Here is a 72,089-nt window from a genome sequence, read left to right as displayed (position 1 = left end):
TTTGGAAATTAAGAACCAGACATAAATAGAATCATAAACAAAAGAATATAATAAATAAATTCTTCATATGCATATACCTTTTTTGCTGGATTAGCACAATCGCTTATTTTTCAAACAAAAATGTATCTTGTTATTTAATTTCAAAGTGCAATTGCCAATTTTGAAAACATTTCAAAAAAATTTTGATTCAAAAAACGTGTACAACTTATCTAAATCCGAATTTATATATGAATATATTTATATATATGTTTACGATTATAACCTTAATTTAACGTAAATTATTTTATTCCCTTTGTTCGTTCTCTAAACAAAAATAAATTTAATTAAAATTTAATAATCTTATTTGTGTAAAATTTGTGTTTTATTTGGCAGTATTTGGCGACATCAGAAAGAAGCAGTGACATAATGTCGCAATCGCACTTAAATGCTTTGGCATACAAATGACTTTTTGTGAAAATTTGGCAGGGATCAAAATTGCATCATTACCTAGCGCCTGTGAATAACAATAAGTTCGCCAACAAGCACTAGCATTTATACATACTTATGTACATATAACGACTCGTAAGTACTTCCTAGGCATTAAGTATTGGTGGAAGCGTATTTACACGGGTATTATCTATTCGTCAGCAATTTTAATGGGCAAAAGCCAACTGAATGTCAGCGCTGAATGCAAATCACCAATGACGATAAAACAATATGTTTAAATAACGCTTAGAAATACACATACACATTGGTGGCACACAGCTACAAATTACTGTTATCGCATTAAAAATCTTTATTTACTCTGTGGCAACTATAAATTTCGCTCACACCCACCGCTGGGATACCGAGCGTCCGAAATTCATTGAAAGCGAAATTACTGTGCGCAATTATACATAGTTTAATTTAAAAATAGTTGAATTTATGTGAAGAGTGAGTAGGAGAAATGGCAAAAAGCAACAATTGACAGTGCATAAATAGTACGCAAACAATTGCAACTTTTCACCGTGTTCAGTGCAAAAGGCTTCTTCCCCTTTGACAGTTAATTGACGGCACATGCTCAACGCATATTGTTCGATTGATTTCTGGTCAACAATGGATAAGCATTGAGTTCACCTAAAGGCATACACACCATTATACATACAAACATACATATGTATGCGTGCGTTACAATTTGCTTTTTCGCAAAATCATTTTGTTTTTCTGCAGCGATGATCGCATTTGTCTATGAATGGCGAGGATATTGGCGGTTGGTGGCAGCGGGGAGGAGCGCCTGGGCAGGATAGACGTGGCGTGTGTTCATGGCCGATGATTAACAAACGGAATGAGATCATTATTTTGAAATTAAAAATTTTCAATTTCGCAAATGTTAAAAAAATTCTGTTTATTCAAAGTTATGTGCTGGTCAGCATACCAACAAATCGCTACATATGTAGTAAGTATGTATTTTTTGAGCCATTTATTTTTGCAAATAAAGTGATTTTCGGAATTTTAAGTGCGCGGATGACTTAATATCTGCTGACATAAGTCATTAAAAATATTTGCTTATAGCCAGCCGTGTAAGATTGATTTCAAAAATAGCAGCAAATATATCTAAATATATCGAAAATAAATATTTTGAATAATTTGCAGTCTGCACATTAGTGGGTTTATTAGAAACAAGTTTGCGTATTTATTGAATAAAAAATTTTTGTATTCAAATCAAAGATTAAATATTTGAAAGGTTTTCAAATTTTTTTTTTTTTAATGATAAAATTTTTTTTTTAAATTTTTTTTAATTGAAAATTACTTTTTTTAATCAAAAAATCGGATTAATTTGCAGCTTAAACTCTAGTGGGATTACTAGAAACAAGTTTTTATTGAAAAAAAAATCAATTCAAATCAAAGATTAAATATTTGAAAGGTTTAAAATTTTTATTTTGAATGATTAAAATTTTTTTTTTTACTTTTTTTTAAATTGAAAATAAATTAAAAAAAACGGCATAATTTGCAGCCTAAACTTTAGTGGGATTACTAGAAACAGGTTTGTGTATTTATTGAATAAATTTTTTTTTTTTAAATCAAATTTTATTAGAAACAGATTTAAAAATTTTTTTATTAAAAATTTGCTTCAAAAATGTATTTTTAAATTTTCCCAGAATCGGAAATAAAAATTTGTAAATCAATTATTTTAATATAATATTAAAAATTTTCAAAAAAAATTTTTTTTTAGTTTTTTTTTAAACGGAAATGAAAAGTTTAAATTAATTTTTTTTATACAAAAATCAGCATAATTTGCAGCCTATACATTAGTGGGCTTATTAGAAACATGTTTTGATTTTTTTTTGAGTAAAAAATGTTGTATTGAGAATCAAATTTTATTTGGAACACCTTTTCAATTTTTTTATTAAAAATTTTAATTAAAAATTTAGTTTTCAGTTTTCCCAGAATCGGTATTAAAAATTGTAAATAAATTATTTTAATACGTAATTCGTAAATTAAAGTTGGAATTTCCTTTTTTTATCCAATTTAAATAAAAATTTTTAAATGTCAAATTAAAAATAAAAAAATACTTGATTTAAAAATTTTAATAACAAATAATATTATATATTGAACGAAAAAGTAGGCCATGTGTCCTCATCTTGGCTTCATAAAAAATCGAACAAAAAAATGTTAAAATAGTTTTCCAAAATTAAACATTATTTAATATGAAATTAGAAATTATATATATTTATATATTATTAAGTATAATTTTTAATCCCAAAATCAGAATTAAAAATTTTAAAAATATATTTTATTTAAAAATTGGTGTAAGAAATAAAAAAAATGTTTTTCACATCAAAGGGTTGAATGATAAGGATAAAAAAATTATTATCATATGTAAATATATCCAACGAAAACTAAACCGACTTTTGTTATAAGAAATCTCATCTAATCTAATTAAAGAAAAGCTAAGCCGTAGATTTTGAAATATAACAATTGTTTGCTTCATAAAAGAACAAAAAAAAAATGTCCCAAAATTGAAACTCAAAATTGGAAATTTTTTAGTCCCAAGATTAGATCTGAAAATTGACAAAATATATTTTTTAATTTAAAAGTTGGAGAAAATTTTTTTTTAATTTTTTTCAAAAATCGGAAGTAAAAGTTGGAAATTTTATATTAAATTCCAAAATTAAAAAAAAAAATAAATATATATTTTTGTAAATTTTTCAATTTTTCATTTCATACCAACCGAAACTAGAGATTTCAGCAAATATAAAGCTTACTGACTTAAAAAAAATAATTTTTCAAAATTTTCAATTGAAGATCATAGTTTTTTCTATTTTAAGTCGAAATAAAATATACTAATATAACTATTAATATTTTAAATTAAATCGAAACAGTGTAGTTTGGACATAAGAAGAAAAGTTTACTTCAAATTTCGTCAAGGAAAATTTTTTGTGTGAGATAAAAATAAAAAAACCCAAAAACTTCAATATTTAAGTTATTCACATAAATTTTGAGGTTATGTCCAAAAGTCATTGATATAAATGTTGTAGATATTTGTATTTCCTATAACTTTTCCATACAACTTTTTTCTATCGGAGTCATAATTCAAGCAGACCGCTCTCGTTCGTTTTCCCGACCACATATGCCTGTAAAATATTTTCCCTTCCATTTTTGTAATTTTATCTCTCGTTTGCTTTAAGGATTTCAACCTACTATGATAATATTTTTTTGTTTCAAAAATAGTCTTCACTGGTCTAATAAGGAAAAGAAATCTCTAAAAGTCTCTAAAAAAATATTCAAAATCAACTGCACATTTTGGGCACTAGAAAAACATTTAATTTTAATTTTTATGTTCAAAAATTCTTTTTCCTATTTTTTGATAAATATTAATTGCTTTTAACATTATTTTGTGCTTGTAAAAATACAATTTTTTATGAACTGCAATGAAAAAATAATTTAAAAACAATTAATATATATTAAAAAAAATCTCTATATTCTAAGCTAATTAAGTTTAGAAAATTATTTAATTTACAATGATTTCAGATTTTTTTTTGCATAGTTAATTAATTTTTTAATCTGGCATATGCAAGAAATTTTCAAAATTAATAATTTAAATTGGAGTAGAAATTGCAATGAATTATTTTACGAAAGAATTGTGGCATACAACTAAGTAATTCTTATAATTCTTAATTTTTTTTTCATATTTTCACATGTAGTTGTTAAGTGCCTAAAACATAATCGTAATGACTTACGAATGCCACCGCCAAATGGCGCTTTTTAACAATTTTGGCAGCGAGCCGAAAACTTTCGATACATTCTTACAGAATCACACCGATGCATACATATATACATGTATGTGTATATATTTACAATATTAAAATGTGCGCGTGTGTGTGCATTCATTCAGACGACAAATACAACCGACAAATTGGTGAATGGTTGATGTGTGGTCGGCGAGCGGGTGTGTTTCGTTCGTCTGGGTCAAGTGCGAACACTTCACTGTAATGCGGCGTTTTTCGAATTGGCTAAATTCTCAGCTAAGTGAAATTAGTCGAAAGTAAAAGATATAAATGTACGCGCTTTTATTTACTTTTCCGTCGACTCTTCTCCTATATTCGCTTAAAATGTGCAATGTAACGCATTAATTGTGCACGAAAAATGGCGTCGTTTAATTTTAAATAGCACTAATTTTAACTAAGTAAATAAGTGAATAATTGCTAATGAATCATTTGAACTGAATCGATTGTAAGAACTCGCAATCAGCCATGAAATGTTTAGAAAATTTGCCAAAATTGTTCTAAATTGAGCAATGTGCGCGAATATTAGACAATATGCTATGGTTTTGAAAAACATTTTTGAAATGCTATGAGGCATGAAGAACACAGAGTTTAGCTTATGAAATATTTAAAATAAAATAAAAAACTTTGGAAAAATTTGTTTTTCAATTCAACATTATTATTATTTAAAATAAAATAAAAAACTTTGGAAAAATTTGTTTTTCAATTCAATGCAATAACCAGAACACTACCCACATAACGGCTCTTTTAAAAACTACTAAAAGCACAATAAATCAATAACTAAATACACCAAGGACATTAAATTTTACAATGGAATTAGTACGAGAGGGTTTAAAGGAGCCGGATTCAAAATAAGAAAATGGACTTGGCATCACATTGAGGTGAAAACCCATTCCTCAAAATATACTCGACCGATTGAACTAAATTTGGTAGGAGATATTATTCAGATAATCCTACATTACAGTGTGAAAATTAGCGAAATCCGACTGCAGCCACACCTAATTCCCAAGCGACACAATTTTTGATTCCATCTGATTCTTTCATCATTCATTTTCAAGAATACAAATCCAGAGCCAAAAAATAGAAAACTTTGCGCAAATAGTGCCTTTGAGGTTTGCCGCCTTATGACTAAAAATTGTTCTAGTCGGATCAAAACTATTCCACCTCCCAGATACCGAATATGTATGCAGTTCATATTGGGAGCTTCTTACCAAAAATATCGGTCAATCTGTCAGATATACTATTGAAATGTTTAGAAAGAAGTTCTCGGTGTTGATCCTTGAAAGTTCGGTAAGTATAAAATGTTCGGTTTCACACTAACAAAGATCTTCTTTACTTGTTTCATTTCTATTTCATACGATCCTTAAGACACCTTTTTGCCGAGGGCATGCCGGGAAGGACATCACAGTGGCCCTGTTTTGAATATGTTTCCTTAGAATAGAGTATAATTTGAAGTTTGCAACGCGACCTAAGATCTATTGTGCTCTGTTTCCTGTGACATATATTCACAAAAGCCCAGCACACTGATAAATTCCAATATACGGATCTAAAACCGTTGAGCCTGTGCGATAGATTGCTATGCAATCTAGAATCAGGTAATAGGAGTGTCCGGTTCTATGTCGCAAAACCGGATGTTTGCACATGAAACCATGCCCATGTTGTTGGTTCTTGAGCTTGCAGTACCGAGTAAAGAGAGCGAATAGTTGACCATTTGCTTGCTGCCAGTAGCTTTATCTGCCCACTCTCTCCTCCGTGCGGAGGAGCTTCTTTAGGGTGTGGAACCCAACCGCAATACAATGTTAAGGTCTTATCATAATAGAAGACGCAGCAGAGCGGGCAAATTCGTCGACCAACCCGTTTCCGGGTACCTCTTGATGTTCCAGTGCGCATATCAGGCTTAAAAAATTCACAAAATCTTTGCAAAATATGTGTTTTTGAAATAATAAAAAGTTTGAATAAAATATTTAATTTGTTAAATGAAAAAAAAAATATTTTTGAAAAGAGACCGTTTTATGCTTGAGGAAATCCATGTATCCTCTTTAAAAAGGCAACGCCACAATCTCCGATCACTATAGATCGATTAAAATCAAGTTAAAGATCTTTTTGTACCTTTTCGTGCTGTAAAAAGCAACTGTGAATGGAATTATAGCTTAGGTGCAGCCGAATTTAACATTTTTCTACTTTAATATAATACTAAACAGTTAACAAAAATGTACTTGGAATAAAATATGTATCATCAATGAAAACTTATGAAACACTCGTTTAAATTTTTCTTTTAATTAACAGACTCTGTACAAAACACTTACCTTGCAACTGCAGAATAGTCAGCTGATATTCGGCCAACTTCTCATCGACGTAATCTTGAGATTGATTCGCTATGATTTCCGCTGTCGACGGGCCGAACTCCTCTTCATCATCATAAACTACATACGATTTAGGATGCGGAGGCTCCAGTGGCACACCGACATAGTCGTATTGATTCGGTGTTGGCTGTTGTCGCGGATATTGCTGCTGCTGTTGTTGATAGTGATGTTGCTGCTGTTGCTGTAGATGTTGTTGTGGTGTTTCGTACGTTTGCGATAACGGTGTTTGACGATTACTATACATAAATTCCGAATTCGGTGTTTGGCAAACAATCGGCGATGGTGTCGGTGACAATTGGAAGGAACTGGTCGGCCCAACGCCATACGAATTCTGATGCTGTAATGGCACATGCGCCATGGGACGGAACGGTTTGGGGCCGGTTGGCGATTGCGCTACTTTAGGCGGCAGTTGTGGCGATTGTACAGCCGATTGTTGATTGGGATAGAAAGTCGGCTGGAAAGTGGGTGGCTGGTATGGCGCCGGCGAATGATTGCCCGCTACATGTTGCGGCCATTGCGGACGCGGATGCGGTATGCTATTCGTGCCGCGTGTACCACGGCCCGGTGCCGGCGACATGGCGTGCGCAAACGGCGTGGGACTCATCGGTGCCGGCGATTGCATGGAAGGATAACGCGGACCCGAAATGATTGGTGGCGGGCTGGGCGCAACCGGTGTCCATGGCGACGGCGGACGGTACATGAACGACGATGGCGACGGTGAGGCGGGATTATGCGCACGTGGATTCCAACCACGCGGCCCACCAAAGGGCGGTGGCGGTTGACCAGACATATTACCGCGCGAGCACGACTAAATTGAGTTTATTTGCACTTAAGGTCCGTATGATATACTTTTATATTATTTTTTTTTGGCAGCTTAATTAGTTCCTTTGGTGGCGAATTTTTATAGATTTTTTTACTTTACTTTTTCTCAGTTAATTTATTGCGTTTTCAGTTAGTTAAATGTTTAATTGTGTGGTTCAATTGTTAAAAACTATTTAAGGAACACTTGACGGTATCATAATACACTAAAGAAAATGAAAGTCAAAAATTATCAAAAAATGTGCTGTGACAAAATTTCTCACTTAATTGACATGTTTACCTTCAAAAAGTGCGCGAAATTCGTAACACATTATTGAGAGTGCCAAAAAAAGAAAAATCTTGAAATGACAGCAGCTGCTAGCTGCAAAAAATACATAATTTTCTAAGAACTACACTACCAATGTCTATAAAGTCAACTCATTGCCCTAGAAAGTGGTAAAAACTTGTCACATTTTCGCAAAAAACAAAAACAATTCGCTAACCCACTAGCCTAATGGTGTCTAATGGAGCCCACAGTAAGTGCCGCACAACAACAATACAGCACAATCTTCCTGGCGATCGCACTATTTTTCACTCAAACCACGTATGTATGTATATAGTTTGTGCCCACCGCTGCTTAAAAATGGCGCTGACGACATTCTGAAAGCGAAAGCATTTACTCTGTGTGAAAACACATTTATCAGCGCTTTATGAGTGGTGGCTGGCATGAGGTGATCGACGCACATATTGGCGCATGTTTTCGTGGTCCAAATACACGGAAACATCATGATATACAAGCAAAATTACTTTTGTTTGCTGGCAGCATTGACAGTTTTTCGACATTTTCCGGGTTAATTTATTATATAGCAACGCTTAAGCACATCATTATTCATAAAAGAAAACTTTAGTTTATTGTCAGGGATTAAGTAGTCGCGTTTAGCACAAACAAAAGTATTACTGTTGTTGTCTTGTTTACAGACCTTGGCAAATGGCGTGCGTAATCTTAGAATATATGCGGTGTTACATTCTGACTGGATTTCAACTAAATGATCTTGAAACGGATACGGAGGTTGTAATTTTAAAATGGCTTATGTACATGATAATGTATGATATACGAAGTATGTTGGTTGAAATATACATATATATTTTTTTCAAATATATACATATTATACCATAAATATTAAATTTTTCATTGACATTATACAAGCAGTTTCACATACTTGTATTTAACGTGGGTTAATGCTTTCTGCTCAAACAAACGTCCTTGCAAATTACCGAGCCCCTGAGACTATTTAATGGCGTAGGAGAATCGTAATCTCCAATTGCTTATAAGAAGGATATTGTAAAATTTGTAAAATTATAGAAAGTCTAACATGAAACCAATAGCTTTCTAAATACATAGGTAGGCATCCTCTTGATTATTGTAGCCAGAACAGGGCGAAGAGCTGAGTCGATTTAGCTAAGTCGTCTGTCCCTCATTTTTCAAGATATCGTTCAGAAATTTTGCACACTTCCTTTTTTCACCAAGAAGCTGCTTATTTGTCGGAACCACCGATATCGGACCACTATAGCATATAGTTGCCATACGAACTGAACGATCGAAATCCGGTCCTTGTATGGGAAACTTTTTTATTTGACGAAATATCTTCACAAAATTTGGCATGCGTTATAGACCAAAGCAATGGTATAATCTCCGAAAAAATTGGTCAGAACGGACCTTTGCATCATATAGCTGCCATACAAACTGAACGATCAGCGTCAAGTTCTTGTAAGGAAAACCTTTTTATTTGACAAGATATCTCCACGGAATTTCGTATGGTGGACTATACAAAGCAACGGTATAACCTCCGAAGAAATTATTTAGATCGAACCACTATAGCATATAGTTGCCATACGAACTGAACGATCAAAATCCGTTTCTTGTATGGGAAACTTTTTTATTTGACCAAATATCTTCACAAAATTTGGCATGCGTTATTAACCAAAGCAATGGTATAATCTCCAAAGAAATTGTTCAGAACGGACCTTTGTATCATATAGCTGTCATACAAACTGAACGATCAGCGTCAAGTTCTTGTATGGAAAACCTTTTTATTTGACGAGATATCTCCACCAAATTTCGTATATGAGGCTATCCAAGACAACGGTACAATCTCCGTAGAAATTATACAAATCAGAGCACAGCATATAACTGCTTTACAAACTGACTGATCAGAATTAAGTTCTGAAATGGAATCTCCCATTTCTCTATATAAAAATCGTTACTTAATTTAGTGAATATGTGTTAATATACATTTGTCCGACTATATATACCCACAATTCTTATGAGGAACATATGTTGCGTGCTACAACTCATATTAAAATCAAATTTCTGGACTATGATCTAATTAAAGCATCGAGCAGACGCATGTTTCCTGTGGAGAAATATTTTATTTTTGTTTATACGCGCATTTATACACTATAAAGTGATATAAAGTGTAGTGAATTTATGCAAAAAGCCAATATTTGAGGAGCTGTTTAAAAAACAGCAAAGAGTTGATTATCAAAAGGCCAAAAACAAATTTGAATACACTGCGAAAAAAATGTGTATACTTAGCTACTCAGACTACAGAACATTGTGTACTAATTTAAGGCTGAATAAAATAGAAAATTCAATAGTGTACTCCATACTGTCCTTTAGTGTCATTTAGAACTGATTTAGAGATTTACTTTGAAACGGTTATGAAGCAGAAGTAATGCTTTAAAATTCATTGTCTAAAAGTGTCACAATTTGGAGATAAAAATCGGCAATTTTTGAAATTATATAAATATTTCCTTATAATAACAAAAAACAGTGTTCCGTTATCTAATAAGTCTAGGATAACTAGTAAAAATATTAGACATTTTACCAACCAAACCTTCTGCAGATTTTATAGGTTATCTTCCTACTTCTGTTTATCACCGAAGGTATATTTTGACAAAATCCAAACTTTTAGGGTTTTGTTTATGATATTTGAAATGATCTGTTCTATGGACTACACTGTGTTAATTTGCAATCAAAATTATATAATTGTGTAAGTAATATTTTTTATTCTAACAATGGCTGCCACCTAAATAATCCACCGCTTCTTAACGATGGCCAAAAACTGCTAATAAAATGAAATAGCAACCGGTGTAAAACCACGAACTCTACTAACGTCTAGACAACATATTTTTATTATTATTATAAAATTTGTAATTTAAAAGTTCAAGCGAAATTTTCACTATTAAATATTTTTTCTCAAAACTTTTGAAATTAATATATTACTGACAGTTACAGCACTTTCTTCCTGAACGACAAAAATTATTTACAGTGTAGTCACTTATACTTGCGCCATGGCAAGGTTGTGCGGCGCTATGGGCTAGCCAACCGCATGCAGCCACACACACAAACGCATACATACACAGCTGCAGCGATGGCCATAATCACACACATAGTCGGCCATCACCAACAGTAGCATCCAAATCATCAGCAAAATCAACAGCAACAACAATAGCTAGAAGAGTTCCCATTCTCACTGGCACAGCACACTTTGTGGCCAATTCGTTAAATGAAATGAAGTAAAAGAAAAATTAGGAAAATTATTTCGTATTTCAAAAATAGAAATGAACTCAGTTCGTTAAACTTGTTCAACCGAATTTCTGCTGCGTGTTCTACTGTCGCTGCTAGCTAGTGCTGGCGCTGGCATTCGCATTGTTGCTGTTGCTGTTGCTATTGCTGTAGGCGATATTACTGCAACTGATGGAACACTTTTACTGACAGTGACCACACTCAACTACACATTTCCACCGACCGATTTTTGATTTTCACTTAGGTTTCGAATAGTTTTACCACTACACATGCACACATATACTTGCGTACGTGTGTATGTGTTTTATAATTTTTATGTACTCAAATGTAATAATTACAAATACTGCCACTGAATTTGGTCTTTCGGTTTTTTAACACATTTTTACACTGTTCGATAAATATGTGTGAGCTTAATTTTAATAAAAAAATATGCGTTTAACGTTAAGCAAAAAATACGATTGTGTGTATTTTTGCTTGTTATGTAACTTTGCTGAATATTTCCGGTAAGCGGAGAGGCGAAGGATTTCGCGATTTTCCGATTGATTGTGAAATGTGACTAGTTTAGCGCGTTACTAACCATAAACTCTGGACACGTTAGGATCCAAAAAACACAAATTAGTCGTACACTTAACGGTACACAAATGTAAAACGTTGCGGTTTTCCCCCGATCGAATTGTCAAACAGTAAAACTATTTAATTCAAAGTGCCGCGACACATATACTATATATGTATATGTATGTATAAATTAAATAAATAAAACTTATTTTAGATGAGAAACGGAAAATCTTCTGAGGAAGAAACCGAGAACAACACTCGACGAGTACGAAACACCAACTGAAAGAATTTTCCACTTGCAATAACGATGGCTGCCAAGAGTTCCCGCTGCGGATGATATATGTATACCGTTAATACTCGTAGAGTTGTAAGTATATGAATGTTAATGATGCTGATGCTGATTCGAAGGCGATATGTGTTCTTGCTCTGGTTTCTAACGTTGTGTTGGTGAATCGCGCATACCTATTTACCTAGGATATGCTCACCGAAATACGCGCGTGTAGATATTATGAAGACGACGAGACGACAACTAGTGCCGCGTGCGATCGTGTCATAGACCAATAGTCAGGAAAATGTACATATGCGTTTGCCGGCAAAGAGAGGAGCGCAATAAATTCATTCAGTTTGAAAGCTGTGCGCCCCATGGAAAAGCATCACCCCATTATTGTATGTATGTAAGTTTGGATGTTTGGACCAAGCGTCCGACGGGCATAGCATTATCTGACCGGCTGATTCTTTGCATCACTTCGCTGAAGTGATACGATCATTCCTAATGGCAATATTTATAGCGATTTTTTCGTTATGTATTTTAATTATTCATTTTCTTCTATAACAACAGATGTGATCGCCATAGTATTTACACTTCCAACCTTTCAATGTATGTGTATAATAATATTCTGCTGTTTACGCAAAGGTTATTATTATTATTTTTTTTTTGTTTTTAAGTTTACTTGCCACAAAGGTGATGATTAAAATGCATAAATAAATGAAAGATTCATTGACTTTTCCCTTAAATGCTGATGTATGCAAAATGAAAAGTGAACGCGCATTAGCCATTATTTATTTTTTAAAGATATTTACTATTAAAAAAAATCTAAAACCAAGCAAATGTACATTTTTTAGAGCAAACTAACCGAAGAAAATCAAGATAAACATCTTTTTATATATTTTATAATATATAAAAGTAACTCAATTTTGACTTGGTATTGCTTGGGACAGGCCTGCTTGATTTACTGCGCTATAATGCCTAGGTTACTAAAAAGTAGCTATTAGTAATACCTACATATATCGTACCTTCTCTAGACCAATTTTTTCTTCTGTAACAAAAACAAGATAAATCGAGATTTGTAATATTATATAATGTAAATGTTACAATAATAGTCACTTGCCTTCAATACATTGTAAACATTTGCATCCGGTCGTCTGAAAAGCAGGTTATATTCGTGGTCATCAGTTCCACTCCATAATTTGCATGCAGTCAAAGACGCCACTCACCGGAAACACGAAATCACAAATAAAGCTTTCATAGAATTTACTGCATTTACCATTTATGCGTTTGTATTATGCAACAACACTGGTAACATTATGATTAACTTAAATTGTGATTCACTAAACAATTACTTATTTGCAAAAAGATTTTATATTTTCGAATAAAAATACCACTTTTCCGCTTTTCTAGTTCCTTCGAGGCGGCAAATTAAACGATTAAAGTTGGTTGCCATTATTCTTCCTCTTCAATTAGCTAAATCATTTTCGAGTTTTACTACGTACTGTACTGATTGGGAAGAATAGTGAAAAGAAAAATGTAAAGAATGTCAACAAAGTGAATGTCAAACGTAAAATGAAATGCCAAAAAACAATCGGCGAGTTTTGCTAGTGCTTTATCAGAATTTTCAGCATTTTTCAGCGCAATTTTTATTTTGCATTACAATTTTCTAAATCAAATTGGAACATAAACAAACTTTTTCTAGCAGTGCGGGTGTGAAGTGCAGAGCTATATATAATTTTCAAATATTGTCTGCAGAATATTTTTTGTGTTGAATTATTGAGCGCGTGTCAAATAAAAGCAATTAACAGCCGCAAGCAATCGACGTTCTTTTGGTGACATTATTTTCAGTGAATAAAGTTTTTGTAGTTAATTATATGGCTGCTGTAGAAATCTATGCCATCGTTACCTTTTATAAATAATTACTTATAAAACAAGTTCGAAGTGTTACAAACAGTTTATAAACGCTTTTCGACCATTGATCGCCGGTTGTTAGCGCCATCGATTTTGCAACAGTCTCTCTAAGCCAATAACAACAAAACATATGAAGAAAACAATAAATATATACATATAAATAGTTTGTAGCGAATATGGGACATTAAATTGCTGAGTGTCATTATCACTTTATTTGCATCTGCTTAGTGTTTTACCAAATCATTCTATCAATTGTGTTTATTGATGTTTTCTGTAGTCAGCGGCAGCTTAAGTGGCGGTAGCGGTGTTGGTGAAGAGAAGCGTCTTGACGCAATGAACGCTGTTTGTGTTTATGTTTCTACAGCGCAACTAGTGTTGCAATTTGATACCACTGATAGTAACGGTCTTGGTGAGCAACGCATGCTTGACCTTAGCCGCCTGTTTGGGCAACTAAGACAACTGCTTTCTTGTGCTGTTTGTGCCCGCCTTCTAAATGATCCGTACGAGCCTTTGAATAATGCACGTTGCCAACACAATGTGTGTCGATTATGTGTTCGTGGACGAAAAGCACTGCGCCCCTTATGCATCAATTGCAAAGATCTGCAGGATTTTAAAACATATACTGAAAATAAAACTATGCGTTGCCTTCTGCTTTGTTATAAAAGCCTGTGTGAGCATTTATTGTCTTCGAATTTTTACACGCATCTGAGCCGTCAAAAGGCTCACCAAGCGCTGACTTGTAGTGGAGAGAATGTTTTCGGTGTTGCGCCAATGCCACACATGACTACTTGTGGGGATATTATTCAGGAAGGTGCACGATATGATGATATATTAAACGCTTTTAATGCTGATTTACCACAAATTGGGCCTACAATTAAGTTACAAAATACGCTTCTAACAATACCAGCGGCAGTTACAAGTTTACCGAATCAGTCAACACCAAGTGTTAGTGCTGTAACGCCGTTGGCACCTTTATTAGTGCCTCAGAAAAGGGTTCAAACTCATACCGCTCCCCGGCTATCAACTTCTCCAATAACACCCGCGGCGACAACGAGCAACTCCATAACCTTGTTACCTACACACACTGCTATCATCAAACGGGAACAAACAAACAACCAAGGAAACTCTTCTACACCAAGCAATGCCCACATTCTAATGACATCGAAAGTTAATGTGACAAACCAACAACAGCAGCAGCAACAGGCACACGGTCAATCACATATGTTGTATGTTCGGAATATAAAAACAAGCGCCAGTGAATCTAATAATATACAAACACCACATTTATGCGCTACCCAATCAATTGTGGGAACCAGCCATAGTAGTATTGCTTCACTGTCGGCGCCTCCCACGATTACATACGTTGGTCCAAACACACCCGGTATTGTTGTGCCGATTGTATCTTCATCCGCCACCACCACTGCACCTTTGACGATAGCGTCAGCTAAGCTACAATCGCTTAAACGTCAACTTGCCCAAGCGCAAGCACGCGGCGGTGCACCAATCAGCATAGCTTCAGCGGTAAAAGCAGCCGGCATTACAAACTCGGATACGAACGCGTCTGTTACTTTTAAAGTATCTGCGGCAGGTATAACCACGACCTCTTCTCTAATCTCTTCGGCAAGCACAGGTGCAGTAGCGTCTCCCACATCGGTTACCAGCGCAACTGCAACTACAACCACTGCCACTATTACATCACAACAAATACGTAATCCACCTTCCATAAAAACGGTTTCCAATGGTTCAGCCATGTACTCTGTTTTATACACCGGCGTCGGGAATAAGATTACTATTAAAAGAAAAACAGACGGTGATGAAGAAAATGGGCAGAGGGTAAGTTTTAAGTTTAAATTGTACGTAAAACACGGTTTTATCAAACAAAATTCGTTTGTTTACAGAAGACTGTTGCAACAGCAAACTCGCCTGTATCAACAAGTACATCAACACCACCGGCAATTAGCAATTCAGTAATTACAACACAGCAACAATCTCAGGCGAACAAATTGAACGCGAAGCGAAGAGGTTGCAGATGTGGCAATGCTACCCCAACGCCTGGTAAACTGACTTGTTGCGGTCAACGTTGTCCCTGCTATGTGGATTCCAAGTCGTGCATTGGTTGCAAATGTCGTGGCTGCCGAAATCCTCATCGACCGGATGGTGGTAAAGTGCGTCCTGTAATACCAGAACTAGCATGCTATGAAATTCAAGTGGCAGATGAAACGCCAAGGTTGAGTCCAAGTGAGTTGCAAGTAGGCACGACATTGTCCACACGTCCGCGCAACACTTCTACGGCAACAACAACATCACCGCAACAACACCCAACGCATCAACAGGCCATAACAATTGTTTCTGAGCAGCAAAGCACTTCATCAACCGCATTATCGTCACCATCACCATCAATAGCAACGGTAACCTCACAACTGCATTTGACGCCGAACTCCTCATCACCGTCTTCCAAAGGAGCAACGCTAATACCATTCATTAGTTTGCATCCCATTTCATCGCAGCAGCAGCAGCAACAACAACAAACGCAAACGGTCACCACCATCAGTAGTAACCAACACCAAACCAATATGTTGCCTATGGAATCTGTTCTCATACAAAATGCTGAGGGTAAATACCAAGGTGAGCCTAGCCCAGCAGCTTGGACAATTCAATTTATAATTTAAAGAAATTTATAATGTTGGGTAATTTTTATGCCGTTTCTTCTTTTTCCTCTTTTCTTCAATTATTAGTTGTAAATGTCGTAACTACGGGACAAGCACACCACCAACACAGCAATTCTAACATCCAGCGCATACATAGTATACCCCAACTGCAGGTAACTTCATCCGCCAACGGCAGTAGTAACCATAGTAACACTTTATTGAGCAACTTGACAACAGTAAATATTCTAACCAACACAAGTACCAGCAACACAACAACATCGCCGTCTACGGCAACTACTAAAAGCTCACACCAAAGTGTGCTGCTGCAACAACAGCCACACTTACAGCAGCACCGCGTACAACAACAGCAACAACAGAAGCATCATCAGCAACAAATACACGGGCAACGGCTTGTTTCGTCGCATTTAATCACCACATCCGCTAATAATATGCCAACATCTGTGACAAGTGGCAAATGTGTAGCAGCCAATTCGTTGCCGCTGCAACTACAACATCATCATCATCAACAACAGCAACAGCAGCAGTCACAAATGCATAATAACACACATACACAAAATCAACAAGTAAAACAAAATATTGTAACAATGCGCCCAGCAACGATCAGCAACAACAATATGCACCATACACAAACACTAACCCCAATACTATCCTCCTCTGCTACAACAATAACGCTGTCACCAATTATTGTCTCCTCTTCACCTAACACCTTCAAAGCGGAAATGTTTTCCGATTCCATGGAATCAGAATATTTGAACTTCACCACAGGCGCTGTCACGTCAACGACCATGGTGAATAGTGGTAGTAATAACACAAATATGTTATCCACAATTTATAGCCACAGTGGTCTGTCGAATGCGTCAACAAGCACCCGCATAACGTCTGTGCCGTCACTGAGTAGCGGCAGTACGGGTAGTGGCAGTGGCAGCGCTAGTCGCATGAGTCTGGGCATGAATATGAATATCACCGGTGCGGGATCACACATAACACCCGCTTTAGTAGAAGTAATTGAAGCAAGTGATATGTAGTTTGACAATAATAGGAAAGTGTAGGCAACTAACTCGGTGAGCGCCCTGATTATAGCATAAAGAGTTATGATCTAAAGCAAGCTAAGTATTAATGAGTAAAACAGGTAACTTCAAGTGTATCTTGTATAAACTGACCAAAAAGTAGAAAAATACTGGAAACTTTCTTATATACTTGAAAATATTAAAAGCTCAGGCAAATCAAAAACTGGAAGCTACTAAATTTTCATAAAATGTTTTTTTCTTTTTTGAAATGATGAATGAATGAAATTTATTTTTGCCAGCGTATTTCGAAATATTTTTATACGAATTTCATGCGCCGTTTTGCCTTAAAAACGGTTTCTTTAGTGCAATTATTTATTATGCGTAAATAAATCAAAATTAACTCTTTAGTTAGATTGTTGAAGGCTACTTTATCAATACGGCTAAAATGTATATTTAGTACAAAACATATTTTTCATTAGCTTCCCCATTTCCAGTGAAATGCAAAAGTGTCTTTTTCAACTCGCATGAGTATAAAAAAGAATTATTAAAAAAAAATATATATTAGAACATTTAGTGCGCAGAGATTTGGTTTGGTGGAACTTGGTCAAGACGCACACCACAAATACTTTTAGTATGCGCAACTAGGCCAAAGCTGTAAGCGAAAAACTATAATTATAACATGCAGTTGTTGTTGTTGTATATATTTATTTATTATTCTTATTTTAATCTTACACTAATATTTCATATTTGAAGTCTGAATCTAGGCAAATTTTTTAATTTGTACTGTATTGTTAGTAATAGTTCAGCAAAAGTTGGGAATTGGGTCAACAAATAGCTTAATATTTTTGCCAAAAAAAATACTCTTTAATAATTTATTCACTTTAGGTTTCACACATGCAAAATTAGTTTAAAAACTTATACAGAAATTGCCAAATCTCAGTTTAAAGCACTGCTAGAATTAGTTTTTCATTTTTATTATGTGTGTACATATATATTTTTACTTTTCAAAAGCATTATACTTGTTATAATGTGAGCTCCTAAATCGTTTTGGGCTGCTTCCAACACCAGCTACGTGTCTGTATTTTTGCCTAATTTTAGGCATTGCTTTATGCTTGCAAACAAAACATAAGCAAATAGGCTAGTTGCAATATATTTTATATAAAATGATGATGATAATGTTGTTGTATTATATACATATTTCTATATATATGTATACATATATATAGGTATGTATAGTTTTCTATTGAATTAGTTCTAAATGGTTTCGAACAAATTGTAAATTAATTTGAATTTTTTGATTATAAATTAGCATAGTTGTAAGTGTAGCGGTAAAAAAAATTATAGCAAGCATAATTAATGTTAAAATAATTTGAAACTGTTTTAAGAAAACTTCATTGTTTTAATTGTGGAGTATTTTTAATACATTTGTAGTAGGCAGCGGTAATTTTAAATTTGAAAGAAACTCGAAGCATTTTTGAAATGTTAAAATTAAGTTAAAGGTGTATTTAACTAAATCTATCACAGCATTAAACACAAAGCACATCCATACACACACACATGTATACACATTAAAAAAAAGATATTTATATATGTAGGAATAAATGCATACAATATACATATTAATTAGTATGTAATAGTATGTTTGTATGTTAAAATTGATTGTATACTTTTAAATTGGAGTAATTAAGTTTTAAAATGAATCTAAATCGAATTGGGTAATAAATGTAATAAATTATTAAACAAAAACGAATTTATATTAGTCAAACGTTGTAAAGGGGTCAGGTGTAATCATAGACATAAAAATATTGCAATAAAAAAACTAATAATTTTGTCAGTTGTTGTTGTTGTAGCGACAGAATTCTGCCGAATGGACAATCTTCGGTTCCGTTCCGGTTACGTATACCCGACTGTCGTGGAGACGGAATTTTTTGCCAGTAAATTACACCGGTCAACAAAAAAAAATTGATTTTTACTCTCATGTTCAAATTCTGATTTTATACATCGAAAAATACTGGAAATTTTATATTTAGTTATTAAAGTTTACTTTTAACTGACACGAATGGCCCATTTGAACATAAAAGGAATACGAAATAAGTTTCTACGAAAGCAAATTTTAACAAAAAAGATTGTTAGGAGAAACTAAATTTATCATAGGACAGAGGAATCAAAAGTCGTGTCGACCGTTGTTATTGTATTTTATGAAAGTGAAAACATAGCATCATTAATAAGGTTTCGACTTGAAGAAATTTGAATAAAATAAATTTAAAAGTAAAGGCTCTTGATCCTGCCGCAGCTACTTGTACGTTTCAAAGCCTCCGACAACAATTAATTGACGGATTTACTTCAATATTTCAATAACATTTTTAAGAAAATTCAAAAATAACGATTTTTTGAAAATACTAACTACCCCTAACTTCTTAAGTTTTGTCCAACGGTAACGTAATTTTGCTACTTAAAGGCAGAGCAGCTCGAATTATGAATTTATTTATAATATGTAAACACATTTTGCACGCTGCTAACTTAAACGGAAGCATCTCTTGTTGTTAATCAAAGTTCTTAATCTTAATCTCAGAGCTGAGCACAAAGCCGCTTCGGTGTCGCTCACTTTTTACGCTACCACGTAAGTGGATCTCAAAACGATTCCTCCCTCAGGCTACTATTGAGTCATGACGCCATTTGTGTACGGAACGTCGTGGCGCGAACAACTCGGCACCTAAACGCCGTTGCTGTTAGAGTGTGATCCATATTATCAGTATTCAAAGACTTGTGTGAATAAGTGAATATTCTTATTTTTGTGGATGCTGTTAAATTTTACTGATAACTTGTTGTTGTATTCAATTCATAACAAAAATGCTTATGAGGCACGCATGGCTCGCGTTATCTTTAGCCTTACTATTTTGCTTGGATGTCAGTGAGGGGCTTATAAGCGATGAGGATGTTGGTAAATAAGCAATACACAAACATACATATAATATATAGTAGATGTGATTAAAAACGCTATTGTATAGTTCCACAAGGCACAGAAGAGGAGTCGTCCAACACAGATATTGACTTGTCCGGGGACGCAAAGGATGACCATAATGTACGCGTGACAGAGAATCGTTTGGCAGCGCAGCTTTTCGCTGTCATAGAGCATTTCAAGCAAGAAGATCCCCTTGGATTTCCAGGAGCGCCAATACCAGATCCCATGGATGTGCCGGACATGCGCAAAAGTCTCGGTATGGGCACGTTGAGTATGATGCAGGTGAAAGCGTATGGTTTGTCAAAATTTCGTATTGACACGGTGCAAGCGGATCTGAAAGCGATGCAGGTAAGAACATATTGTAATTTAGAAATGAAATACATGTATTCATGAATTATACTAATTTCAAAATTCAAAACAAAATCGAATTTAATTTAGCTCCGAAACATTCGCCGCCATTGATAAGATCGAAACGCATTTGAAAATCGCTGATTAGTAGGAAGGGAGATAGTATGTAGACTTAAGTGTGTTTGTTGTTGATAACAGCAGTTTCAAATATGAATAGCAAGAGCAATGATTCAGCGCTCAGAGCTAAGTTCATAATATGACGCGTTCAAACAACAATTTGATAAAAAAAAATTTAACTTCAGTTGCACTGGAGCTGGAACCATTCACTAATAAAAAATAACCTTGATTTTGATCGGTCAGTCTATATAACCGCTTCATATGTACATATATGTTTTAATGGTCCAATCTGAACAATTTGTTCAAAGATCCCTCAACTTGAGCAATAATCCATGTCACATTTCCTGAAGATATGATATAGAGGTCCGATCTAAATAATTGCTTCGGAGATTGTACCGCTACCTTAAAAAATAATCCATATATCAAATTTCATGAAGATATCTCGTCAAATAAAAAGTTTTCCATACAAGGACTTGATTTCTATCGATCAGCTTGTATGGCAGCAATACGCTATAGTTATCTGATGTAAATAATTTCCTCGGATATTATATAGTTAACTTGGAAAATAGTCCGTGCCAACTTTCACGCAGATATCTCGTCAAATAAAAAAGTTTTCCATATAAAGACTGGATGTTCGGTCAGTTTGTATGATAGCTCTATGTTATAGTGGTCCGATCTAAGTAATTTCTTAGGAGATTTTACCGTTGTCTTGGGCAATAATCTATGCCAAATCTCATGATTATATCTCGTCAAATAAAAAAGATTTCTATACGAGGACTGGATTTTGAACAGTCAGTTTATATGACAGCCATATGCTATAGTGGTCCGATCTAAATGATTTCTACCTATATTGTACCGTATTTAAAAATAAATAATTAAAGATGAAAATATCCCGTTAAATTTCCGCTTTAATATTGGCATCTGCAAATTTTCTTTAATTTCAGGTCGAAGCTGGTATACAATTGGACAAGATGGACGTTCGTGGCAAGTACACGCTGAGCTCACTGTTTACCCGAGCTAATGGCCCGTTCACAGTTGTGCTTAAAAATGTCTACGTGAAAGCGAATGCAGCTCTAGCTGTCCAAAGGGATGGGCATTTAACTACGGAACGCATAAAAATGGATATTACTTTCGGTGATATGTCTATGGATTTCCAGAATTTAGGTTTAGTTGGCAATTTATTTCAAAGCGTTGTCAACTCTGCGCCCACACTCGTCTTCGATGCCATGAAACCGTTTATGCTAGCGGAAGCGGATAAGAAATTACGCGAAGAGATAAATGGAAATCTGGAAAAATTCTTAGGTGATCGACTTTTACCCAATTCGATATCACCACTAGATATGGCCATAGCCGAGGGTAGAAAGAAGGTGCGCGATATGGGTTATGATCCATATCATTTGCCCGACTATAATCGTACGGCTGGTATATTCACCTTTCAGCTGGTGAACTCTTGGATTTGGGGTGTGTCGAGTTTCTATCGCGTGGGCGACATGTCAGTAGCCATGCAGAATAATACAATCAAATTACATTTCCATGTGGGCACACAGGAGATTGCCGGCGAAAGTCATTGGGAAATCGATTTTACTCTCGGATCTCGTACAGGCGTATTCAAATTTTCCGTTCAATATATTCGCGTTACAGTCGAGTTGAGTCAATCGCTAGATACGCGTAAGCGACCACAAATCAATGATCTACAAATCGATTTGGGTAATATACAAATACGAAGTGATGGTGCTGGTACTTTGGATTATATCGCGGAGGCTGCCGTCAATATTTTACCCAACTTATTACGCTACCAAATTATGGATATTCTAGAGAACCCCGTGAAGATGCGTATACAGGAGAAATTCGATTCGATTGATGTAGAGAAGGCGATTAAGGAAAACTTTGAAAAATTCCAAACTATGGGTGATGACTTCTCATTTGATTTTAAGCTGTAAAAGTTAGAATTCTGTCAACCCAGAATGTTCGAATTGTTTAATAAATTTATATGTAAATATGTAACAATCTATTTGAAAAATAAATCTTGCTTAAGTGTAACCATATATTTTATGGTAATGAAATGTTGAATACAAAAACAATATTGACTGATTTTGATCGGTCAGTTTGTATGGTTGCTACACGTATGTACATATGCCAATGAAGTCCAAACTCAACAATTTCTTAGGAGATCAAAGCCGATACCTTGCATAATAATATATCTTAAATTTCGTTAAAATACCTTGTCAGATAAAAAAGTTTTCCATACTAGAACTGAATTTTTATCGATCAGTTTGTATGGCAGATATATGCTATAGTGGTCCGATCTGAACTATTTCTTTGGAAACTGCACCGTTACTTTGGAAAATAATCCATGCTAAATTTCTTGAAAATATCGCGTCAAATAAAAAAGTTTTACATACAAGGATTAGATTTTGTTCGTTCACTTTGTATGACAGCTACAAGCTATAGTGGTCCGATCTGAATAATTTCTACGGATATTGTACTGTTGCCTTGGGCAATCATCCATGTCAAATTTCGTGAAGATATCTCCTCAAATAAACAAGTTTTTCATACTACGAATCGATTTTGATCATTCAGTTTGCTTGCCAGCTATATGTGATAATTCCATAGAGTTGTAAGAAATTTTTTCTGAATACTATGTACATACATATGTATATTACGTTTATGCATTTAAGACATTTGTTTTAAATTGGAATAAATATTTGTATGACCTTAACGGTAATTAATATCAATACGAGTACAAGTAAATACCTTAAAATTAAATATTATGCTAATTTCGTAGTCACTACGAAATTTATGGATCCTTGACGGAAAAGCACATCAATTGCAGTTTCATGCAAGTCTTAACACGTTCCAATATTTCGTCGCTCTTACGCAATTGTTCCGCATTAAGTGGTGGTTTTATAGCCTCCAAGGCTTCAAGGAAATAATTTCTGAAATTTGAAAACAAAAAAAATTGAGCAAGAACTCAGAGCGATATGAAACAAAAGTGAAAAAGACTTACTTTGCCGTCTCGTTTGTATAAAACTTCAAGGCGTCCCTTATCAATCGTATATCCACATTAGCCTGGATGGCGCCAGTGTAGCTAAATTCTTGCACGCAACTCATTAAGCGCGCCAACTCCTCCGAAACGGTAAGCACAATCGGTTCAAGTATGGGACGCAACAATGCCGGCGATATGGTGTATATTTCGGAATAAACACCTACCAAGTTGTCGCAGCATTCGTGTGCGTATGGACGCAACTTGCCGATTTCCATCTCGTTATCCCATTGAAAGCGTCCCAAATACATTGATGGCTCTATTGTGCCGACCAATGGGTCCACTTTGTGTTCCACATATGCATCCAAGAGATTTGTAAACAACTGATTGACGGAATAACGCGACGTTTCAATTGCCAACGTCGGCAAAGGATAACCATATCTAAAATTGAATAATGAGCTTATTTGAAGTATAACTTTTTATTTTTTTTTTGTATTCGTACTTGACAAATATATCGCCAACGTGTGGAAAGAAACTCTTGTTGCAATATGCGCAGTTGGCGAGACAACAAAGCATACGCTGCTCCCAGGTTATAACACTGGAATTCCAAAAACGTCCAGACATTAGTGCGCTCTGCTGTACATTTGGATAGCCAATGAGTTGAGACACGTTGTGAGTTGGTGTCTCTTCGTCGTGCGACTGGTAGGCCAACTCTTCAATAACACCACAGAAGGTGGATAAGAACTCTTGCAAACGTTGTGACACTTCCCGCTGACCATCCGACTGTGGTTCCAGTAAGTTACCTTCCCTAAAAAATATATAAAAATAATAAAAAAGAAATAATTTAAAAATAAAAAATATAAAAAGTAATATTAGTAATAAAAAATTAATTAAACAGGAAAAAAAATAAATATAAAAAAAATACAAAATTTAAAAATAAAAATAATTATAATTAAAATTAATTTAATTAATTCAAAAAAAAATAATAAAAATAAAATAAAAACATGAAAAATTAATAAAAAAAAAATATCAAAAATAAAAATATATTAGAAAAAAAAATTAAATAGTTAAAAAAATATTTAATTAAAATTAATTTAATTTAAAAAAGTTTAACTTACCTTATTTCTGGATTCATACAAGCATTTTGCGCCTCATCCAGCGTCTCCAGCAACAATTTTTCCAAACAATTTGGCAACATGGTAGCGCCTGGAAAGTCCTCGACGTCCATAACCCAAGTTTCTTCTTCACCCAACTTCTTACAGCGGTCACTAGCCCGTTTGAATGTTATTGAAAAGCAGAAAATGCGTATTTCATCGATTAATTTCTGTATGATGTCCAGAGCCTCGGATGGCAGATCTAAACGTATTAGCGTGGCGTATGTGATGCGCGTATAACGCAAGCACTGCGATATCCATGGTAGAAACTGATGCGTGGCCGACGATGAACCGATGGGCCAAGCCAAACCTGTCGTTTGACGAAGCGCACGCAAATCTGAAGCAATTAGCACAGCGACACGCAAGTAGGCGCAGAATTTTTCAATTGCATTTAAAATCATACGCTGAAGGAAACAATATACATATATAAATTCAAACGTATGCTATTTACAATGACTTTAGTATACCTTGAAATCACCTGGCTTAGGGTCGTGTGCACCACGTAGCTCTCCAGTGAAATATAACTGCCCTAAGCGCCATAAATCGGGTAATTGTGAAGCGGCGATATCACAAATTTCTTCACAGAACAGCACACGGCTATGTGGCTGATTGGAATTATCGCGATTCTTTGATTCTAAAATTATCAATATATTAAATAGGCGCATTTAACGGTGAATAAAATAGCTCACTTTCTTGTCCACCGGCGTCCTTAGATGCATACTGCTCAAAAGTTTGCTTAAATGTGTATTCCAAATACTTTGCACGCGCTTCAATGGCATCCCAAGCTGGATCAACATTACGTATGCGGTCACCAATGCTCGTACCGCTTTGTTGCACCTGACGTTAAATGTATTTAAATAATTAAGCAAATTACATAAATATTGTGTGCTTACCTCAAGACTGGTTAATGCCTTTATTAGTTTCTTTTGCTGTTCGACACTTTGTGGCATCTTTACTACTTTTTCATGCAACTGTTTTCGTATCTGTAGAATGCGCTGGTCCACCTCCTCAAGTACACGTCGAAACATCTAAAAATGGCAACATAATAAATATGTTAAACAAAAACAGAAAAAAAATTATCATAGCTTACTGGTATTTCGGTTTTTCCAAACAAATTCTTGGCGCGCGCATAATCATTTACAACAATATCATATTCGCCGGCTTCTGCACGTCGTTCAACCGAATTCGGTAAGCAAAATAAAAACTTATGTCGCGAAAGCGCAAAGAGAACTGCGCGGGTGGAATCTGCTTTTTCCTTCCGCAACAGTACTTCCGTGAAGATATTTTTTGATTCAGATATGGAATCTATGGAATTCCAATTAGAAGTATTATTATGTTACATTCCAAATAAAAAATATGTGAAAAGTCAATACTTACTCTCGATTGAGTTTTCCAGCACATTTAGCGGCTCTGTACCGAAAATTCGTGTGTCCTCTTGCAACTTGTCTTTTATATTCATCAAAGTATCTAATTGATCAATCACAGAGCCCGCATTTGATTTTAAAAATGATAACTGACCCTCTTTTTGACTTTCCACTTTTCGCTTTAAATATGCTAGACCAGCTTTTAAGTCCTCAAAAGATGTAGCCAAGTGGTTTTCGAGCAAGAACCACGATGGTGAAAAGTTCTCTTGCGATAAGTCACCACTTGCTTCGGGAAATAAGTCACGCAAATCTTCTGGTATTTTTTGTTCATTGCCTTCAATGGATAAGCCCAGTGGGTCTTCTTGCGTCAACACTGATTGTGCCAGTGTACGACGACCCCATGCAAAATTTTGCGATGGTGATTCTTCTATCCATACTGCCGACTCTTTCAAAGGACCTATCGTTTCGTGATAAGCGCGAAATTGCACTGTTGATGTGCCTTCACCACCACTAATTGTTGTGACAATAATGTCGCCTTTGCCCTTTGCGGGACCTGTGCGGGCAATTATTTTATTTGCCGATTTCCATTCGGCCGACAGCAAGCAATCAGATCCACAAATTTTCAGACCTTAGAAATAGGGCGTTAACAAAAATGGATATTACACGTAGCACGATATAGCTTACCTATGAGATCAGTAGCTCTGGTGCCCAAGAACTCTCCACGTATTATAACACGAGTTCCTGGTGGTCCCTCTTTGGGTGAAAGACCAGTTACGACCGGTTGAGGAGCCATTCAAAACCTCTGAGACCTAAAAATTATTAAATTAATTGTTAATTGAGTATAGTAATTTCCAAGTGTCAGCCAAAGACTTCACAACGTAAACAAATGATCTCGACAATGTTGCAACTTCTGTACAAAGTGTACCCTTTATTACTATATACATACTAATTACTTAAATACTTTTAGAGTAATATTGATTCACATTTATTATTTAAAAATGTGAAGTCTACACTCCAACTGGCATTTTTAAATTACTAACAGAATATTTTAGTTTCTAGTTTATTCAAAAAAACCAAAAATACAAATAATGTTAAGTCGATATAAAATTATCGTGGTACTTTGTTTCTGAACATCTCTATACTTTTGACATTTGTTCAGGTGCGCGAAACAAACAGAAAAGATAACAAGAAAAATACAAGCAACTATTTGCCAGCTATTCTGATTCGGATGAAATGGATGACGTTGCCGTGGTCCAGAGTGAAAATGAAAACTTACGAAAAGTACGGACAAGATTGCTTCAATGGGAGTCAAGTAGTGACGCACTTGCTCCCTTAAATTCCTTGCAGTTGGAATGTTTAGATGTGATAACTAATCAGTGCCGAAACTCCAAAGAGGTAATTACCACCCCACCCTTATAAATAACAACTGCATGATGATGAGCGTTTTTAGGTGCCGTCGGAGTCAACATCCATTGCAAGCGCTGCAGATACCATAATCACAGATGACACAAAAAATATTAAAAGTTCACTAAGTGCCAGCGCACAAGAATTGCAGGCTTTGCCAGCTCCTGGTATTAATAACACCAGAGACTTTCTCCTATGGTACGATCGTGTCAATGAGGAAATTACTAGGCATGCAGATGCGCAATATTATCAATACTTGCAACAATTGGAACAGCGAGATGTAGAATGTGGAGAAATTTTAGAACAGATCAACTCTGCAATGCAGCAGTTAAACACCTTAAAAAATGAATATGAGACGGTGTCACAAAAAACTAGTGCTTTAAATACAGCCAGCGAGCAATTGACGGAGGAACAGCAGCGCTTACATAAGCTTGGAGAAGAAATACAACGACGATTACACTACTTTAGTCAAGTAGAACTGCTGCACCAGCGATTGCAGAGTCCTACATTATCGGTGGCAAGCGAGGCATTTCGTGATTGTTTGGATCGTATCGACGAGTGCCTTGAATATATGAGAGCAAATGTAAAGTACAAAAGCATAAACGTTTGTAATTATAGAGTAAAAATATTTGTATTTATTTTTAGCCTAAGTTCAAAGATGCTGGTTCTTATACAATTAAATACAAACACTGTCTGGCCAAAGCGGTGACTTTAATAAAAAATTATACATCCGTTATTATGTCGCAAGCTACTGCTGCTACGCTACATCCAAAACAAGCGCACTTAAACACCCTGCAAAGCACAACTGCAAACATTTCGGACACTGACAAGAAAAATAGTGCAACTATAACAAACAGTTCGCCGGATGCCGCATTCGCTTTATATTATGGCAAATACCAAACAGCTGCCGTTAAGATTAAACGCGTAGCGCAGTTAGTTGAGTCTCGTTTAGAACGCAGTGCAGAATACGAACAGTTGCTGGGTGAAATGCATCAAAACTATCTAAACGAGCGGGCACTCATTATGTCACCCGCTGTTAATAAGGCAATATTGGAATTGAAAGCCGCACATAAAGGCGACCATTGCGCATTGACGCGTAGCGCTTGCGCATTCCTAGTGCATGTTTGCCAGGACGAGCAGCGGCTATTCTTTCAATTTTTCGCATTAGGCAGCGAACAGTTGACGTAAGTAACAGTCATAGTTTATTTTTATAATTATTATATTATTTAAATTTTTTTTTATTATTATTTTTTTTTATTATTTTATTTTTATTTTTTTATCATTTTTTTTTAATATTTTTTGTTTCATTATTTTCCTTTTCAAATTTTATGAAAAATTTTTGCTTTTTAGCACTTATTTGGAGGGACTTTGCACCATCTTGTACGACACAATGCGTCCCTTCATTATACACATTAACCACTTGGAAACTTTGGCGGAGATTTGTTCCATTTTACGGATAGAAATGCTCGAGGAGCACGTACAACAAAATCGTAAGCTATTTACCACACTTCAGACAATATTTGAAAATTTTAGTAAACAAAATTTATTTTCGAAAAAGCTGGCGCACTCGAAGCTTTTGCGAACACTGCAAATCAACTCCTACAGGATGTTCAAGAGCGTTTGGTGTTTCGTGCGCATCTTTATTTGCAGTCGGACATTTTAAATTATAATCCATCAGCTGGCGATCTGGCTTACCCAGATAAGCTGGAAATGATGGAGAGCATCGCATTGTCTCTACAGGACACACAGCATATACGACGTTATGACTCGCGTTCATCGCTCAATTCGAGCATTTCAAGTGCAATAGAAACGGAAAGCGTCGACACCGCAAATCGACAACGAAACATAAGTAAGTTAACAAAGTCAAACGCATAAGTTGCATAATTATTAATATTATATAATATACATTTGACAGACTCTTCTCCTGCCGACCTCCATGGCATGTGGTATCCAACCGTACGCCGCACATTGGTGTGTCTTTCACGTCTCTACCGTTGCGTAGATCGTCCCATATTTCAAGGACTCTCTCAGGAGGCACTGAAACTCTGCATCCAAAGTGTCTCCGCTGCAGCCACGAAAATTTCCGCAACCAAAGTATGCTCGATTTTGATATACCTATACTCTAACTCTATACTAATGTCTCTTATAACTTAAAATAGACTCCCATAGACGGCGAACTTTTCGAAATAAAGCATCTGCTTATATTGCGAGAGCAAATAGCGCCTTTTCGCGTAGATTTCACCATCAAAGAGACGTCGTTGGACTTCAGCAAAGTGAAGACAGCAGCATTTGGCTTGCTGCAAAAGCGCAAACAGCTTTTCTCCATGGGCAGCAATAATGCGCTACTCGAATTTTTGCTTGAGGGTACGCCACAAATTAAGGAGCATCTGTTAGACTCGCGTAAAGAAGTCGATCGTCATCTGAAAATGGTGTGCGAACAATTTATAAAAGACGCCGTGCAAATGCTTGTTTCGCCCATTTTAAAATTTCTAGATAAAGCCCAAACGCTCTTACAAACTAAGGACAACAAAGGCGCTGGAAATGAAAAGGACGCAACAGCTGCGACAAAAGTGAACTACGCTTTAAGACAGAGCGCGTGGGCGAGCCCACAGCAAATTAGCAGTACCATTCAAGAGACACAGCGCCTAATTAAGAGTAAATTGTCGTCACTACAACGTTCCATGCAACTCTACTTAAGCAATCGCGATACAGAGTTTATAATCTTTCGTCCGATACGTGTAAGTATTGATTTAGTGAATCGCTAACCATATAACATATTTAACTTTACATTTCGACAGAACAACATCATTCAAACATTCGTCAAACTGGAGCAACTGCTCTCCACAAATGGTTACAATAACGACGATATGACCATCACCGGTTGTCCAACAGCCGAGCAAGTGTCTATATTATTGTCCAGCGCAAGCATTCTGGCCACAGAGGGTATTGTGAACTTCTCAGCGGCGACGCGCAAGACCAGCACCTCTTCGAACGAGGAAGCGGCGCAAGCGAGACGCATAAGCTTCGAGAAGCGTGTGTCGTTTGAAGGCGGTGTTACGCCGCTAGCGACCATGGAAAATCTACCCGAAATGCCCGAATCCGGTTCCTCAGCAGCTTCGCCTGCGCCGACAACGCTCTCAGAGCCAAATGATAATGACACAACTGCAACAACGGAAACGGAAGCGGAAGCTATTGTGTAGCTCTTTGCGTAAGCGTTCAAACCGTTAGTTACATAGTATGCTGCATATGCTGAAGGGGCTTTGAGCGAATAACACTTACGAAAAGAATGCAAAAAAATATCTTGATTTATTTTTACCATTACTTAGTTCACATATGTTGTTGCCTATCTTTAATCTTAAAGCAAAATTATATTCCATGTGTCACCCACTTATATGTATTAATAAAATAATAATATACCTATAGTGAAATGTATCCATGTATAACATAGACTATCATTAAGAGGTTATATCCACTGCAACTCAGAAAACGGCTTTTTTTAATTTTTAGAGAATCGTGGTTTTTAGAAATAGTAGGAACAGTCATTTCAGAACATTTACAGAATTGAATATAATTCAATAGTCATCGACTAATTCCGAAAAAGTTGTTGATACGGCTACGGGATCAAGCCGATCTCCGCGTGAATCTTCGAAGCGTTTCCACGAGAGTCGGCTCCACGAAATCGGAAAGGAACTGAATTTTTTGAACAGCCAAGGAGTGTCAACTCGGCAGATACCTGTCGTTACAACAACAACAGAATCTTCGAAAGAAATTGCCAAAACAGGCTCTACGTCACCGGAATTCCGATTTTATTCATATAAAAGCTGTTATTTGGAGCATCTAATAATACGAATCTTCGAAAAACGGGGTCTGTCGATAAGGAAGATTTTCCTGCTTAAAATTATCTAATATCCAACAACCAAAAAGAATTTCAAATAGACGCATACAGGGTAATGTTCGAAGAACAAGTTAAAATTTTAATTTTCGAAAAATGGCGGCTTTCAAAAAAAATGTTTTTTTACACTTCAGATGTCTTAAAATATCGAAATCTTATCAAAAGTTATTCCAGCCGTTTCGGACAACTTTTCCTCACCGATTCTGAAAACTGCGCATCCAGAAAAACGTGTCAAAAGCTTTTGACAAGTCTAACGCTATGAGGACGGACCTGCTGTTATTGTTTTAACGGTTGGGATGACAGTCCTCTCACAGGACGGTTTCTGAGGCTATGAGCTATCTGCCAGTTTATGACGCTAAGTGCTGTGTATTTTACAGATGCCCTGCTGGTGTTCGGCTAGGCTCAGATGGTGTGTGAAGATCGGGATTAGCAAGATCTCAAGTCTTTTCACTTCTAAGGGAATGGAGAGTTATCGGGCGTAAGACGTCCCTAGATTGGCAGGACTCAGTAGAGGGTCCACCCTCCCTACACATCGGGTTGTGAAGGATGGTCCTTTGTGTTTTAGGATCAGTATATTTATTCCTTCTGGTTCACTGGACTTCGATGCCCTTTATTTATTGATGATAATCGGAATTTCTAGCGAAAGTAGCTGGCGCATGTCTTTAAGTCCAAAGTGGCACGACCGTCGAATTTGATTTTGACACGATTATCGTCATGTTTCCTCGGCTCGGGCGGGGATTTGACAGTTTTCCGGCGCGGTCTCAGAAAACCTAACCCTTGGGGGCAGAGATGTGATATCGACTAGCTGGTAAATCTTGTGGATTGTCAGGTGGTTGTTCACCATGATCGTGTGACTGATTATCACATATGGAGTGGTGGTTTAGGCTTCAAAAGGATAGCAGAATTCGATAGGACGAAGCTGTAACGACTGTCTCGCCTGCATTTGAGTGTCGGTTGAAAGGCGCAAATGCGCGACGGCAGCACTTGAAGTCATACTACAACTCTCACCGCTTCACGTAGTAATCGCTCACTGCTTGAAATACAGCAGAAGGGTTTGGCAGAGGTAAAGTCCTGGAGTCACAGGGCCACGCATCAAACTCTCCATACCTATGGCAAGATTCTTATCCGGCCAAGTGCTGTCGACTCAGCAGCATTCCTAAAAATTACTTCACGGCTGTTTTATGCCACAAAAAAAAGAAAAACAAAAAATTATTTTTTTTCTAATATTAGTGAAAAAAGTTCAATTTTTATTTCTTCATTCGATTTTTCACATAAAAAGGACGGATACAATTATCGCTTATAAAACTTGTCTTATAAAAGCTTTTCGTTTGCAAATTGCTTGCTTAACATTTCTTTGTATGTAGTAGTGGGTGTATATGGTATATAAATTACATATACTTTTTACAATGTCAACTTAACGTCGGTTTAATTAGTTATACATAAATATGTATGTATGTATTATGTAAGTTTTATGCAGTTATGTGTTTATAAGACTATGTACGTTACGTAACTTATTGCTACTGTAGATTTCATATTTTTTTTGTTTTCAACAATACAAACTTCAATATAAAAAGGCAGTTAATCGAATAAAATTGATTAACAGTTTATGACTTTAGTACAAAAAATACACTTTTCATTTCAATGATATGCGCTAAGACACTTCAGTAATCGAGATTCGCTGCAAATGCTATTGGAGATATACATATGTATTTAATATCAGCTATTTTTGCTTTGTACATGTGAGATTTTCGGGTTTTTTACTTAACATAGAATAATTATTGGTTTCATTTTCATGCGTTTTAATCATATTTAAGACTAAATGCACTACACTAACACAAACAAAAAGTTTCTAATATATAGTTGATTGGTAGCAAAATTAAAGACGGCGCCACAGTGTTGGACGGAATACGTTTGCTGAGCTCTGCGCTGGCAATTAAGCTGCATCAAAAAAATAAAACTTATATCGACTTGGTAACTCACATATAAATTAGATTCGAGGGTACAATAAGGCTAATTGAGCCAATCTATTTTACACATCTGTCTTTTCTAGCTTAACTATGCATTTACTCATCTATGTATGTAATTTGTGAACACATTAAAAAATAAAATAAAAATACGATTACGGAGAATTTCAAGAATACGTTTCTAAACTAAAATTTTCAGAATTCAAATTATGGAAGTAAAAGAAGTTTAAAGAGAAGGCACAAAAGTGTTTGTTGTGGTATTTTGTTGTTTTCGAATATGGCATATGCGCACTAGGTGAGTAAATGTAGGCAATTCAAAACGATATGCATTCGACTGCGCATCAGATAAATGAATACGCTGAAGAACAGTAGTGACACGGACATTGTGGCGCGCCAGCCCATATTATAAATCGAACAGTAGGGACATTGCGAACTGCCGCACACCTCGCAGATGTTCAGCAAATATGTAGGCAAGGCGTCGAATATGGACTCGTTGAAGCGCTCTGCAAAGCACAAAAAAAAGAAAAACACATTTTAACCGTTAATCAGTATGAAAACAGTATGCTATATAAAACATTTTAGCTTTAGCTTACCAGGCGCATAATAATCATAGACGCGTATGGGCAGGTAGCGCGACATATTCGCCACTGGGTACCAACGTTCGATGGTGAAGTTGACGCAAATGTCTTCCTGGTCGAGCTGTGTGTGTAGTTAAGTAAAACATAATCAATTAATATATCCATAAACTTGTGTCATAGAAAGACTTACGTAGTCAAAGTAGAAGATGACCTTCTGATGCGAATATTTGGCGCGTCGCAAATTGCGCACGCGATTGCTCAGCACATAGTGATCGAGTCGCTGCTGCTGTATCCAATAGCCGGTGGGAATGGCGACATCCAGCACTGCCATGCCAGAACGTTCCGATTCGCGTGTGTTGATCCAACTAAAAAGTGAATTAAAATTTTTGCAGGCTCAAAAGCAAGAAATTTCATTTATGGTCTTACTTTTGACAAGCAATGTAGGATATGTGCGACTGATTTCTGCCGTGGAAAATGGCGCGGGTGTGCAGACCGAAGGCTGGCACTGGCGGTTTGGTTTGGAATTTCTCTATGTCCACGTTGTACTGCACATGCATTTGTAATATCGCATAGCCGGCGCCCTTAGCTTGCACTTTAACTGTTCCCCAAGATTCCGGTATCTGTTATGAAAAGAGGATAATTTAGTTACAAATAAAAAAAAAAAACGGTAACTTTGGCTGCACCGAAGCTAGAATATACTTCTCAAATAAAGAAGTTTCCATATAAGAACTTAATTTAGAACTTTCAGTGTGAATGACAGCTATTTGCTGCCACTGTCCGATAAGAGAAATTTTTAGTCATATCGTAATGCTACCTTAGAAAATAATTAATGTCAAATCTCGTGAAGATATCTCGACATATAAAAATATTTTTCATACAAGAACTTGTTTTGGATAGTTAAGTTTGTATGGCAGTTATATGCTATAGTACTCCGATCTCGAAAATTTCTTACGATATCATAGCGTTGACTTGGAAAACTATCCATGCCAAATTGCATCAAGATACCTCTACAAATAAAAATGTTTTTGATACAAGAACTTAATTTAGTTCATTCAGTTTGTATGACAGCTATATGCTATATTAGTCCGATCTGAAAAATTTCTTCGCATATCGTAATGCTGCCTTAGAAAATAATACATGTAGAATTTCGTGAAGATAACTCGATAAATAAAAATGTTTTCCATATAGAAATTTAATTTTGGTCGTTCATTTTGTATGGCAGCTATATGCTATAGTAGTCCGATCTGAAAAATTTCTTCGAATATCGTAATGTTGCCTTAGAAAATAATACATATAAAATTTCGTGAAGATAACTCGATAAATAAAAGTGTTTTCCATATAAGAACTTAATTTCGAACGTTGGGTTTGTATGGAAACTATATGCTATAGTGGTCCGATCTGATTTTTTTTTTTTGATGCAGTAACGCTTACATATCAAATTTCATGAAGAAGGCACAGATCAAAAAAATATCTATACTTTTCGGGCAATAACGCACCTCAATGGACTGCAGTTGTGCCAAATTTGTATCATCGATGTGGAGTGCTTGTATTTTGCCGCCTTGCGATGAAGCCTCCACCTCAACAGTCAACGATGACACTTCACGTATACGCGAATGCACGGTGTACTCGACCAGCGCACGCAAAGCTGCACTCGTATCTTGTGTGGACGCCCAGCCGCCATCGTTGAGACGTTGAGCATTCAACCAGCGCACGATCGGATCCACTATGAATTCACGCCGCGATACATAAACCAACAAAGCATACGCTGTCGTTTCGATATTCAAAGCGTCAAACTCGTACGGTAGGCGGGGCAGTGAGAACCATTTTTGATTTTCCAATTTCTTTGGCGGTTGCGGCACCTCTTTGCTACCCCAGTACATGAAATCGCCGATCACGCGTGCATGTCGCCGCAGTATGGAAAATACATGCTCGGCCATTGGTGATTTGCAGAGTAACAACGCATATGCGGTTATAGCTACGTCATATGGTTCCTCAGTGTCTTCCAAAAATTGCATGTTACGCTCGATCCACGATATGGCGCGTTGTTGGGCCAGAGCAACGCGTGCCCCCAACGAACCAGAAAGATCTTTAACCGAAGCCAATGTGATTAGCACATGCGATGTTAGTGTGATATTGCGATTTTGTAGGCTGGTATTATTGGCGAAATTCGTGCGATTCATTTTGCGATCGGGCAACCAGGTGACTTCGTAGAAAGCGCCTTCCGGTGTTTGATGTTGCAACAGCCAGCGCATATTTTTATCAATAATCGTCGAATCAATCCAAATAAAGTTTTCCCATTCATAGAATGAAGCTTCCTGTTGATGGAATTAAACAAATAGTTGCAATTCAGTTATTTACATAAAATATATGTAGGTAGATAGACAATAAAGCGATAATGACACTCACCTGGAACACGCGCACGCAGTACGCTGTTAACCATACCGAAGATGCCGAGTTGTTCCAATCTGAACGGAAAAGCGAGAAAGAACCGTCCGCACGCATGAAACTCAACTGTCGCTGATAGGCGATATTCATGTGATAGAAAGCGTGTTTCTCCGTCGTTTTGTTGCGTTGATTAATCAAACGCATGTACATGATAGTGTACAGATTGGCCGCGAACGAGAAGGCGTTCTGTTCCGCAGATTCCATTGGTAAGTAAAGCAGCGAGGTTGCATTTACCGGCATTGTGGGGAAAATCGGACCCACCACATCGCCCACAACCGATATACGTGCACGATTGGAGCCGTAAACAAAGTAACGGTCGACTTGATAAGGAATTTCCGGCGTTTGTGTTATGTTCACATGCATATATTCCAGCACATAGGCGCGATTCGATAGATCAAGCAGTATGGATTGATGACGGTACTGAGGCAAGCCGTCCGATTCGACATGAAGACGACGTGTAATGGTATCAGTGCCGAGCAGCGTGGCAACATGCAATGTTACATCAACGTCGCCCAATTTCTGCGGCACCACCGGTACATAGACTATGGTAGTGCCCTGTGCTTCCAAATAGATAAAGAATTGGTGCTCGCCAAATGATGTGCGTGGATTGTAGGAACGCACTATGCCGTTTTCTTCAACATGTACAAACTTGTAGTCTTTGCTGCCATGCAACACTACAGTCGCTTCAATGGGTGTGGTCATGTAATTGAAGACTGTCACACGTATGCCAACCTGTTCGCCTTGCCTGCAATGTTCGGGCATCTCGACGTTGATAAAGAACGGCTGCACGCCCACATATTCGATTGCTTTATTCAACATGCCGAAACCTTTGGATGGACTTACACTGAATGCGCTCACCATCCAGTAGGCTGGCCGATCTGGCACCTCAACATTAAAGATGTAACGACCATGTGGACCAATATTTACATCCTTCCATAACCAAACATTTTCATAGTGCCGCAAAATGCGATTAAAGCGATATTTGCGATAATTTAAAAGCTCGGTGTCATTGCGCACGCGACAGCCGATTTCATCGGTGCCGTCGTCACAGTCGAGCAAACCGTCACATTGCTTATTCAGCGGATAGCAACGTCCTGAAAGGCATTCGCCATAGCCGAGTGTGCGATTACAGGTGTCGAAACGACGTGGTACATAGCCATCGGTAAATACGATTAGGCCGCTGTAGGCAAAGGTGCGATTCGCGTCAATACCGAACGAGGAGGCGGGGAAGTAAACAAGCTCATCGGGTGTGCCCGCATGTGTATGCCAGACATGTTTGTAAGTGCCATTGGTTTGCTCATCGAATGAAGACATTTTCGTAACTATTTTGGCATAGGTCAACTCGTTGCCGGCTTGCATTGTGTAAAAAGCGCTGTCGATGCCTGAAAGGCCAACATATGAACCGGGTTCACCGAATATGGCCACCTCCACTTTTTCACCAGTTCGCGCCTTACGATTGTTGATGTACACGGTGAAATTATTACGAGATATGCCGTTAACTGGGAACGTGAGCGAGTCTGCAACTATTTGCCCGGCAAGTGTAATCTTCCAAACAACAATTGTAGCCATGGGCGCCATCTCGGCGCTCAATACAACCGCAATGGTGCGTATACCCTCGGTTATTGTTTCACGATCATTCATTAGGATCACACCCTTCGACATAATCAGATAGTTAAAGTCTTCCAGATAGAAATTCGTGCGTATGTGGAATATGATATATTCTCCAACGACAGGCGTGTCTGTGCTCGTAGAAACTTTGATATGTTGATTCCGAGGTGAATAGTGTGAGACCATGAGAAGTTCTGTTTGTGCACGTTCTCCACGGGGATCAACAAAACTTGCCTGTAATCGCATACGTTCCACACCATTTAGAAAATCACGTGACTGTGGGCGATCATCCAGTTGTAAATCGTTGCGTATATCCACTTTCACCGCCCAAATGCCTGGGCTAGAGGCAGACATTTGTAGACGCGTGGCAGGCCAATCGCGTCGACCGCCGCTTTTGCTTTCTACAAACCCGGTCACATCCATAACGGCTGCTCTCAGCAAGTTCTCATCAATTGGTGAACCATCATGATATTCCACAGCCAAATATGCGGTGAACGGCATAGCTGGTTTGAAAACCTGTGGAGACTCGCCTAAAAAGGCCACACGTATGCTGGAATTATAGATGCGAGCAATGGCGTAACCCGATATCACTTCATCATAGAATTTCTCGCCAACTGTAGCTGTGATCAATACTTCCATACCTGTATTGTGAAAATAAAAACGAGACATTGTAATGGAGTGCAATTTCAAAAAAAAAAGTGAATGTGAATGTGAAAATGAAAATCATCTCACCCGCCAAATTGGGTACCAAAACCTCCAATTCACGTATAGGCCACTTGAAGTCGAATGTTCCATTAAAATAACGCAAAAACGGTAAAGTTTTCCTATAACTATTAGTCCACGAGTCATATGTCTCCGCCACGTCCGGCTTGCGCACCCAGAACGGCCACTCCTCCTCAAATTCATAGTGACGTTCAACCACATATTGATTGCGATAGAGCATATCCTGATTACGATTAACATCCTCCGGTGTCGGTACTGGACTATATTGATTATAATACATTTGTTGTTGGTGTTGTATGTGTCGTGCAGCTTCCTCGGTGGGCGAACGACCCAGACGGAACTTTTCATTCAAAACCTGATTACTGAAGTAGCCTATAGGTCGAATAGTAGCTTTCAACGTAAGATTGCCACGGACTGGATGACCGCTAGTGAAATTGGCCATAACACGTCCGTGTATAAAGGGATCGGTGGTGAAGAAAAATGCCGGCATTGTCACATTAACTTCAAATCGGGTCTGATAATATTCTTCCACACTGAAATGTCCTTCTTCCACCTGTCCTTGTGCAATAACACGTACGGTCCACTCACCGAAAGTCGGCTGATCAGAAAGTTTGTACTCCAAAGAAACAGAGCCAAGATTTGATTGACTGTAACATAGAAAAAAAAAAAAATTATTATAAATTCAATTTTAAATTTGAATATTTTTTGTACCGTGATATCCAGCGTCGCACAATATGTCTGTTTGGATCCATCATGTAAACATCAACTGCACTATCGAAACCTTTCAACTCGGTAGTAATCGGTATTGTACGGAAACGCACCGTTTCGCCTTGCATGTATAACGGTTTATCAGTTTGTATGAATATACTCATCGAGCGCTGTGAGAAGTCCAAGCGTGTTTCATTCAGGAATGCCAGACCACCAAAAATGTCCTGGTAAAAGCCCTCTACTCGCAGCTTGTATTCTCCAGCCACGCTAGTTGGTGGCACACGCATAAGCATGGTCTCAGGCACGCCCACTTTCACATCCTTGGAATCGCCACTTATTTGCACACCATCGCACGAAATACTAGCATGCACCGTAACTGGGTACTGAGCACGCAATATAGATACGGCCACTTTATAGATAAGACCGGGTCGTACCATACGCGATGATACAATGAAATAAGTTGGCTCTCGTGAGTGGAAAGATTCAAGGAAAGTGGCCTTAACATTGTATGACGTTTTACCACGGCCGAAATTCAAGTCTTCATCAGTGCCGTAGCTGGTGTTTGGACGCTCATCATTTGGCAAATCATTGAAGTTATCTGTGCGGTAACGAGTATTTGTATTTGTATTTGTATTTTGATTGAGATTAGGGTTATAAGCATCAGTATTGAAGCGTTGATTCGCATCGTCGTAGCCTTGAGAACCTGGGAAGGAATTTTGTGGATTGTTTTGGTTGAAAGTCTGTGATTGCTGTTGTTGTTGTGTGTTGTAATAAGTATCCTGCTGCGCAGCGACTGTGCTTGAATTCCACAAAAGCGTAAGAAGCACAGCCGTAAAGACACATTGTTTAAGTGGCGGCAAAAAGTACATGTCGCATAGCGATATCCCTTTGGGACTCATTGAGATTTCTCTATAGTTTTCTGCAAGTGAAAGAATTAGGATTATAAATTAAGTTTAATAATATTATGTCTGAACGGTTATACGCCACTCACTTATGTGAATAACTTAGGACGACTAAAAAATAATTTTAAATATTTAGTGTAGTGCAAGCGTACAAATCGTACTGCACTGTGTCATACATATGAACATGTTCAAAAACGACATGCACAGTGGAGCACAAACATGTGAACAGTAAAAAAAAATACATTTCGCACAAACGAAATATAATGTTAATTTCAGCCAATACAAACATTTTTTAATAAACAATATCATTTAAACTTAGTAAAAAAAAAATAAATAAAGAACAATGAACGTTCAGTTAACATGAAATTCGAGTTTTTGAGTTTTTTAAATAAAATAAACACTCAGTAAATAAACAGAACAAGTTTACTAAATGATTTGCTGTTTCCGAAACACTGCGTGGTATAGCCTCAAATCTAACACACTCTAAAATTAGTGCGTGTCGATGCCAAAATCTCTATAGGCTGATGCGTGTTAGGCGCGTTGATACGAACAACTGGATGCCTTTGGATAATAGCTGTGTTTCCCCGCTGTAAAAAAAAAAACCTATTGGGAAATCAGAACATTTTGTGTATTTATAGAGTTCATTTCAGCGGACGGAAAGTCAATGGACTAATGATTTACGTAATATAGGCTTTAAGAATTGCGAAAGCGCAACCACAACAATAGTGATTGATTAATATAAATACATAAATATTGCATATGTTCTGTGTATTTATTCTGTCAGACGTTGTATAAAAGCGGATAATCAAACTTGCATGTAGACCAAACAATCAAATTTTATTTTGAGAAGTAATAAAACATGTAAGTGTGCCTGCTATTTTTTGATTTATACATAAACTATTAATCAATTATTTTGTTATTTTTTCATGAACGACCTAATTTGTTAGTTTTGGGGTTATCGATTGATACTTTTAGGGTTATCAATTTAGTATATCAAGTTACAGTTCACAATTTCCAATAAATGTAAACCGAAATGCAGATGCAAATGATTTTTTTTTTTTGGATAGCGGTGTTAGGTAACTTTTGAAAGCCGACGGATTAAATTTCAAAATAATGCGGCTGCAGCCACTATCTATTACAATACGGATGTTGTTTACGCACCACTACATTCATACACATATAGCTACATGCCTACAATGATTATCAGATGCATTTCATGTGCTCTATGACACTTGACTAGCTATCTCAGCTAGTTGGAGTGTTGCAATAGTTACACATGCAACCAAAATTACTGCATGGCAAACAGAAACTGCTGTCGCGTGCGCATTGAAGCGATCGCTGTGGATATATAATATACTGCATATTTGCAATATATAGTAAGAACTTACTGCTTCCTACTATTTACATAAATTCATTCAATATTTATTTTTGTAGCACCTACCGCTATTCATACATACATATAAAGTGCATACTTTTCACCCCTTTTATATGAATCATAATATGAATTAATTAATGAAGGGCGCACGTCCAGGGGCCAAAGCGTAATGACCAAACTGGTTGGCTGGTAGGTGAAGTGGAAATGTAATTTGCAAACCTTTTCATTTTAATATTCGAATTAACTAAGGGGATAATGTAAAAAATATGGGTATATGTACATAAAAGATATGTACACAAACCGAAGCCATGAATTGTCAATATAATTCCACGAATTTCCCTATGGTGGTGGTGATCACTGACACCTGCTACCACTTTTGCAGCATTCCTTTTCAGCTTTTCAAATTTTTTTCATTAGAATTAGACGATTTTTCATAAATATCTCATTGAATTTCAATGTTTCAAATATAATAACAAATTTCAATTTTGGTCAACGCCCATGTGCCAACAACAAAGCTTTCAATTACAATAGCACTAACCAAAGGTATTTGTCAAGCCTGTCTTCGCCCGGGCGTTGTCAACAGCAATGGTTTTTAACTTAATTGCACTTACCTTATAGTAATATATCCGTTAATTTAATAAGGTAATTACTTTCCCCACATTATTTGTAAACGAATTAATAACTAATATAAACCAAATTAATCGTAAAACAAATCAAAAATAACACACATTAAATTCACAACGAACTACGGTGATGACAAACTAATGAATGCTATTTTCCCTCCCCCAACACAATCTAGTACAAATTTATCAGTCTACTACATAAACAGTGTTGCCATTATCCACATTTATTTTGATTAAAACAGGTGGAATGCCTCAATGCCCAATTGGTATTCATTGCTCTCCAAACATGAGATTTCCGAAAAGAGTATTTCTTTTATATATTTTCTATAGTTTATCCAGGACTTGTAACTGAGCGCTTATTAAATGTAGTATTTTAACAGCAAATCTCTAAAATAAAAATATCATATAATTTGCTATCATAATGTCGTTCACTCGCTCAAATATCAGATTTATTTAAAATATTTTGCAAACACAATTCTAAGTTGATTTCTTTATCAATTGTTGCTGATATTCCAAAATGACATTTGATATGGCTTGATAAAGGAAATTTGTTTATTACAGGTTCTTGAAGACTTATTTGAATTAGTAGCAACTCTTTAATGAACAGTGTTGCCGTCACTTCGGTTATTTACATCAGTACTCGTTACACAAAATCCAGACGATTCACTGCAATCGGTATATGGTTGATTTTGACAGTTAAATTATTACAACCCTGCGCACATCTAAGGTCACTCGCTGACTGAAGTGCGAGCGAAGTGAAAAATTCATCATCAATGGAAGAATAGAAGAAAATAAAATTCTGTATTCTGTGCTTAGGTAAATTCATAAAATAATTATAAAGTGCGAGGTGTATTGACGACGAATAGTTTGCCATAATGCAATAATTATGAACAACAGCGGGAAAATAAGAGTGCAGTGATGAGTTTAAGAAAAAAATGTGAAAAAATTTCTCGACGAGAAAAAATCGAAAAGTGAAAAGGCGAAGTGAATTGGAATTGAACGTGGATAGAAAAAAGAGGAACGTGGAAGGAAGGAAGCATTCGTAAAAAAGGATAAAGAGTAAGGTGAACGCATGAAAATGGCTATGAAATAAAATCGTATTGAACAGGAGAGGATTAAGTAAAATTTGAATCGGATGATGAACAAGAAAATGAAATTTCTATGAAGAAAGAACCACTACCATTCTGCAAATCCTCTTCTACCACCACAATCCACACTATACACTCTAGTACTCATACACCTGTACTAACCATACTACGAAAAATACCAACACAAAACGGAAAATCTGCTAAAGCAGGAAAACATAAGGGAACGGCAAAGAATTTCGTCATTGCCGTCCGTGGCCATCGGAGGAATTTTTTGCCCGTTCTCGTGTATCATCATTTTTCGTTTTCATCGTGGGGTTTGTGCCATTTTCCTTCGAAAGAAAAAAATCATTTCGTATGTTGTTCTTAACTTAGTTGCTGTTGTTGTACGATTATTGCATAAATGAGAATTGGGCATATCCCGTAAGGTAAAACAGAGTGTTTGTGCATGTGTTTGTATATTTGGTATTTGGTTTACTACATCCGACACATAAGATTGAAAGTAAGGTGGAGCTGATCTGTAAATTTTTAGGTGCTCCCCTTAATGGCCAAAGTTGACCGCTATGGTTCTTTGCAAACGCTGCGTCCATAAACTAGCCCGGAGCACCTCGATTCTATTTTTGTTTTTGCCTGCGAGTTTAGTGAACAATTGGTTGTTCACAATTCGTTTTTTTATTCTCCAAAGAAATAAAATACAATATAGGTGAAGAAAATGCAACTAAAATATGAGTGTAAAAGTTCGGTACAAAAATTGATCAATAGAAAGATTGAAGCATCATCACCGATTTCTTCGCTACCAATGACTAGCTCTTTTGAGACGTTAACTCGTGATTTGATTCACCGTTTAGTAATAGCGAACCAGCTCATGCACACGCAAAATTTACTTGACACCCAAACACGTATAAAATGCATGCATACATACATAAACATTTAATACATAGTAACATATTGGCATCCGTCATCATCGCCTCACCCACAAATGCTGTCATTTGTGGCGCTCCTAGCTCGCCTGCATTTGTTTCTACTTTTATTACTTTTTATTGGAATGCAGTTTAATCTTGCATAGAAATGTGTATAGAAAATGTAGTGCATTGTCGGAGGCTGAATGGCTGGCTGACTTCATTTAAGCATTAAGCTTGGTGATGGTACAACCTATTGTAGCATTGCAACATTGTATTAGTTGAGCTATGCCAAAGTACCAAGGAGCCAACAGCTAACCTCATCTCTTATTGTTTCATCTCATTTTTCGCTTCAATCGCGTTGTCGTCAGTAGTTTACACTCGTGTCCAGCAAAAATAACGTCATCCATCTCGTATTCAGCAGTCATCAGTACAATGTAATGTGCCGAATGAGTGTATTGGTATATACTATATATACTTATGTATGTATGTCACGTATGTGTCAATATGTGTTATTAGTCAGTGTTTTGAAGTTTTGTCATCAACAAATCATGGATTATTTTTGAAAACGAACGTTTGTGCTTTCGGAGTGAGTTTAATGTGATAAAATCCGGTTTAAATTTTGGGTACTTGTATGCTGTGCGATTGAAATTCCAATATTTTAAACAACAACGGTACATTCGTATTGTACATAGCAATCCCTGCCTTACAATTTTCAATGAAGTGGACTTTATAATATAGAGAACCAAACGTTACTATACGCTATGTAAAAAAATAATCTGATAACGGTTTTGTGGAACCAGAAATTATTTCCTCTGTTATTTTTAGATATTCCGTTATATCAATTACACTAAAATCAATGTTATTATTGAAAGTTATTTTCAAAGTAGTGCAAAGTTCTACCGTGTTAATTTCACAGTAAAATAAATAAAAAACCAATCATGTAGTACGTATACAAGCTTTCCCTTAAACAATCATGAGCTGGGGATAAAATCACTTACTCAAACATAGACAACTCTCTGAAGAATGAATGCAAATAAGTATGTGATGTTAGTTCAACGGCACTGACCGTAAATTTTCGCGCACCGAATTAAAGTTTGCCATACATGAAACATTCTTGGCGCCGACGCCTTTCGTCGTTATTGTCTACATCAGACACATGTATATATGGAGTTTGGAATAGGTGTACACGTGCCTGTTTATTGCGTTAAGGTTTATTCCAAAGTAGTATACGTTGTTGCTATAGTATGTGGTGACCGGTCAACGAGTTATTTATTCTTATATGTGCTGTCATATAAAAGCGACAAATTTCTCATTTCGATTTTAATTACGTTGCCGGTGATAATGTAACAGCTTTGTAAGGATCCGAACTGATAATCAATTGAAACAAACAAACGTCGCAGAGACAACTTGCATGGTATTTGTTTATTTAACTATATACCTACAAATTAATTAAAGAAATAAATTTTGTAGTTAACTAAATTTAGATAATAACGGTGTTTAACAGAGTAGAGTAAAAACACATATTTAAGACAAATATGTAAATACCGCACTGCGCAGCTCTGGCTATAATGACAAAGTTCTGGCATTTCTCTCGCTTTCCATCAGCCGATCCCCAATGAGTACATTGCGGATTATTTGCTCTTTACCTTGCTTGTTCGCTTTTCTGTGTTCTACCTTTGGTGCTCGCTAATCACTTGCAAGTCCGAGCTCGTGGCCTTTACGCCAGCCACTGCTAGCAGCTAGTGGCAACATGTGAGTATCGATGGCTGCTCACTACATAGCGTTTTTGGTCTTGATTAGTCGCTTTTTTGTGGTCGTTCGCGAATGTTGTTCTCGCAGCCGCTACCGTCATTGTCACCGCTGCAATTAGTTTTGGTTTCAGTTAGTCATCGTGTCGCGACGTTATTTCTGTTTTTATAAAAATTTCTAGTTAGTGTAATATAAAATTTCTTGTAACATACTATATTTACCGATAAAACAATCAAAGCTTTATTTATCGTCATTCCATTTGCGTTATCGCCTCGCCGTCTTGTTTAAATAATCGACATAGAGGTATTTTTATTGGGTTACTAGTTGTAATTTTCATTGTCGTTGCTGATTTCGATTCCTTGTTGTCGTGTAGCGATTTTCAATTTGTGAAAACATTTTGTCAGTACTGTGCTCGTCATTGTCGTGTCCGCCTGCTTTTTCGCTTATACTGGTACGGTTTCGTTTACTCGTGCTTCCAAAAGCAAAAAACTACATGCGTGCATACATACGATATATGTATAAATATATATACAAATTTAAATAAAAAAATTGAAATATGCCTATGTAGCGTACGAAATCAGTGTGAACTGTGTAATCCAAGCAAAATTATAACATACAGTGCGTGCATATTAGCCTCTAGAGAGCTTTCACCTCGCGTTTCCACTCAACGCGCCATTTTTTCTTTCGTTCTGTACCTTAAGGTGACTGATGGTCAACAAATAGTGTCTGCGCCTTTCCATTCACATTGTTTCTGTTTGTTATTTTGCGATCATACCGTGCATTTTGCCATCTGTCTGCTTGTTCGACATTTTAGGCGGATTTTGGCATTAAATGTACGATCTGTTGGTCATCCAGTGTTACTGTAATATATTGATTTGGTTGATAAAGCGATAGGAAGAATGTACGAAATGATGAAGACAATATACATACATATACTTACATATATATGGATGTAATTCCAATCGTGAAATTTTAAATAAAAATTATAAAATCTACAGGACCCGAAAAAATACATCCTTATTTATGAACTCTACGCGACTGGAGAAAAACAAATGCTTCTTTATAGCAGTATCATCACTGCCGTTAAAATACGGCGCTATTTTGGCAGTATATGGTGGTTTATTTTTCTATTTTTGAATATTACCGGCCATCTTAAGTTCGTTCACTAAATATTTCGATTCTAAGATTTCCCCAAAGGATATTAAATCATTAACTATAATGAAATATATGTATATTATATATCACACACACACACATGAAAAGAAAATAGGAAATTGAGTATTTTTAAATGAATATAAAATGTTTCTTTTAAATAATATGCGCATTGTCTTTAGAGCAAAGGTTAAACATTTCATGTGTTCTTCTTTTCTTTCTTTCAATTCTTTCGCGCCCTGACATTACTGTCATCATTGGCGACAAACGCCTACATATCTATATTGTATATATCTTGACCGATCGTCGTCATTCCCGCTGTTGCTGTTGCTGTTGCCGTCGTCCTCGTCATTGCCGTCACTATTCGATTAACGATTCTTTGTTCTCACGAAATGCATTATTTGTTCTCTTTCAAATGCATTTATGTACAAATGCAGCTCGTTAAATTGCGACGACGATTTTTACGAAGACGACGATCAACTTTGGATTAAATATAGCAAATTAAGCGTTAATGTAATGCATCAATACAACGGTTAACCAACGTTTGATAACAAAATTAAAGCAAATACACGAAAGAGTTAAAAATTTAATCACATAAAAATTAAATAAAAGAAATTGAAATTTAGAATTATATGCATCGTAGCAAGAAAATTAAAGCTGATAGTTAATTAAACTTACAATACAGGTCATCACTAATGCAAGAAAAGTAAATAACACCGATTATCTTACGACTATATAGCAACAACAGCAACAACATAAACAAGAAGATTATCTCGACAACTTTTAGCAAGAGTCAAAACAATAATTAAATTAAACAACAACAAAAATAAAAAAAAAATCACAAAAATCACCAACAGACGTGGCAGCAATATTTTCTAAAACAAAAAGAATAACGAGCAAATCACAACAGCAACATAAACATCAACACCAGCTGCAGCAAGCAACCAATCAACATCAACAATAGTAGTTTAAAAGAATTGTAAAAATCACAATTGTTATAATTACAATAATAAGCGCAAAAGTACAAACCACGGATCAATACCAAAGATGGAGGCGAAATTCTTGGCAAGCGTTATTTCATTCCTCTCGATATTTTTAGCGATTTATGCTGGTGAGTACTGTTTGTCAAATTTACATACTATTTAACCAATTAATTTGCATATAAAAAATATTGTTATTTTTATTTCAACAAAAAATACGTTTATAAATATTTTATTGGTATATGTTTTTTTATCTGTACAATATTTTAACATGTCTATATATTTTGACTATCCTTACTGTATACAAGTAAATACATACCTACTATATTTAATATATTACTATTATTATTTAAGTACAACAAATTTACAAAAGTAATACTACATAGCAAATTGTCTTTAACCAAATACTTTTCAACACAACACAACTGTAAAGTGCAATAAGAAATAACACAACCACAATAAAAGTACAACCAATATACAGAACAGTTTCTATGTTTTACAGTATCCCTTTCTCTCAATCTCTCTATTTGTCTGTCGCATTTCTTATGTGTTCACCTTGTTTCTTGTTTTTTTGTTATCTTTTTTAGTTTATTTTTTTTATTAACTGAGTGTTTCCTAGTTCCATTACATGTCTACATTTCCTTGAATTTTCTGTTTTTATTTTGTATACAGTTTGTCTCATTGTTGTGTACAATTACATACGTGTATATATGTATGTCGTATTTACATACAATTATTCGTTTTAAATATACCGTAATTTTATTTTAATTTTAATTTCAGTTTCACTTTCATTTGCACTTTCCCTAAACGTTTTAATACTCAAGTGTATTCGCCTGTGTCAATGCGCACAAAGCGACAAAGACGAAAGCACGAAGACACTTGTTTTATCACCTAACCTTACATTACCGTTATATGTCATCTTATTTCAATCACTTTCAATGTTAGTTGCTCGTCACCAATTGTTCGCGTTTCAACTGTCAAGCCATGTTTACAATTCTAAATATTGCATTCATATTGACAAATGCTCATATACAGTTATGAAATTCCAGTTGCAGGCGAAATAAATTAATTTGAGGTTAATTCGTGTGAAAGCGGACATGTTTTTATGCATTTTTTGTGACGACACAGTTAAATTCTTTCTTATTGAAAGCAGAAGTACATTCAAGTATGACTTTCTTAGAATGTTTAGAATTTTCAAGAAGAAATATTAAAAAATTGGGTGATAGTAGCAATTATTCAATCGTGTTTTGCTGAAAAATAGAATTCCGGTGCCCTCCATAACTTGATTCCGGACCAACCGAAACAAAAAAAATAAAGATTTATTTGTTAGTTTTCTAGATTTCCATAGATAACGCCGTGAGATCTTTTCGAAAATCGAATTTTTCAATTTTTTTTTGGAACATTTTAGTGGGGAATCGATTTTTTGCGAAAAGATTTAAAAATTTCAGTGAAATGGTTCCAGTAAGAACCTAAGAAATTTTGAGTATCGTTTTGACAGTTTCTAGAAAATCTTCGCTTTAATGAATACCCCTTAAAGTATTGAACACTAAAAAAATCCGATCGCGTTCAGGTACAAATTTGAAACAATATTCTTTAAATATCCAATTAAAAAAAATATTTAAATACATTTTTTTTGTAAATTTCAATATATTTCCAATCTGTTTAACTATAATAAAATACAAAATAAAATTTTTTTAAGCCTTACTGCCCCCATCCTTAATGAGCTACATACATGTTTACATAAATAATGGCAAGGAATATCAAAAATTATTATTTTATATTTAGTTTTTTAAATATTAGTTAAATATTATTTTCATTAGTTTTATATATTTAAGTATAATGTGTTATTTATGTTTATTGTTTTATATATATTTTTTTTAATTTTATATTTAATTTTTTCTTTCTTTATTTTTATTTTTTAATTCTAGTTAAATATACTTTTAATTAATTTCTATATTTAAGTATAATTTATTGTTTATGTATGTTAAATATTTATTTATTTTTATGTACAAATCCCAAAACCTTATGTAGTCTTATTCTCCTCGCATTAGTTTTTGTCTTGTTAACGGTTCTTTCTGCATTTCATTTGTTCGTTGCATTGCATTTGGCCATTTTCTCATTCAATCAGTTTTAGAATTATTTCAAATATTTACATTACATCTTCCACACGCACAAAAAAGGTAATTACACAGTGTTTACAAACATACGTACGCACATGCCATTATGTCAGTTTTGCAATCGCATACGTATTTTAGTTCATAAAGCAATGAGTGCATTGGATTTTTTACTTTATGTACAATACATTTCATTTGTTATTCCACACGCATACGCACATATGTATGTATGTATGACCATATAGATATATATTATATGTATGTAGCTATATATATTTAAGTGTTTCTTGCGTTGAAGGTGCATAAAAATGTTTTATGTTTGATTTTCTGTTTTGTAAATCACAAGAAATTTGTTTTAAACCAATTTTCATTGTGTGCGCTTGGTATATTATACTATACATACATAACTAGTATATAAATATTTTAAAATTTATATTCATAACGTCTGCAGTACACAAACAATTGCATGCATACATACATACAAGTATGTATAGCAACTTGAAAGTCTGTATGTATACTTGTGAATTTTTGTGCACATTCATATATGAAATTTCACGGCATTTGCGATTTTTTTTTCGTTTTTCTTTTAGTTTAATTTTATTTCACTTTATTTCATTTGTTTTTTTTTTTTTTTGGTTTTTTGACTGGCTGTCTTTATGGTATAAAAATAAATCGCGTTTCTAGACAACCAACGACGTCAAAACAATCGTGTGAATAAATATAATATAATTCGAATGTGCTATATATTTTATGTGAGTGTGTGAGTAGTGTCGAAAAATTTGCCAGACATACCAAAGATTCGTATGCTCCTTTTTCGTTTCGGTTTTTTTCCAATGTCTGGGACATTTTTCGAATATATTCATATAATATTTCGAGTTTCGCCACTTTTCTAGAGCTACACACATAGCTACATATACACATATTACAGCGTGATCTTGAAGACAGCAGCGCATAATTATTTTTATTTGCGGGCTGCGAAAGCCATATCTAATAAGTTATAAGATGCGTTTCCTTAGCGATAGAATCTCAAAAATTTTCTCTGTTATACAATGCTAACGGTAGAGAATATAAAATTCAAATATTATTGTGATTTAAGAGTTATTCAGCCCATTGCCGTCATGTAAGCTATTCAATTATATGTGATTTGTTGACTGGCAATTACAAGATCACAGCTGGCGCTTTGGTGCTTGTGCCGCATACATAATTTGTTGTTATAACAACAACAAACATTAACTTTGACTGCACCAATGTTATAATACCCTTCACAGTTGCATTTCTTATAGCATAAAAATGTATAAAAAGATCTGTATGCTGCTTTTGATCGCTCAGTTCGTATGACAGCTATATGCTATAGTGGTCCGATCTGCACAATTTGTTCGGAGTTTGAAGGGTGGCCTTGGACAACAAGCCATGCTAAATTTCGTGAAGCTTGAACTTGCCAAATAAAAAAGTTTTCCATACAAAAACTAGATTTTTAGCAGTCACTTTGTATGGCAGCTATATGCTATGGAGGTCCAATATCGGTTGTTCTGACAAATGAGCAACTTTCTGGGAAGAAAAAGTCATGTGCGAGATTTCAAGCCAATATCTCAAAAACTGAGGGACCAGCTCGCGTATATGTAGATAGATCGGTGGACTTGGCTAAATATGTATACTCAGCTTCGGTGCTGTCTTTAGTGTGCTATACCTTTGTTAAAGGTATAAAAATGCGACTTTCCCCTTCCTTTACAGGATACTTACTGTCTGTCTTGAGTTGCCTTTAAAGAGTATGACACAGAAACTTCACTACAAAAAATATTCTTCTTCAATAATTGTGCTTCGGAGACATTTTTCCGATTGCTGCTCAATTCTAGCACTTCAATAGTTAGTTTTTTAATTGTCATGCACTCTAAACGTGTTATTGATTTTTAAAACCAAGTCCGCATAAATGCACCTACATTGTATGTAAGTATGTGTACCCACGTGCAATTACTTTGTGCTGTCTACCAATACAATCAGAGCCGCTTCGAACCAATTTAAGCGGTTTGCACTGGTCTATGTTCCAGATTATCACTATTCAATTGTTTATGTTATGCCAGTAAGCAACTATTTTTTTTTTAATTTGAATTGCATGACGTGTGACGCATTGCGACATTTCATTATCATATCTTATCAGCGAGATAAATGCGCGCACCGGCGAAAATACATTAATTACGTGTATATACTATTGCCGCAAATATCACTACCGTCACAACTAAGTAATGTATTAAGTAATAGCAAATATGCGCAAACTAGTTTGCTTACAAGATTTATAATCGTTTTTGCTAGAGAAATTTATAACCTCATTTTTGGTGTGCTAAGTGATAGGCACTGTAACGAATGTGGCTGCACAAGAGAATCATGATTCAAAGAAAAAATAAAAAAAATGTTGAAGAATAAAAAAATTACACTATGATTTTTGATATGAAAGAAAAAATTAATTTATTAAAAAAAAATAACTAAAAGAGAATTTTTAAATTTTTTGTTTCAAATTAGGAACTTTCATTAATTTTTTCCTAAATATTAATGATTCGTAATTTATTGGTAAAACTGAAACCTTTTGGATACAAAAAAATAACAATTCTGTCACTTCGCAGGCAAAGCTAATATTATTTCATCTTCATATGGGTACGACGTGTGGTATGAGTAACATTTTGGTTTGACTGGTTGTATAAGTAACAACCAAAGATCAACATGTCGTATACGTAATCTGCCGCCATACAAATTTTATATGTAAAATGAATATGAAATATGTAAAATCGAACTGAGTTTTAAACATTAAAATTTTTTTAGTAACTCGACAAAATATATAAAAATCGCAAATAAATATATTATTTCAAATTTTTATCATTCCACGCCTGTTTCTCTTATATTAGACGAGAGTAGATAATTTTTCCAAAAAAAAAATATTGTGGCATGAAATCCATCGGAAACGAGAAAAATAACAAAAAATTAAGAGAAAAATAATTTACGGGCGAACTTTGGTCGGTAAAATTAGGGGAGGGGCGTGGCTGAGTGTTTAATACATAATTAAAAATGGTTTATCTCGATTTCCGACAAAAGTTTGACTCCTATAAGAAAATTTATATGACAATGTTGTATATAATGAAAAGATCTATAACTCTTTTAAACTTTTTTTTCACATAACCTCAAAATTCTATTGAAAAATTCACATAACGCTGTTTTTGACGTTTTTATTATTATCTTGTACAAGAATTTTTTTCTGTGACAGAATTAGGTGTAAACTTACCTTCTTATGTCCCAAACACTCTTTATTTTTAAAATAAAATATTTATTTTTTCTCCTTATATATCGGAAAAATGGTAATTTTCAATGAAAAAATCTCTCGTCAAAATTTAAGATTTTTCTAAATCCCTTATGGTTGCTGAAATCTCTTCTTCCTGTTGGTATTAAAAAGTGTATTGCATAACGATTTAAAGAGGCATAATGTTTATTTTGAAAATTTGTAATATTTTTTCATATTATGAAAACACAAAAAAAAAAAAAACAAAAATAAATGACAACAAATGGCATGATCACCGAGTCGTTAATTGATAAGATTTTTTTCTAATCTTCTACTCTTAATTAATTCTTCACATCCTTATTGTATGCTTTCGGTTCTTTGAAATTGAATACCAAGCGTCTTCAACTCCAACCTATAAATCATCAAAATTTTTTTTTGCAATTTTCCTTGTTTTTTTGGGATAAAAATCAAATCAAGTTATCACTGCAGCAGATACCAAAAATACTGTTTTGCAGAAAACGCCTTTAAAAGTAATATTGCAGAGCTGATTGAACGGCTTCACTTTAGAAGGTTGTAAGTGACTTAAAATTAATTTGAGTTATCGATTTGAAATTTTAGCGTGTTATTTTTTTTTTATAAACTGCCGAAAAATATACAAAAAAAAAACAGAACATTGATTTTTTCTAGAATTTCAGACTAGTTGTGACCCTTCAAAATACTTTTCGATCTCTTATTCAGAATTTGACTACTTTTAGTTTGACCGCAATGTACTTATTGTCAAATTTGTATTAAACAATCATTCCCTTGTGTAAACTCAACACATTCGATATAATTAAAACCATTTGGTTATTACCTTACCAACGACAGAACTAACCTGAAATTCGCACTACAACCGAAGTACCTGTGCCGCATTTCAAATGTCAACCTTTCTAAATGAAATTGATAGTCCAACTGTATAGGTGCGCAGATGGCATTATCTACAGAAATACAATCAGTTATTTACTCCTTGCCACTTTACATGTCTACCTATATTTACCTGTTTTATTATTAACCACACTTATCAGTGTCTCCCACGAGTAGTGTCTCCTTTAGATGTTTTTTTTTCGTATTTGATATTTCTGCTGCACCGCTTTATTTGTTTGTCATATGTCTATGTAGTACAACCGAGTTTACATTTAGTTGGCATTTATTGTGCTCTTTCTCATTCGTCGCCTATGCCTCGGCTGTGACTGTGGTTGCTCTCTCCGAAATCTATTAATGTGCCGATGCACGCGACCATAACGTCGTGGTCGTCGCTGAAATAGGCAACCTTCTTCTACCACGACCTCTATCAACCAAACGCGCCGTTGGCACCACTGCGTCCAACTGCTCACTTTTTGCCGCGCTTACATGCTCCTCCAACATTTCTACATGTGAACATACGTAAAGTCACATGCATATGTATGTATGTATGTATGTATGTATATACATATATACACTTATATTATGTATTGTTTACAATGTTTTGACATTCGACAATGAAACGTTCTCCTCGTCTGTTACTATTATTACCAAACAAAGCCACTTGTGCCGCGCTACGAGAGTGGCCTTTCACAGCCGCCGCTGCGCCGTTGCAGTTGCCCACCAGCATATGGACATAAGTTACGTTCAGTTCACGTGCCAGCGAATGCACTTCATTATTCATTCAAGCTTCCTAGTCGCATCACCTTTGTGCGCATCCTTTTGTTGAACACAAACACACACACATTCATGCATGCATGCATATATATGTACATGTGTACCTGTGTGTGTAGGTGTTGGTGTGTTCGTGTGTGGTGTCCTGCGCGCGACTTCGCTGCCTTCACAGCACGCTGCGAAAATGCAAGTTTCTACATACATACATACACATCCATATATGTTTGCTATTCAGTCTATATATGTATGTATATATGTGTGTTTCTGTAGATATGAAAGGTATCACAATCAACTTGTGAACTTTCATATCGTGCTCATCATGATATGATTGAATTACTACTTTTTTATACAGCGCAAATTATAACGAACACCAACACTGTCAACACCGAGCGGTAATAGTGGCGGCCAATGTGGATGAATGTTAAATGCCAGCAAACACACTCGCTTACATAACTATCTACAAACATAAATGCATATACTATAAACATATCAGTATATACATATATACGCACATGCAAGGCTACATTAGTTTAAGCGTCAAGTCTTTCATTGCTTGTAGGAAATGAAATTCTGAAATGTATTTAAAACGAATACGACTGTGTGTTCTAAATGAGTGCTGTAGCTGGTGCGCAGGAAGCTCGGCGCTCACCTCTGCGTCTACAAAGCTAACATTGTCCATGAAAGGGTTTACAGCGTCAACGCAAATGTATAATTTTCATGTATATGTGTGTGTAGGTGTGTGTGTCAGTTTGTTTATGCAATTGTCTTAAATCGTTGCTGGCAATCGTTCAGTCATTCAACTAGGCCACAGTCAGTCCATTCGATTTATTTATTATTTCTTTGTTATTAATCTCATTTACTTGTGCCTTTAAGGAAATCTTTATGCATATCCGTTTTAACTCGCATATATGTAAATACTATACATACATACATATGTATACATGTGTATACACTGGCATATGTTTGTTGCTCTGCGTTGATACTCGCATGTGTACAAACGGTCAATAAAGTGCAGCGTGTATTTTGACCTCAAAAGACGCCGATAAAAAATAAAATGGCAATGACACAAAACATTTTACATATTAAACCGGTACGAATGATAAAATGTACTTAAATATATTCTTATCATTCCATTAAGTACTTTTAATTTCGAGCGCAAAGTTCAAGATTTTCAAAAATTAATGCTGTTCATTGGCATGAAAATTATTTTCAATTCCAATGTAAAGAAAACTGAAATATGAAAACATGTATATATGTTTGTAAGAATCTCCACAGTGATTCGCGATAGAACTCAAAACCTGTGACCGAGCACATACTATTTGAAAACTTGATAGCTTTTGGGCGAATCTAATCAAGTGTGACCCGCACTGACAAAAACAACTTACATTTTTATACTGGGTGTCCAATATTGAACGCAAGATTTAAATTTGCATTGCATTAAATTTTCAATTAAGTTCTGCATAATTGACGAAATTAAAACAGTTTTCCGAATATGAAGTTGAACGACGGAGCCTCATCGCGAATGGTCATTGTCTTCGGCGAATGTTGATTTTTCCGGTTTAGTTAGTTTTTGCATCGTCATTCGCTAGATTGTTGAATAGTTTCGCTTCCATATTCATAAATCCTCGCCTCGGCTTCAATGTTGATGCGTTTGATGAATGCAGGGTTCTCAGCTATGACGTTGTTTTCACAAGAGATTCAGGATTTTAGCATTGAAACATAGCCATATTATTAACCAAAATGTTTTGAGTCGATCCGTAAGAGATGTTGAGATCCTCTGCTTTCTTCTTAACGCTAACACGGCGATTTTCAAGCACTGTTGTGGGTTCTTTTTCGATGTTAGGTGGATGGACTACTTGGAAGAGCCATGATGACTTCGCAAGTAAAAATGTTGCTATTAAATTGACCTTTGTCACAAAAAAATTCACAAAATGGTGTCGATTTGAAAAAAAATTTACTCCCGTTTTGATCATTTCGAATTTTTCAAAAATATTGAAAATTAAAATTTTCCAAAATCAGAGGCAGGCGCGATAGAGATATGTTTTAAAAAATATTTTTTTATCAAATTTCAATGGAATCGGTTAAGTAGAACTTAAGATATGTGAACCACCTCAAAAAAGTAGTTCCAGAAAAACGCGTTTCAAATGTTTATCGAACCGAAAATAATTTTAATTTCGAATTTAGGAAAAATTTTTATTTGAAAAATCCTTATATATTTTTTAAATACATTTTTAAATACATTTTAATCAAATTATGAAAAAAATGTCGATTTATTTTTATTTTTAGGCAAGATAATGGGGTATTATATATAGAGTAATTTATAAAAATTATTTTTTGTATAAATATCGTTTTTTTATTAAAAAAAAAAATAATTAATTTTGAAAAATTCGTTTAGGGAGATATTTTTGAAACACATTTTGCTTAAATTATGAAAAAAAAATCGATTTTTTTTTTCAAATTTCTAGACAAGAATATTCCGTTATGCATATGTGAAGAAAAAATTATAAAAATTATTTAAAATTATTTTTTGGATAAAAATTTTTTTTATAAAATTTTTTTATACATAAATTTTGTTTTATAAAATTTTTTTTTGTAGAAATATATTTTTGTTTTTATAAAACACATTTTTTTTGTATCTAATATAATTTTTATATTTTTTTCTTATGTCTATTTTAAGATAAATAATCGCCAAGCAATATTTTAATAAATCGTTTAATCGGTGTTTATGAAAATTTTCCAATTTTTCATACCATTTTAAAATATTAATTGAAACGCATAATTTTCAAAATGTTCCATTCTAATTGAAATTCATAATTTAAAACATATACGCTTAGAAAAGTTTTCGAAAATAATCTATAAATTATATTTCTCAATAAAAATATAACGTGCGAGTATAATTTTGAATTATAAATATTTACGTAGCATAACCTATAGATATTTCTATCATAAAACATTTAACGCCACCATCTGCTTCACGCTGTGCGTAGTCCAAGATCTCTTTGCCTCACCTTCTCACGCTTAAGCCGCTTGCGCCCTCTCCCCTGGTAATCTCAAAATTATTTAAGTACATTGTACTGCTATTTGGCACTCATTAACCCATTAGCAACAAATCTATACAAAGAAATGTTATAAACCATTTCGTCTCGAAATAGAAATTCATTTCTCACCTCATTCATGTGCGCATTTACACCTCGGCGGTGTGTTCAATTTCTTACCTCACGAAATTTTTGTTTTGATCGAACGTTGGTAATAATATTTGCTATGAATTTACACTTTGTTTTACGCACACAATAAATATTTGCACGGCTTTTAGTGACTTGTGCTGCCTACCCCTCTTGTCGCCCCTTATTTGATATAGAGACTGCGTTGCAAAGTTCATTGCAAATTACTTATATCTATAATACTATAGAAATAATAAAACCTGAAGTCCAACGCACAAAATTAGTAACATACATATGTATCTAAGTATGTGTGTATGTACTTATATGTATGTGTGTGTACACATTTATATTCGGAATATTGTTTGCAGGCATTTTATCGTGTTTCATAAAGTCGTTTTGCCTGTTGCGTAACACTACATACATTTATTAGAAATATTGAAGTACACACATACATATGTACATATACTCTGTGTTTATTGTTTTATGATTGCTTGTTTTCTGAAATTCTATCACATGAAATGATAAACTAAACACAAACAATGTGTCCGACAAATAATCCCCCTCCATACATATGTATGTATATGTACGCGTACATTTATCCACACCAATTGTGTTGTTGTTGCTTTTGAAGTACTGAAGCCAGCATTTCCGTTGCAGCGTAGCGAGCTTTAATTGTGAATTTCACTGCAAATCAATTGAATTGAATAAACAAATAAATGATCACTTTACATAAAGGTTTCAATGTGACTACACACACGTGTTTTTCATAAGTACAAGTCAATTGATCATTTGTGTATATAGTATATGTATGCTTTTTGATTTATAAAATTTATTTTTTGGTATTCCCTTTGTTATTAATTTGTTTATAACAAATTGTTCACTTAATGATATTCATATGTATTTGTATACGTTATTTTCCACACTTAATTTGTACACTTGCGCGCTGCCCATTAGCAGCGTTGTAAATATATTTTTACATGCATACATACATTCTCCAGTTCGGCAAGTATTTTGAGCGCAGCAAGCTTTCGATTCAACATTACCGATTTAGGGTAGTTAAGCATGTCTGCGCATTCAGTTAATTCAAACGGGTATCTGGTATGCACCATAATTGTGAAGCATGTGTAAAAGTTTGATTGGCAAACATTTGGTAACAAAAGTGTAAATGTACAAGCTTTTTAACCCTTCCTAAAAACATTTACATCTCTTTATAGAAAAAAAACGTAGGTTAGGTTAAGAGGTCGATCGTAAGAGGCATCTCACTTGAACGCCTGTCCTTTGCTTGCTTATCTCAACACTCATTTATAATGGACCAAAAGTCTCTTACAGATAGACACAGTGCTTTGCGCCTAACACCAATTTGTTGAGACGGCTTACGTCAGTTTCGGCTATGTCTTCTGGTTCGCCGAAGGTAAAATTACCGAAATGTTTCAGTCACAGTCTTGCAAAGGCTGGACTATGGAGGAGAAAGCGCTCTCCTTCATACAACTTTGACAACCGACAAGATTTTTAGCCTAACCGCATGAAATCCAAGTTTTCAGAAATGCAGTTGAAGAAGGTGACAATTTTGGAGTTTCCTTTTTCGGACGCTTCATAAACAAAGCTTCTCTGAGCCTTAGAGCACACTTCGGAGTAATACAGGTGCATGTAATGTCCACAGGTGGTATATTTAAAATGACATTAAGTGTTATTGTTGGTGTAGTCTTTTGCTCTTCAGACGTGTTCATGCTTTTCAAGCGCCTTCCACCAGACGAATACATCATAGAACACTATGGGTTTGACTGTGGAGTCCCAATCTTTTCCTTTAGAGGCTACTAAAACGTTGATGTGAACGAAGAATTTCTTCACCAAAAAATTAATATCAATATCCCAAGCTTTAGTGTATAAATATCTGGTATAATTTGTTCGATTCGCTCCTCGCCAATGTTTGGCGAATCGAAGGCAGCTAGTACATTTTTCAAATTGTTTTGAGTTTTATCAAGTCAAGAGACCTACTAAGTCTTCATACTCAAATATTATATCAAGTTCAAGAGGAGCTTCAAGTCTGGCGAATCGAACAAGCAACTGGCATACATCCAAAGACTAGTATAATCGAACAACAGTAAACTTTTCAATTATAAAATACAATGGTGTAGTGAATCGAACAAGCAACTAGCATACATAAAACGAAAGACTGATATAATCGAATGGCGATAGACTCTTCAGTTATAAATTTCGTAAGAGAGAGTTACAGCTATAGCAGTATGGCAAATCGAACCAGAAACTGGTATAAGTCCAAAGTACTGGTATAATCGAACAGCGATAGAATCTTAAGTTATAAATTTTGTAAGAGCCATACATAAAGCTATATCGCGCAGGAAATTAATAAATCGCCTACAGATTTTCATCACTCCACCATTTACACCACTTATTATTCTCTATTCCATTTGGAGTACCAAGCAAATTGTGACCTGCAAATGCATTTATTTAAACAACGAGCCAGTGAATGAAGTAATGAACTCCAACTCAAACTTATAAATATGCATTAAGCATTGCGCTTGCAAATGCGTGGTATGCCTACATTGGAAATAAATGGAATATATACATACATACATACATATGTATATTTGCAACATTTTTTTTGTAACTCACATTCGAAATGTTGAAACCGGTCTTTCTATATTCGCCAAACATTTGGAATTTTTGCACTCTCATATTTGCCGGTTTTACTTCATGTTCATGTGTTCATAATGTATATTTGGATATGCGTATGTGTATTTTTATTATCTACATACATACAAATGAAGTCGTTCTTTTCAGTTTTATGTTAATGAACTTGTACTTGTTTGCGTTTTTTCGGTTTTTTATTGCTGTAATTGCGCTTTTACGCTGATTTTTAAATATTATTTATTATTTTTACTTGTTTCCCCGCGTCGGGCGTTGAGGTTATCGTATGTAAATATTTTACTTGAATTATGATGGTATTTTCAATTTTTAGTATATGAACGCACAAACACATGCGTACATATACGTTGTTTTATTGTGTGGATTTTAAAGAAAATGAATAAATATTGAAAATTTATGTAAGATATTTTGTGCAAACTCAATCTGCGCTTTAATGACGCAGAAGTAACGAAATTAAACTACTTACGTGCCGGCAACAACGCAAAGGAAAGTTTGGGTATTAATGCTTTTAATAACACAGAGTTGTATTTGCGCGCATTGCCAATCTTATGACGTGCATTTGCAAGTTTTTAATTTTATTGAATTCTTGACCTGCCAATTTCGCTCGAACATCTCAATGACGCTTTAATGCTTTCTGCTCTTCTTGATTACTTTTATGTAAGCGAAGGCGCTGGTGTGCCAGTTCTATATTTCAATAATTCCTTTATGCAGCTGTCGTACAATGACTATATATTGCCAGTATGCCATAGATCCCTATAAGACTTAAATGTTTGCATGCAATTTAATCAGCGGACTTAGTGTGGAGCAGTCGGCATAAACTACACACGAAAACAAGTGGAGAGATTAACTACGGTTGCACTGTAGCTAGAATACCCTGTACAGCTGCATTTCTTATGGCATGAAAGGGTAGAGAAAGATCGCTAATTTTACCCTTCACAGCTGCATTTCTTATGGCATGGAAGAGGAGAAGAACACCTTTAACTTAATTTTGATCGGCCAGTTTGTATGGCAGCTAGATGCTATAGTGGTCCGATCTCAGCAATTTCTTCGGAGATTGTTGCCTTGTCTTGGCTATTAATTTGTGCCAAATTTCGTAATCAAACGTTGTCAAATAAAAAAGTTTTTCATACAAGGACTTGAGTTTGATTGGCCAGTTTGTATGACAGCTATATGCTATAGTTGTCCGATCTGAACAATTTCTTCAGAGATTGTAGCAATGCCTTAGAGGATAATCTGTGCTAAATTTCGTAACGATACCTTGTCAAATAAGAAAATTTTTCATACAAGGACTTGAGTTTGATTGACCAGTTTGTATGGCATCTCTATATTATAATTGTCCGATGTAAACAATTTCTTCGGAGATTGTAGCAATTCGTTAGATAATAATTGAAACCAAATTTCGTAAAGATATCTTGTGAAATAAAGAATGCTCTTATACAAGTACCTGATTTTGAACGATCAGTTTGCTTGGCAGTGATATGTTATGGTGAACCTATTTGAACAATTTGTTTGGAGATTCTAACTTTGGCTTCGACAATTTTATAAGCGGAATTTCGTAAGGATATATTGTCAAATAACATTTTTGTCATACAAGTACTTAGCTTCGATCGGTCCGTTTGTATGGTAGATATGTGCTATAGTGGAACCGGTATACAGACAGAGGGACATGGCAAAATCGCATCAGCTCGACACGTTGATACCATATTGATATGCATAAACTTCTTAGGTTCACCCTATTCAGGGTATAAAAATCATTCGCCTGTTTGCATAGTGCGAGTCATGCTCAAATTTAATGTATGACAGTAAACATACAGACACATGCACTCATAGTACACACGAGGCTGTCCGCAATGAAATCAGCGGGCGCCCACATCTCTGTTAATATGAAATCAAATCATAGCACTGTCATAGCTGACCAACGTGCACGACGACGACGACGACGACGTCAATTTGCTGGTTTATCGTACCATATATTTACCTTAGTTTTCGGTTGCTATGTAATTTGTTGTTCGTTCGCGTTAATGCGCGACGCCCCAACCTTTGTTGAATGTACACAGAAAAATTGTTTACATCAATTTATTGTATACAAATTTATACATATTTGCGGCTTATTTGAAATTAAATCGCGTCCATGCAAAGGTGTTAACTAAATTGAATTTGCCTGCTCTTCACAACTCGCCGCGAATTAATGTGTGAGGCATGCGCATTTTGTTCTAAAATCTCAATAAACTTATTTTCGGCTTTAGCTGCTATTATTTGCTATTTGCTAGCGAAATTAGCTGCAATCGTCTGTATGCCTTACAATCTGTATATGTTTACAATTATAAGTATGTATATGTGTGTGTGCCTACCTGTGCTGTGCGCTCACACACACAAAGCCATAAGCGCTGCGTTTAACCCTCGTGGCAGCACTTGGCGTACAAGTGATGGCTGGATGCGTGTTGCATGCTAATAATACTGTAAACAACTTGTGGAAAAATTCACACACATACACAGATGCATACACTGTATATGTATTTACATATATATGTATGTATGTAAAGGAATATGCAATGTTTTGATCGCTGCAGCGCCAACAACAACCACAACTGTAAGTGTTTTTTCGACATTTGCAATTCCAGATTGCCTGCTTGCTCCTCACACACACACACACACTCACACAAACGGCGAAATATTTCACTTTTGTTTTTGTTGCTAAATTGAGTTTCCATGTTGCACTTGCCAACCTGTTGCGTTGTTTACTCGCTAAATAAACATTTAGTTGCTTCTGTTTAACACATTTCATAAGCGCATAATGCACTGTGCACATATGACTCACACTCACGCACATATACATATGCACTTGTATTTTTTGTGCTTAAGCACATAATATAATATATTAAACTCGATTTATTTAAAGTTGTTTTTCGCTCTAATTTACTCGCGGCTTATCAGGCACAAACCAGTGTTGTGTACACATGCATATACAATACAAGTGCACATACAAACACATTTACATGGTGCTAAGCAGATATGAACTTGCATTGACGCAGTTGCTTTATTTCATTGTCGATTCAATTATAGGTTCTGTACACATTGCTATCTTTTAGCCAGTTCAATAGGCTTTACAAGCATCGTTTCAGTTTGTTTATGTAATGTCTATATGATTACGGTTATCGCTTAAATATGGCAATATATTGAACGACAGTGCCGACACATGTAAAGCGATAATTAATTTATTACTTGCATATATAGTTATCGCTTATTGCCGTGTATTACACTTGAAAAAACGTCTGGCCTTACAAATTTATTACTTTGCCAGCTCATATGCGGAAAAACATATACGAAATTGCTGTAAAATATTGATGCATTAAATAATTTGAGAAATTTACTAATTTTTTTTAGTATTTTGTACTAGAAATTGCTTACCAGCTACAACAAAAAATTATTCAAGTCTATGGAAACTAGGCTTTCAGTTTGTTTTTCAGATAATTTAAAGTACAGTGGAAAACTGTACTACTTTTATTTTTTCTCAAGAGGCGTACCGGCTGTTATAATAATTATAATTATAATTTGTTTTTGAATCAAGGGATTACATGGGTTTCCTCGGCTAAAAACCGGCATTTTTTCAACAATTTTTTTCTCATATAAAAAATGAAATATTTTATTAGAATTTTTTATTGTTACAAACATACACTATTAACAAAGAAATTCTGAAATTTTTGGAAAAAAATGTAAATTTCTGCCATTGCGACGCCATTTCCGGTGACCACACGGAAAAAAAGATAAGCCCGCGTTGGCAGGATCACGCCTTACAGGACCCTCTAAATTGCAAAAATACGTGTTTTAGTTAAACTTCAACTTAGAACTTGGACGATAGAAAAAAACTGAAAATTGGATTTTTGACAGACATTTTTACAAAAAAATTAAAATTTCAGCAAAATTTCGCGATCTTTTTTTGAAATAGTTGTAATCGAAAAATAAATCTTTCGTCCAAGTCTTTAAGAATTGTATCTCAAAGGCCTGTGTAAAATTTCATGAAGATCGGTTGAGTGGTTCGCGAGAAATCTTGCCAACCGATTTCAAAAACACAGTTTCGAAAACAAGAAAAAACAGTATTTTATGCTGCACGGAAGCTATAATACCCTGGGCATGTCTATTTCTTATGGCATTTAAGTTGTAAAAAGGTTTTTGTCTTGATTTTGATCGATCAGTTTGTATGACAGCTACATATGTAAATGATATATTAGTCCGATGTGTACAATATTTTCGAAAATTGTAGCGGTGCTCGAGATAATAATCTATGCCAAAGGACGGGGTGATATCAGTCAAATATTTTTTTACACAACTACTTCATTTTGGTCGATCAGTTTGTATGACAGCTATATACTATAGTGATCCGATCATAATAATTTGTTCAGTTGTAGACTTGTCTTGGACAATGATCGATGTCAAATTTTGTGAAGATATGTTGTCAAATAAAAATTTTTTCCATATCAAGACTTGAGTTTGATCTTTCAGTTTGTATGGCAGCTATACGCTATAATGGTCCGATCTAAAAAATTTCTTCGGATAATGTAGCGTTGGTTTAAAAAATAATACGTGCCAATATCTAGTCAAATAAAAAAGTCTTCCATATAGGAACGTGATTCTGATCGATGAGTTTGTATGGCAGCTATATGTTAAAGTGCCCTAATTTGAATAACATAATTGGAGATTGAATCCTTGCCGTGATCAATAATTTATGTTAAATTTTGTGAAGATATCTGAGCAAATAAAACAGTTTTCTGTACAAGTAATTGATTCCGATCGTTCATTTTGTATGGTAACTATATTCTATAGTAGTTCGATATGGACGGTTCCGACAAATGAGCAGCTTCTTGGTAAGAAAAGGACATAGGGAAAATTTTAAATCGTTATCTCAAAAGATGAGGGACTAGTTCGAATATACCGATAAAAAGACGGACTGGGCTAAATACACTCAGTAGTCAAGCCGATTTTTTTATATAAGTATGTACTTATTTCCCTGGGTCGCCAGAGTTTTCTTACCAACTTGTCGCCAAACTTAGTATACCCTCTACGTGGTATACAAATTTTTGAGTATATTTATTTCTCATTCTCACATTGTGTAGTCGACATTTCGTAACATTTTCTAATCGTTTTTTTAATTATAATTTTCAAAAGCGTCTTATAGAGACTAAAAGCATTTTTCAGACAATCCACTTGGGCTTTAGTGCATCACGGAACATATTTACAGTTATAATTGTTAGGCGTGCAGTATGCTACTAAATTGATTCAATTAAACAATTTACTAAACCAACAATTAAGCCAGCATAAATAGCCGACCGAAAGCCACCCAAACGATTGATTGATTGATCCATTTAATTGATTTGTGTTTTACGTAATAGCGCGCAATTTCTTTAAAATTATAAATTTCGATTTCGAGATAATTTAGAAGCACATGCTCAGCACATACACACATACTACAACGTATACATACATAATTATTAAAGCAATAAAAAAGAAAAGAAAAAATCAGCATGAATACAAGGCTTGTCCATAATGTTTTTTACGGAGTAAAACCTGGAGTGGGGCGTTTTGCAAGTGGCAGGCGATCGTATATCACCACCGCCAATCAAGTAATCTTTTGACTTTATCAATGCGATTATGAGTATGGTGCGCGAGCGGTAAGTTAATTAGCGAAGCGGGTGGAAACCAGCGATGAAACGAACACACACATGCTGGCAAAAACACGCTTTACGAAGCGGAAGTCATACATATACATACATACACATGTATATGTGCATATTTACAACCATGTACAAATGTATGCGCCAATATAACGGTAAAATTACGCAGGTGCTTGACTGGTGTGCGCCGTTGAAATCACCTTGTAATGCTTTGATAAAATTTATCACTTTATTTGTCTATACCTACTCGCTTGTTCTTATGCATTTACTATGTAAATACATACATACATACATATGTACATATGTACTTAAGTGTATGGTACTTGTGTAAATCTGCTTGTACGCGGGTAAACACAGGTATGCGCTATAAATTCGTGTACCGCTACATATCGCTCGTGTGTTTACCTCTGCAGCGACTGCGTCTTCAATGTGTCATATCAAGAGTCACTTGTGAAACGCTCGCGTTTCTTCCACATTGTATGTAAGTATGTACTTAGCAGCGTTTTTGCTATTTAGTACCCATGCTCGTTGTCAATCTCAAGTAACGGACCTTATTTATTATTTATGTGCTATTTTTTTTTGTTTGCTTCCTCTTGATTGCTCGTATCTTATCATTTTCCTGCTACACAATAATGTTATCGCGAAAAACGCTCAAGTATTTGTCACAATGTTTTGTTGTTATTTTTCTATTTTAAACTGACTTATTACAGATAACATACGCTCTTAATTATTAGCGCATACACGCTATTGTATGTACGTGTTGTTTTTATTGTCGCTGCATACTGATTAACATTATTATTTACAAATGTCAAGCTGTTGTTTGTAGAGTGCTGCATGCAGAGGTCCCCTTGCAATTGTGCCTGCTAACCGGCCAGAGCGTGCATTGGACGCTCTTTGCTTCGGCTACATATACTATATGGAAATTCTTATAATTTTCGACTTGTTTGTGAATATTTATTTTTCCCAGCATTAGTTGTCACGAACGAAATTGTCACTAATAATATACATATAGTGAGGGCAATAATCTGTCACTTCAGCATTTTATAAATTTTGCAAATACAATTAAAACAAGCAAGGAAGTGCTTATGCGAAGTGCGGCTATAACTGAATATTTCATACCCTTGCAACTTGCAAGGATTAAAGCCAGGGAAGTAACTTCAGGAACATACAAGTTGTAGAGCTTGTTAGTTATATAGGGTCTAGGGCGAGTTTGCACCCAACTTTATTCATTCTAAGCACAAATATGCACTGTTAAAAGAAAAAACCGCTTTTTTAATTTTATTAAAGTAACTCACATATTGACCGATGTGTGCCAAAAGTCATATAAAGTCACCCGGGAGTTAGAAAATCGTTATATTAGGTACATACCCAAACATACTATTATCAGGAAAGGATTCTCTCTGAATTTCAATTATATATCTCACACATTAGCCAATATTTTTAATAAAAAGTCAACTATACGCACTGGGTCCACAAATTTAGTGTCTACGGGCTTGAGTAGTTTTGGTTCGATTCAGGCAATTTATAGTCATAAGGTGTCAGACCTCAAATGCACTATTTGTGCAAAGTTTTATTCTGATATACATAGTAATTCATTGTATACTGAAAAGTGGAAGTATCAAATGGAATTAAAAATTGTGTTATATGGAAGGTAGGCGTGGCTGTAGTCCGATTTCACCCATTTTCACGCTGTGACATGAAAATGTCATAAGAATGTCAAGTACCAAATTCGGTCTGGCGGGTCGCGAGATATGTAAGTTCACCTAAAAATGGGTGGTGCCACGCCCATCGACCAATTTTGACCCTGGCTTCTCTAAAATTCTCAAATACCATCTCGGGGGTAATATTTCATGTCTCTGGCGTATTTAGTTATTGATTTATTGCGCTTTTAGAAGATTTTAACTGTACCGTTATATAGGGAGTGGCCAGGGTTATCATGCGAATTTTCGGTATTTGCGTTAGGCGAATTCGGTTGTTGTACCTTTAGTGGTGTAGAAGGTATTTGTATTTGAGGGCGGGTTCACGCCCATTTTTTTCAAAATTTCAAAGTGCCTATCGGAAATTTGAGCTTTGAGAAACGAAATATGACTTAAAGGTTGTAAAAAAGCTTAAGTATTTTTTCAACGAATTTTTATAGTCTTGCAACATGTTGCTACAGAATAAATAGGTTTGTTGTCCTGAAATTGAAATTGTTTCGACTTTGATACCTGCAAGAGTAATAAATGTTCAATTGGACCCGAACTTAACCTTTTATTACTTGTTTTTTTTTCTTGAATTTTTCCATCAGTGGAACTGAGAACCTCTACTTTCACTCTGTAATGCAAAATTATTGTCATAAACAGAGTTTTTATGATTTAACGACTATCAGTGAAAGCTTTGTGGCACTCAAATATTTACATTCTTGATAAGTAATACGCCATAAAACAATAGTACCACACATTAAAGGTTATATTTCGCTTATTAATGGTTTATGAGGCCATAGAAATATAAAAAAGACAAAGCAGAACTATTTATGTACTATCTAAAAAAATTAAGAGTAATTAATTTAGCATTGTTTTTGCAAAAGGGATATCAATGTACAATATATTTGTATGCTTGAAATCTTGCTGCTAACCATTTGCGTTAACGCGTGGTGCCTACTAAATTCCGATTTTTTTTGCAAATTTTATTTTTATTTGCTTTGATCATGTTGCCGTTCTTAAATATTTTTGTCACATACTCGTCTTACTCAAAATTTATGGCACATTTTCAACGCACCAAAATAAATATATGTAGATTGAATTCAAATTAATGTGGGCCTCTCATACTCACCCACAAGTATTACTTCTACATTGCCGAAATTATTACTAAAAAAATGTTCTAGTATTAAACATCTGTTCTTTGCTATGGGTGCGACATTTAACCTTTAAAATATGTTGGCTAAGTTTAATTAAGGCAAATATTTGCAGGCTTCTATGTGTTGTATGACATCAGAATTTGTACTTAAAAATAAATAAACAAAAAATTACGTTAACTTCGGCTGCACGAAACTATAATACACCTTATAAATAAAAACTTTTAGATTTTAATCGTTCGGCTTGTATGACAGCTATATGTTCTAATGAGCCGATCTGAAATAAATTTCCTCGGAGATTGTAGCATTGTTCTAGGCAATAATCCTTGTCAAATTTCGTGAAGATATTTCATCAAATAAAAAAAATTTCCTTACAAGAACTTGATTTTTATTGTTCAGTTTGTATGGCAACTATATGCTATTGTGGGCCGATCTTAACAATTTGTTTGGAGATTATTCCGTTGACTTGGACAATAATCCACATCAAATTTTGTGATGATATATTGTTAAATAAAAAAGTTTTTCATACAAGGGCAGGATTTCGATCCCTGAATTTGTATGGTAGCTATATGCTATAGTGGTTCGATCTCAACAATTTCTTTGCAGATTGTACCATTGACCCAGAACATAAACCATGCCAAATTTGGTGAAGATATCTCATCAAATTAGAGAGTTTTCCTTACAAGAATTTATTATGTGCAAAATTTCGGGTCGATATCTCAAAAATTGAGTGAATAGTTCGCATACAGACATCCGTATATGTCTAAATCGACTCAGCTCGTCCTGCTCATCCTTTATTTATATATTCTCCGTCCTTTTTTCCGGGTATTACAGACTTCGGGACAAACTTAATATACCATGTTGAGGGTATAAAAATGTTTAAAGCAAATTTCCGTTAGCATTTTTTTAATGTGAAAGGCTTCAAAACTACTAGTATAATAACTTTAGAATAATAAAAACAGAATATAAGTACACCTCTACTGCTTTCGGCTTTTTTAACTAAGAGAGCAACTCATTTTTTATAAACTAAAATAGTTCTAAGCTCACTTTAGTTCTTCTTGTGAAAAAATATTTCCATGTACGCTTATATTGTAGTTACATACAAGTACATATGTATATACTACATATATAAACATACATATGTATGGTTCATGCATGTGCCTATCACATCATTTTTATCTAGAGTCAGCTATAGGCGTATACTCTTAATTTATAAAATTATAATTTAGATTATTTGGTATCATGCGAAAAGCGGCCGACTATACATATCAACACTCATTATGAATATAATGTGTGCTTGCTGCTGCATAGACAAGTATACAGTGACACCGAAATTCTCAAGTGTGTGTGAACATTTCAGCGATTTGCTCGCATAGTCAAGTATACGCCTTCACGCCCTTGTCGAAAAACTAATTAGTAGTCGTAGAGAATTGATTTAAAGCAGAGAAAATATAAAATTTTAAACTGAATAGAAATTCGGGCGCCCAACTTGTCATTATGGTAAATAAAATTTGTACAAGCTTTTGCCATAGTATACATATGTATGTGCATAAATATGTACACATATGTGACCATATTTTTACCAAGTTAATGCGTTACTTGAATTCGTAATCATGCAAATTAATCACGAGTTGGATATTGGTAGACAGTGTGCGTTCAAGCAATATGCGCTTCCAGTGCATAATGAATCTGTTTTATATCGAAATATTGCCAGCGACTGATTTTCGAATTTGTTTTAAATTCAACAACCTTAACAGATCACTCTCCTCCCTCCCACCCTCTTTTCGTAAGTAACAGTCAGTAGCACTAAAGCGCCAGTGCCACCACGTATATAAACTTTCAGCATTTTTGCAATGAGTTAAATTAAATGCCCTCACACGACAAAATTAACTTCCCCTCCACCTCAATTTCCAATATAATTTATAGTTATGCATATTTCTTGTGTGCTGAGAAAAACAATTGTGGAATTTTATTTGGGTCCTGTGTGCAAAAAGCGTGTAATTTAAACACACGTGTTCGGCAGCTCGCTGTGAAATTGCGTTAATTTAAGTTTATTATGTTTATTTAAATATATTTTTGAAAAAATCATTACATTTCTGCCATATATTTAGTCGAAAGCGTGTGTAAATTATTATTTAAATAAAAGCATACATACATATAAGCAATTAGTTTACTATCTCTACATACATACAGTGTTGGAAAAAATAATAAAAGCAGGTTGTCTTCAAATATTCCGTAAATATATACAGTAATATTTATTTAAATTTTGTTTTTTTTTTTTAACATATGT

General features: G+C 35.2%; 5 protein-coding genes across 6 annotated transcripts; 3 read left to right on the top strand and 2 right to left on the bottom strand.

The window, feature by feature from the left end:
* Nucleotides 1-13,382: 13,382 nt before the first annotated feature.
* LOC105231132 (myb-like protein Q) lies at nucleotides 13,383-19,181 on the top strand. 2 transcript variants are annotated; one of them, XM_029552403.2, is made up of 3 exons: nucleotides 13,383-15,561; nucleotides 15,630-16,353; nucleotides 16,464-19,181. In XM_029552403.2, exons 1-3 carry the CDS (start codon nucleotides 13,993-13,995, stop codon nucleotides 17,420-17,422), a joined length of 3,252 nt encoding a protein of 1,083 aa, XP_029408263.2. In that variant the 5' UTR covers nucleotides 13,383-13,992; the 3' UTR covers nucleotides 17,423-19,181. The 2 variants fall into 2 exon arrangements, with proteins under 2 accessions (XP_029408263.2, XP_011210560.2); XM_011212258.4 differs by having other exon boundaries at nucleotides 13,384-15,561; nucleotides 15,627-16,353.
* Nucleotides 19,182-20,079: 898 nt separating this feature from the next.
* LOC105231131 (uncharacterized) lies at nucleotides 20,080-22,912 on the top strand. The gene is made up of 3 exons (XM_049458178.1): nucleotides 20,080-20,345; nucleotides 20,413-20,714; nucleotides 21,776-22,912. Exons 1-3 carry the CDS (start codon nucleotides 20,255-20,257, stop codon nucleotides 22,769-22,771), a joined length of 1,389 nt encoding a protein of 462 aa, XP_049314135.1. The 5' UTR covers nucleotides 20,080-20,254; the 3' UTR covers nucleotides 22,772-22,912.
* Nucleotides 22,913-23,482: 570 nt separating this feature from the next.
* On the bottom strand, nucleotides 23,483-27,229 carry LOC105231130 (exocyst complex component 2). The gene is made up of 10 exons (XM_049458164.1): nucleotides 27,017-27,229; nucleotides 26,346-26,960; nucleotides 26,059-26,273; nucleotides 25,862-25,996; nucleotides 25,658-25,805; nucleotides 25,436-25,602; nucleotides 24,933-25,372; nucleotides 24,317-24,622; nucleotides 23,839-24,255; nucleotides 23,483-23,767 (listed from the first exon to the last, which is right to left on the bottom strand). Exons 1-10 carry the CDS (start codon nucleotides 27,123-27,125, stop codon nucleotides 23,629-23,631), a joined length of 2,691 nt encoding a protein of 896 aa, XP_049314121.1. The 5' UTR covers nucleotides 27,126-27,229; the 3' UTR covers nucleotides 23,483-23,628.
* Nucleotides 27,230-27,489: 260 nt separating this feature from the next.
* On the top strand, nucleotides 27,490-31,158 carry LOC105231129 (conserved oligomeric Golgi complex subunit 3). The gene is made up of 8 exons (XM_011212255.4): nucleotides 27,490-27,727; nucleotides 27,783-28,319; nucleotides 28,382-28,920; nucleotides 29,087-29,226; nucleotides 29,295-29,585; nucleotides 29,652-29,830; nucleotides 29,896-30,474; nucleotides 30,535-31,158. Exons 1-8 carry the CDS (start codon nucleotides 27,566-27,568, stop codon nucleotides 30,934-30,936), a joined length of 2,829 nt encoding a protein of 942 aa, XP_011210557.2. The 5' UTR covers nucleotides 27,490-27,565; the 3' UTR covers nucleotides 30,937-31,158.
* Nucleotides 31,159-32,837: 1,679 nt separating this feature from the next.
* LOC105231128 (CD109 antigen) lies at nucleotides 32,838-42,713 on the bottom strand. Its single transcript, XM_011212253.4, has 9 exons — nucleotides 42,543-42,713; nucleotides 39,658-40,573; nucleotides 38,956-39,593; nucleotides 36,577-38,864; nucleotides 35,667-36,485; nucleotides 34,597-34,790; nucleotides 34,361-34,535; nucleotides 34,186-34,291; nucleotides 32,838-34,095 (listed from the first exon to the last, which is right to left on the bottom strand). The coding sequence occupies exons 2-9, from the start codon at nucleotides 40,551-40,553 to the stop codon at nucleotides 33,884-33,886; spliced, it is 5,328 nt and encodes a 1,775-aa protein (XP_011210555.2). The 5' UTR covers nucleotides 40,554-40,573; nucleotides 42,543-42,713; the 3' UTR covers nucleotides 32,838-33,883.
* Between the last annotated feature and the right edge of the window lie 29,376 nt (nucleotides 42,714-72,089).

Source organism: Bactrocera dorsalis, chromosome 1, assembly GCF_023373825.1.
Source record: "Bactrocera dorsalis isolate Fly_Bdor chromosome 1, ASM2337382v1, whole genome shotgun sequence".
Classification (NCBI taxonomy): Eukaryota; Metazoa; Arthropoda; class Insecta; order Diptera; family Tephritidae; genus Bactrocera; species Bactrocera dorsalis.
The sequence above is the reverse complement of the archived record's forward strand: the minus strand, read 5'-3'. Positions and strand labels throughout refer to the sequence as shown.

Bases quoted from the DNA above. Each gene is read 5' to 3' on its own strand.
- LOC105231132 (XM_011212258.4), top strand. From the start codon at position 13,993: ATGTTTTCTGTAGTCAGCGGCAGCTTAAGTGGCGGTAGCGGTGTTGGT. The intron at 15,562-15,626 runs GTAAGTTTTAAG...GTTTGTTTACAG, and splicing joins ATGAAGAAAATGGGCAGAGG to AAGACTGTTGCAACAGCAAA. The intron at 16,354-16,463 runs GTGAGCCTAGCC...TTCAATTATTAG, and splicing joins TGCTGAGGGTAAATACCAAG to TTGTAAATGTCGTAACTACG.
- LOC105231131 (XM_049458178.1), top strand. From the start codon at position 20,255: ATGCTTATGAGGCACGCATGGCTCGCGTTATCTTTAGCCTTACTATTT. The intron at 20,346-20,412 runs GTAAATAAGCAA...GCTATTGTATAG, and splicing joins TATAAGCGATGAGGATGTTG to TTCCACAAGGCACAGAAGAG. The intron at 20,715-21,775 runs GTAAGAACATAT...CTTTAATTTCAG, and splicing joins CGGATCTGAAAGCGATGCAG to GTCGAAGCTGGTATACAATT.
- LOC105231130 (XM_049458164.1), bottom strand. From the start codon at position 27,125: ATGGCTCCTCAACCGGTCGTAACTGGTCTTTCACCCAAAGAGGGACCA. The intron at 25,373-25,435 runs GTATACTAAAGT...TGTTTCCTTCAG, and splicing joins CTAAGCCAGGTGATTTCAAG to CGTATGATTTTAAATGCAAT. The intron at 24,623-24,932 runs GTAAGTTAAACT...TATATTTTTTAG, and splicing joins TGTATGAATCCAGAAATAAG to GGAAGGTAACTTACTGGAAC.
- LOC105231129 (XM_011212255.4), top strand. From the start codon at position 27,566: ATGGATGACGTTGCCGTGGTCCAGAGTGAAAATGAAAACTTACGAAAA. The intron at 29,227-29,294 runs GTAAGCTATTTA...TTTTCGAAAAAG, and splicing joins GGAGCACGTACAACAAAATC to CTGGCGCACTCGAAGCTTTT. The intron at 30,475-30,534 runs GTAAGTATTGAT...ACATTTCGACAG, and splicing joins TAATCTTTCGTCCGATACGT to AACAACATCATTCAAACATT.
- LOC105231128 (XM_011212253.4), bottom strand. From the start codon at position 40,553: ATGAGTCCCAAAGGGATATCGCTATGCGACATGTACTTTTTGCCGCCA. The intron at 38,865-38,955 runs GTGAGATGATTT...TTCACAATACAG, and splicing joins TTTGGTACCCAATTTGGCGG to GTATGGAAGTATTGATCACA. The intron at 34,292-34,360 runs GTAAGTCTTTCT...CTACACACACAG, and splicing joins TCATCTTCTACTTTGACTAC to CTCGACCAGGAAGACATTTG.